The 66,484-nt window shown below is 42.5% G+C and overlaps 2 protein-coding genes and 1 long non-coding RNA gene across 3 annotated transcripts; 1 reads left to right on the forward strand and 2 right to left on the reverse strand.

Moving 5' to 3' along the window:
- Positions 1–707: 707 nt before the first annotated feature.
- Positions 708–5,003, reverse strand: LOC138781074 (cytochrome P450 26C1-like; the record flags this gene model as incomplete). The annotated part of the gene is made up of 4 exons (XM_069956761.1): positions 3,621–5,003; positions 2,656–3,085; positions 1,337–1,565; positions 708–982 (listed from the first exon to the last, which is right to left on the reverse strand). Coding segments are annotated over exons 2-4 (711 nt in total), but the record flags the coding sequence as incomplete, so codon positions are not given.
- Positions 5,004–5,346: 343 nt separating this feature from the next.
- LOC138781073 (uncharacterized) lies at positions 5,347–33,812 on the forward strand. Its single transcript, XR_011361387.1, has 4 exons — positions 5,347–5,557; positions 12,876–13,114; positions 28,287–28,510; positions 33,351–33,812. It is a non-coding gene; the product is annotated as an uncharacterized lncRNA (long non-coding RNA).
- LOC138781072 (exocyst complex component 6-like) lies at positions 10,925–59,207 on the reverse strand. Its single transcript, XM_069956760.1, has 4 exons — positions 59,071–59,207; positions 44,078–44,151; positions 12,964–13,076; positions 10,925–11,545 (listed from the first exon to the last, which is right to left on the reverse strand). The coding sequence occupies exons 1-4, from the start codon at positions 59,186–59,188 to the stop codon at positions 11,413–11,415; spliced, it is 438 nt and encodes a 145-aa protein (XP_069812861.1). The 5' UTR covers positions 59,189–59,207; the 3' UTR covers positions 10,925–11,412.
- Positions 59,208–66,484: the final 7,277 nt, after the last annotated feature.

A 66,484-nucleotide genomic window follows, 5' to 3' on the forward strand; every position in this document is an offset into this window, starting at 1 on the left:
ATCTAATGAGGTGACTACGACTTGTTTATTGGATTCAGGAAATATTGCTACTTCTGCGAGTCCTGTAAACATCCCAGAATGGGTCAGAGTTAGGAGGGAGTCATTAGTCTGCTCGGAGGAGTCCCCGGAGCTGCGCATTGTCTTACACTCAGCTGGACAGATCGCTGCAAGACAATGTTTTCCCTCTTCTGTGTTCTCTCCCTCACCGCTGATCCTACTGAACAATTACACAGCATGCCTGTTCACTAAATGAGCAGCTGTACAACAGCACTAGAACAGCCTATTCCGGACACTCGAATTACTATGGGGCACACGGCCTGTCCCATTCAGCATATGATTTATAGACCTTGATCCGGGCTGTTTATGTCCATAAATTATTTCTGTACAATATAGTGTGCCGGTCATTATGTATGGTCCATTCATGGGGCATCACTGGCTTGTGGCGAGGTGACATTTATTGCAGCACATGTTGAGAGGCAGCAGTCCTCAGTAGCTGGAAGTCATATACACCTCACCTTCATTGCATATCTATTCCCTCTTACTTTCTATGTCGCCTATGAAGGGGGATACCCTTTGCAGAAGAGGATGGCTGTAAGTGAGTAGTAGAATAGATGCAGTGTATAGAAACAAGACACAAATTAGGACCTTGCAAAGAGGTGAGGAATAACAAGCATGGTTTAGATGGGGATGTGATAAGTGGTTCATACCTTGCGGAGACCACTGAAAGGGATATCCAGTGGGAGAGAGAAAAGATTCTCCACCAGTTGCTCAAAGACTCGGGCCAGCTCCTTAAACTGCTTCTCCCCCACGCTAAGTCCCAGCAAGATGCGAGCAGCAATCCGGAAGGTTAGAGCTTTGGCAGAAGGAAACATGGAGATGGAGCCGGGCTCCCTGCACCAGCCATGTAGCTCCCAGCTCACAGCCTCCTGGATACGAGGGATGTAGCTCTCCAGGGCCGGGTGGCTGAACACCTTGCCATGATCTAAAAGCAAAGATGGTAACCATGAAAGAACATCCATATCAATATAGAAAAGTGCAAATTTTTTATAAAATGATCAATGCATTAAAATTATTTTACAAAAACCAAGATCTGTCCTACACTTTACAAAGTCCATTCAAATTTTTCTTAAGTTTGGCATATGGTTGCCATAATATATATATATATATATATATATATATATATATATATATATATACTGATCAATTATCTATTGTAATGAATTCAATAGATGAAGGTGAAGAAACCAGTGCATGACTATAGAACATTACACATTACATTAGATCAGACAGGAATTATATACAAACTGGTGTAACAATGATGGAACTCGGTTGGCACTCACTTTTCTCTTGTGTCTATGGAGTTCTCCAATGGTGTTGACCAAGGTATTGGAGCCCAGGATGATCTGGGTGCTCTGTGGCCACTGCGTACTAACCAGGTGGTGTTCTCCTAACAAGATCTTGCGAACATTCTCTGCTCCGGTCACACGGATCAATGGCTTCCCCAGCAGATGAGTTTTAAATATGTTCCCATACTTTTCCCTTCTGGAACTGTGAAAGTTTGAGCCCTGAAGTGGCCACAATAAGTGATGATCAGCAAAGAGAATACCAAGTTCTAGCTAGAAACTCTTACAAATCAGATCTTAAAACCTTAGGATACCTTAATAATATCTATATGGATGTAAAAAAAAAAAAAAAAGATATATTTACATTTGTTATAGAAAAACATAAATGGATTTTAGGAACTACAACTCCTATCATTCGCCTAAGAAAAAGCCTTATTTTTATCATGTTACCATTGAATTATAACAAAGCAAAGGTCATTATGTTACTTGTGGTTATAGAAAAGAACAGTAATGTATAATATGGATATCTTAGCAATTATAGTCAAAGAAATCTCAGTGCCAGTCTGCAGCTATCCAGCAGCTGGGAACAACTTGTGCTTCTGCAATTGCTAAAAAGTTACACAGTGTTCCGTAGCCTGCGCCTTTCCAACCATAGCAAAACTACAACTCCCATTATACCAAAACTGGTGCAGAACTACAAACCCCATTATACATGACGGGAATTGTAATTTTGCAATAGTTGGAGCGATACAGATTACAGAACATTGACTAGATAGAAATGACAAGTTATGGAAGTGTAAAGCCATGTGTTCACTAGCTGTAAAAAAAGGCATACATTTAATGAAAGTGCAAACTAGAAAAGCTCTCCTGGTACTTGTGGTTCTACAAGGCTGAAATGAACATATAGGCATGACTGGTTGTAGTAGTATAAACCTATTCACTGGAAGTGGAGAAGCAAGTTGTAGCTCTCCTACAGGAAGAACTTGTGTCAATGCAATTGCTAAAAAAGAAGAGAGTTTGTTAATATAAGATGATCAGTATTCCCTAACAAAACTACAACTCCCATCAGGATTGGACGTCCAGGCATAATGGGAGTTGTAGTTTTGCCCCAGCTTCTGAGCCGCTAGACTGTAAATGATGGCAGAGAGAATCTACTACTAAATTCAACTGTAAAAGAGTCCATTGTTGTAATTCTGGTACTTGTGGTTCTACACTTCTTAGAGCAACATTGTATCCATTCTATCAATACAACTCTCAATATATTTCCTTAATCATGGGATCAGTAGTAGAAAATGCAAAGTTGTAGTCTTACCTGTACAAGCCAGTGAAGAGTTTCTCCAAAAAATGGCCATCCCATAGAGCCCTTGGGTAGGGGTAAAGTGCTGCTCCTGTCTCTAGTACTGTGCCATCTCAGGGACCATAGCTGATGAGATACAGCCAGGAGTAAGACCAGAGACAGGACTGATGTAGCAGCTGCCTCCAGGAATGACATGTAATTGAGGTCTGTGGTGAGGAACATCTCTGCTGTCTCCAGGAGGTAGTAGGAGGCTTCAGCTTGGTTCTTGCTTCTAATAGAATTAGTGTCACCTCCTTGTGTACAGTGACTACCAAGCCCTGGAGAGCCCCAGCCTCAGCTCCCTCACTCACAATGCTGGAATTGACACTGGGGGAGGCGTGTTACTTTTTTTTTTCCTCTGAGATGTTTAACACTTTGATTTAATCCATGAAGATCTCCTCAGCTCCTGAATGCAAGAGAAGAAACAACTCAGTAAACACCAAGAAAAACCTCATCTGTTCATTCTAAAAAAAAAAAAAAAACACCCTAAAACAACAAACAAAACATAAAAAAAGATGTTCTCTAGGTGATTTAAGATCCCCCCCCTTCTTTTAAGGAGTTATTCTTAGTCTTGAAAGGAATAAATAGTGAGCACTGGAGACCCAGCTATGCTGATTATAAGGCTAAAATTGCAGCTTTCACCTTTTTTATTATATATTTGGCATGCTATGGAAGGTGATATATTTAGGCCCCCCCCCCCCCTCCTTCCTTCTTCCCCATCCCAAAAAAAGCTTAAACCAAGAAGATTTATTTCTGAAAGATAAGAAGGGGCATAGCTGCAGGCTACACATCTATAGTGCAATTTCCACCTTAATATCCACCCTGCTGCTTCCTTATTATCCAAGAAGAAGAAAAATGGAGAAGACACTTCATAAAACTTTGCTAACAGGTGTTAGAGAAAAGCTAGAAAGCTTCTTGTCCAGGAGATGGGAACTACTCACCAGCAGGTCTGTGCAGCAGCAGTAACAGCAGCAGAAGCAGCAGCAGGAGTAGTGGAGGAAGTAATTGATGTCTTGAAGGGGGTCTAGTCTATTACTCCTTAGGACAGAGCTGAGCCTGCCTCCTAGCTAGATTTATATACATATTGGCTTATAATATGTTCCACCTTCAGGGGCTGAAGTGCCTCCCTGCATATGTAAGTAGCTGGGAACCTTGCTAGGATTGGGCACTTGAGGATATGGAGTGAAGCAATGTGTAGGACTTGGCCATAGACAACTGTGTGGACACTGAGGAGCCACCAGGGTACCAGCTCCTGTTCTACACTATCATAATGAGATACAAATGGAGGATATTTCTGGTAAACCAAGCCATTCATCTCCTGGGGACAGGGACACAGGGCAGGTTATCAGCCACTGTTTATTCTAGATAACAGCACCTACCTAGCATTTCACTTTTAGGCTGTTGGAGTAGAAAGATGACTGATAGCTTCCTAGTCTTTCTATTGAACTCGATTAGTGCTCACACCTCATCCCAGATAAAGGAGGACTGTATATAATAAACCTAGCTGCTATACTGTGCCCAGGTGTCATATAAACTGGGGCTTGTTCTACTGGGCTGGGAGCTCCATGGTGCTGGCTGTACTGGAAACACCTGTTGTAGAGGGAGCTGGTGATCAATGAGTTATAAAATGGGGCTATTAAGGAGGAATAAAGCCATTTACTTAGCACCATAAAGGACAAGCCCAGCACCTAGGGATAGACTGGCCAGCCTGGGGTCTGTCTGCACAATGAGCTGGTGGAGGCTGAGATTATAGAGAGCTGGATACATGCTATATACCCCACTGGGGCAGCTCGTTGTTTGTCAGCTGTGTGTTGGATACGTCTGTAACAATGGGAATGCTTACTTACCTGGACGAATACTGTCAAATCCTACATTGTTATGGTCTGCCATCTATCTATCTATCTATCTATCTATCTATCTATCTATCTATCTATCTATCTATCTATCTATCGTGATCACTCTCTTATCTATCTATCTATCTATCTATCTATCTATCTATCTATCTAATATCTATCTATCTCCTATCTATCTATCTATCTATCTATCTATCTATCTCCTATCTATCTATCTATCTATCTATCTATCTCCTATCTATCTCCTATCTATCTATATATCTATCTATCTATCTATCTAATATCTATCTCCTATCTATCTCCTATCTATCTCCTATCTATCTATCTATCTATCTATCTATCTATCTATCTATCTCCTATCTATCTCCTATCTATCTATCTATCTATCTATCTCCTATCTATCTATCTCATATCTATCTCCTATCTATCTATCTATCTATCTATCTATCTATCTATCTATCTCCTATCTATCTATCTATCTATCTATCTATCTATCTATCTATCTATCTATCTATCTATCTATCTATCTATCTATCTATCTATCTATCTATCTATCTATCTATCTATCTATCTATCTATCTATCTATCTATCTATCTATCTATCTATCTATCTATCTATCTATCTATCCTTCCTTATGATGGAGTTGGGGCACGGCTATGTGGCTGCCCGGGTAGTAGCCCACATACACTGACAGGCTTCCGCAGCCGTTATTCGGATCCGCAGATAAATTTCATATTTATTAGTAAAAACCGTCCGTGTAACGGCAACAGAATTGGATGCGGCCGCGCGGGGCAGTGGTCGGGAGTAGGGTTAACAGTCCCCGGGAAGCAGGAGGCAGTGGTCGGGAGAAGGGTTAACAGTCCCCGGTGAGCAGGAGGCAGTGGTCGGGAGAAGGGTTAACAGTCCCCGGTAAGCAGGAGGCAGTGGTCGGGCTGCAGGAGCCGGAGATCGGGGCTTGTGAGCTGGATCGATCGCCCTGTCCTCCCAGCATTCTCGGTGGCCGTGCACACATGAAATACACCCGGTAATAATTCCCAGCGCCATCAGTATAAATCTCGGCGGTAATTTATGTCCTCGGGTGGAGATCTCCCATGAAGGCCAATTCCCCAGATCCCAAACTGTAATAAAAGCCGAGCAGTAGTGAGGCCGCCCATGGCCCAGGAGCTGCACTCCCACATCTGCCAGGAGCGAGCTGGAAACCCACCAAAGCCAATATGTGTGATTGGAGGGGATTTCCTGGAGAACAAAGGGGATGGGGGCATCATATCCCAATAACTGAGCAGGGGCAGCACACTTACCCCAGGGATGGGGGCATCATATCCCAATAACTGAGCAGGGGCAGCACACTTACCCCAGGGATGGGGGCATCATATCCCAATAACTGAGCAGGGGCAGCACACTTACCCCAGGGATGGGGGCATCATATCCCAATAACTGAGCAGGGGCAGCACACTTACACAGGGGATGGGGGCATCATATCCCAATAACTGAGCAGGATCAGCACACTTACCCCAGGGATGGGGGCATCATATCCCAATAACTGAGCAGGGGCAGCACACTTACACAGGGGATGGGGGCATCATATCCCAATAACTGAGCAGGATCAGCACACTTACCCCAGGGATGGGGGCATCATATCCCAATAACTGAGCAGGGGCAGCACACTTACCCCAGGGATGGGGGCATCATATCCCAATAACTGAGCAGGGGCAGCACACTTACCCCAGGGATGGGGGCATCATATCCCAATAACTGAGCAGGGGCAGCACACTTACACAGGGGATGGGGGCATCATATCCCAATAACTGAGCAGGGGCATGACACTTACCCCAGGGATGGGGGCATCATATCCCAATAACTGAGCAGGGGCATGACACTTACCCCAGGGATGGGGGCATCATATCCCAATAACTGAGCAGGGGCAGCACACTTACCCCAGGGATGGGGGCATCATATCCCAATAACTGAGCAGGGGAGCACACTTACCCCAGGGATGGGGGCATCATATCCCAATAACTGAGCAGGGGCAGCACACTTACCGCAGCTGTGTGGAACTGCAAGTCCCAGCAACACCAATGATGGTCCTGTGAGCTTGTAGGGCAAAATGATGAAGTAATATTTAGCAGATTTGTAGCACATTTTGCACCAGGAGATGGAGCCCAAACTACTGGTTACACTTCTGAATGTTTTGTTATGCCTTTTTAGGCTTTATGCATCAGTACTAATAAATTTACCAAATGATTTGCTTAAAGGTGATGTCATGACCCGACTCCCAGAGCTGTGCGGGCTGTGGCTGCTGGAGAGGATGATGGCAGAGGGATGCTCAGTGTCCCTCCAGTACCTGCCATCATCCTCTACAGCGGCAACAGCCCGCACAGCTCTGGGAGTCGGGTCGTGACATCACCATGTTATCCAGGAAGTGACATCACCATTTTATCCAGGAAGTGACATCACCATGTTATCCAGGAAGTGACATCACCATGTTATCCAGGAAGTGAAGCCATGATGCATTAGTAAGTGCAGGGAAAAAAGCACTTTATAAGCATTTCCCATAATAAGTGTATATTGGTGATTTGTATGACTTTAGGGGGGCCATACAATACTTTAATAAAAATGTTCACCGGACTTCTCCTTTAACGAAGCCATAGACTTAAAGAGAACCTGTCATCTCCCTAACATGAATAGTAAATACTTCTATTCCCAATAAAATAATTCTGGGATAGCTTTATTCCTAGCTTTGACTAAATAACCAACTGGGTGTTAGGGTAGGTTCACACTGCACTTTTTCCAGTCTGTTTATCTGATCCGTTTTTTAAATGGTTATTTTTTAATGTACACAAAAACGTTGTCGACCACTAAAAACTAAAAGAAAAAAAAAACGAATCCACTTTGATCCTTTTTTATTGTTGTTGTTATAATGGAAGTCAATGGAAAAACTGATCCAAACAAATGCGTTCGTTTTTTCCCCCCATTAAACGGATATGTTAGACTGCAAAAATGCATTGTGGTTCTACCCCTACTAGTGGGGGGCGTGCCTCTACACTGGCTGGCACAATCCAATCAGAGCTGACAGTGTCAGACAATGTAGGGCCACGCCCCCAACTAGTAACACCCAGTTGGCCATTTAGTCATATATGTCTAGTAAGAATAACAGAGGAAGGGCACATCACAAAGCTATAAGAAAATGTTCCAGAACCGCTGTGGGTGGGGAGCCGCCTAGATGACCTCTTCCCTGCCGCTGCCTGTCACGCGCGCGGGGGATTAAACTGCTTCTTTTCGGTTATACAGCGACTGCTGCAGCGGCGGCACGCAGGAGCTGTATACAGTGGTTCATGGAACCATATCAGCTCAATTGTTCCCTTTAACCAAGAATACAAGCATTTCATAAAACAGGCCAGCAAAGGCTACAGGTCCTGTTTAAATCTAAATATGTTACCCCATGTAAGGACGGCCAATCATCTAAATTGTCATCACTAGAGATGAACACAACTTGAGCACGCTCCCTCGGGATGCATCCAACTTCTTCAGCCACCGCTAATCAAATTCCGCATGCTCAGGTTTGGACAGACCCGAACATGCTTGAGTCGCGCTTATCTCTAGCCGTCACATTAAAATTAGAGATGAGCGAACCTTGAGCATGCTCGAGTCCATCCAAACCCGAACTTTCAGCATTTGATTAGCGGTGGCTGCTGAAGTTGGATGAAGCCCTAATGGTACTTTTACACAGTGCGATAATTCGCCCGATCGCACGATTAATGATTTTGAATGAACGATGGTTTTCTTATAACGATCAGCATTTAGACGGAACGATACATCGTACGGAAAATTCGCTATGCGATCGTTTTGCGATTGTTTAAGCCTATCTCACACATAGGGGAAATCGTTGAAAGAATGTTTACACTAAACAATCTGCGAATTTTTTGCGAACGATCAACGATGATTTGAAATGAACGTATTTTTGCTTGTCGTTTGATCGTTCGCTGCGTTTACACGTACGATTATCGTTCGCATTTGACCGTTATCGCGCAAAAACGAACGATCAATCGTCCCGTGTAAAAGTACCATAAGGCTATGTGGAAATCATGGCTATAGTCATTGGCTGTATCCATGTTTTCCAGACAACCTTAGAGCTTTATCCAAGTTCAGCAGCCCCAGCTAATCAAATACCGAACGTTCGGGTTCGGATGGACTCGAACCCAAACCCGGTTCGCTCATCTCTAATTAAAATAAATTTTCCCTCCAGCTTAACGGCCACATTCTGGATGGGTGTAGTACAGCTGCAGTTTAGTGTCCATATTACACTAGGGTCCTACGTGATTTCGGTTTGGCTTAGTAGAAGGTAAAGACTTTACATGTACACTCTTGTTGTATGGCAAACTATAGACTATGGCCTGGATTAATCAAACTGTGTTTACACCAGTTTTATAGATGCCTTTGTGTCTACCATTATTGTGATGTTACTGGTTGTAAAAGAACGTATGTCGAAAGACATCAGCTATAGCAAGAAGGCTTTTTATGTGTAATATTGTTCCCTTTATTAATAGACATTGCTCATATTGTATCCCATATATATATATATATATATATATATATATACACACACACATATATATATATATATATATATATATATATATATATATATATATATATATATATAATTCCCTAATAGGACAAGTGATTAAACTGATTAAATAGTTCTGTTTGTAAGTTGCATATATTACATTACCATATGGAAAATATATATATATATGTGTGTGTGTGCAATCAGTAGTGATCAGAGATGAGTGAATCTTAAGCATGCGCTGGCTCATCCAAACTTGAGCGTGCAGTATCTGATTACTGGTGGCTGAGGAAGTTGGATGCAGCCCAATGGAAGAACGATTATCGTCCGTTATGGCCAATAATTGTCCAGTGGAATAGAAGGCAACGATAAGCCGACATCGTTCATGTCATTTGTCTTTCAAGCATGATGAAAAACAAACGACTGGGATAGCAGCAATCTGCAGCCGTTGCTCCGTGGAATAGGAGCTTGGGCAGCAGACCGCCACTGTCCTCTATGGGCTGCCCAAACGATCTAGCGATCAGCTGGGCAGCCCCCCCGCAGCTCAACACAGCCCCTCCCGCACTCACCTGCTCGCTGCCACCGCGTGGAGTAGCGGCGACAGGGAACAGGGAACGAGGACCAAATGAGCGTTAACAGCTCTCGCTTGCTCCTCATAGTCGCCCCGTGGAATAGGGACTTTAGGGCTGCATCCAACTCTTGCTGCCACTGGAAATGATGCACGATCAAGTTTGGATGAGCCAGCGCATGCTCAAGATTCGCTCATCTCTAGCAATGATGAGAAGAATGCAACACAATGGAAGAGATCTATCATTTGTGTTGTAAGATGTCTGAAGTTTGGGGTATCTGAGGGTGCAACTGTTAAGGAATACTGGACACTACTGCTATTTTTTGGCTCCCTTTAGCCATTCCCCCCCCCCCATCCCCATTCCCTTTAGCCATTTTCCAGTTACAATTACGATTGTCTGGGATTAAGGTTTCATCAAAAAATGTCCTGCTTTTATTCGTTATTATAGGGAACACTGACCTTTTTTCTTAGGGCCTGGTCACACTACGGAATCCGTGCAAATAAACTCCGGCTAATTCTGTGCGCTCGCCCCCCTGCTTACATATCTGCCCGTCCTATAGGCTCCAATTCTATTCAGGCAGATTCTGTCGTCTGCCCAAAAAAGAATTGATGTGTCAGTTCTTTGGGCGGACCACAAGAATCTGCATGACCATAGAATGGAGCCTATGGGACAGCCAGATGTTCAAACAGGAGCGTGCACGGAATCTGCTGGAGGTTATCCGTGCGGATTCTGTAGTGTGACTGGGCCCTCACAATAAGGACAAACCAAAAAGAACAAAAAAAACATGGAAGGTGTTTTGCATACTTAAGCCGGCAAGACCTGCAGATTTTGGCAGGATTGGCCAATTCTCGAATGTGTATGGAGGACTTTTCCCCAATAGCAAATGTTTGGGAAGGTTTGCCCCAAGGGCCACTGCCAGAGACAGTTGTATGAAATGTATGGCAGAAGTAAAGTAGCCATAGGGCCTCAATGTAAATCATCACATGGGTGCCACTTCACCATGACCACCTCTAGTAGCCAAGTAGAATATGGTTACTTTGGTCACTTGTGTTCCCCCCCCCCCCAGTATTTTCCCATTGTCACCTGTTACCCCCCCCCCCCCCCCCCCCCTTGCATCACCCCCAGTGACTACCCATTGGCACTTTATAACTGTTTCCCAAAATATTATCTCATTCGGATATAAAACCGCCACTATTGTTGGTAATAAAACCACAGTACTCCGGATTTTTCTTAACATTCCTTTTATTCCCGAAGGAGATTAAAAGCAAATATTTACAAAGTATAGTTCAAAATCACAACCCCTGAGAACCAAATCTATAGTAAAAGTGGCTGCTCATACACTCACATAGGAAGACATGTCCATTCAGCAGGCAATGATCGGGGTCCGCAGGGTCATGTGATCGCATGCAGACCCTTCATCTCAATAACTGACTCACTTATCTCAATGACTTCACACAACATACAAAACCCAGCTTAAAATGCCCTAAAATCAGAAAAAGTGGCAGGCTTTAGCAGCAATAAGTAAAATACAATATTTATAGTCCATTCATCTGCTGTACACTCCAATAACTGGTTCTGCTCCTGACGCCAATTGTGTGCGATATATAAAAACCCTATAGTTACAAAAAGCAACCATAAAACATTTTTTTAGTCCTGTCCCATGGGCCGTGTGAGGCGCGCGCTTTATTCTGCAGGAAGGCAATGTCCTGATTATAGGCTTCTGTACACTTTGTAGTATGGCCACCACTAGGAGTGCTGGGACATCCCATTCACCAGACTTCTAAGCTGCTTCACTACCGTGTCTATTAACTTCTGTCTGTCCCGGTCGTTTTTCCTGAACTGAGCGAAGATATTATTCTTCTTGTTCATGTCTTTCATCCTGGGGAGAGGAAGAGGAAAGTGACAGCCTGTAATCTACAACAATGACACAACATGACCGCCTGCACCACAGAAGCTTAGGAGGTATAGGCAAGTCTATATTTATTATCGGGAAGCAAGATTTGGACATAGTTCTAATACACAGCTGTCAAACTCACGGTCCTCTGGTTGTTGCAAAACTACAATTTTCACTATGCCCGAATAGCCAAAGCTAAGGCTTTAGTTGTCCAGGTATGATGGAAATTGTAGTTTTGCAACAGCTGGAGGGATGCGAGTTTGACAATCCTCTTCTAATAGATCACTCACTTCTATTAGACTAATCAATAAACAGATCGAATGATCGATCAACTTCTAGATCAGGGATAGGGAATCTTCAGCCCTCCAGCTTGTTGCAAAACCACAATTCCCATCATGCCTGGACAGCCAAAGCTTTGCTTTGGCTGTCCAATCATAATGCGAATTGTAGTTTTGCAACAAACTGGAGGGCCAAAGGTTCCCCATCCCTGATTTAGATGGATTGAATGATCTATCACTAAATAGATCAAATGACCTACTGATTGTTAGATCACATGATGGTTGATCACTAGAGATGAGCAAACCTCAAGCACACCTGGTTCCGTCTGAACTAGAGCATGCAGCATTTGATCCATGTTTTCCAGGACTCCTTAGAGCTGCATCCAACATTTTCCGGTAATCAAATGCCCCATGATCAGTTTCAGATGGACCCAAGCGTGCCTGAGATTCGCTCATCTCTACTGATCACCAAATAGATGAAATCATGATCACTTGTTAGATAGATCAAATGACTATATGACAGATAAAATTACTACAACCCAAGGTCTAACATAATCAGCTGGTGACTACAACCCAAGGGGTCTAACATAATCAGCTGGTGACTACAACCCAAGGGGTCTAACATAATCAGCTGGTGACTACAACCCAAGGGGTCTAACATAATCAGCTGGTGACTACAACCCAAGGGGTCTAACATAATCAGCTGGTGACTACAACCCAAGGGGTCTAACATAATCAGCTGGTGACTACAACCCAAGGGGTCTAACATAATCAGCTGGTGACTACAACCCAAGGGGTCTAACATAATCAGCTGGTGACTACAACCCAAGGGGTCTAACATAATCAGCTGGTGACAACAACCCAAGGGGTCTAACATAAACAGCTGGTGACTACAACCCAAGGGGTCTAACATAATCAGTTAATGACTTCCCATTAGTCATTATGGTAGATTTCCATCGTCCTACAACATACAGTCCAGTCACCAGATACAGGGGTAGCATAGACATGCCTATAGCTTTTTCCATTTTGTCACCTAGGGCAAGGACTGGGAAAGGATCTTCCCCATAAAATGAAAATATTCAGGACCTCTGTAGAAGAGCGTTTGGAATAAGTCATGATACTTACTTCTCGAGAAGAATGAGAGCGGTGTTCGGGTTCACTCTTAGGTACTTGGAGTTGGATTGACCATAATCAGCGAGATACGTAGACCAATCCCAAATCATGAACAGGTCTAGGAGCTAAAAGACAAAGATCATCATCATCATCATCCACCAAGGTAGGATCACTTTAATGACTAAACACAAGGTAAGAGGTCCAGCAGAGATAGTGGTGTGTAAGACTTCCGCTTCCTCTGGTATTGTTAGTGACAGGGTGGGGTATGTGGAATTCCAGGCTAATTTAAAGCAGATTCTTTCCCTAGCTATAATTAAGTGCATTATACTTCCCCTACTAGATTATCCTCAGCGGGGAATCCCCGGCTCAGAAGAAGACTCCCAACTCCAGGGAATACCTCCTTCCCAAACACAACTAAAACGATACCCCCAGAGCACAGATCATTATTTTAAGATCTGCTTCAGAGGTTGTTGGTCAATACTCGAGTAATCTTTTAAAAGCTAATGTGTCTAAACTGAAACAGCGAACCATTTATTCAGCTTTAAACCCATAATCCCTTTAAGCCATTTCAAACCCACTTCCTATCCAGTTTATAATTGTTTGCAGCACGCAAGTTCTACGCTTGTAAACTTTACTGACCCCGCTATAGCTTCCTGGGATCTCCTATACTCATTCTTATACAATCATCCAATATGTTATTCACTAATACATGTGATCGTATTGGTTGTCCACTTTGCACAATCCATTTAGGGTCCCCTGATAACAAGATGATCATCTGATTATTTCTAAGATCCAGAGAGATCAGTTGTAATCTGTGGTGAATCTAAAAACTAATTTTCAATTTCCCTGTAGCGCCCCCACTGGGGAAATAAAGAATTACACAGGCAGCCAATTGATTTTAATTAAAACAGTGTAATGCACTGATGTCCCAGGTCCTCCAGAAGGAGAGACGCTCTAGTTGTGTCCTACAGAGGGGACTCGCCTCTATAAAGAGGGAGAAGGCTGTTGGATTAGTAAACTTTTAGGCAATAGCTAATGAATGTGTACAAGCACCTTGATTCTACCATCTTTTAACGCCTTCTTCTTCACTGTTGGCTAGTTTTGAAAGGCGTGTTCCTGCCTAAATTCACCATGCCATAGGGGATAGGGGTGAATTTATTGGGGGTCCTACTACTGACCCCCCATGATCTCCACAATGGAACCCAATTCCTTTGTTTTGAAAGGGTTGACATGCTCCAAACCCCTCCATGAATTCTCTATGGAGCTGCCGCTTGGCCCTCTTTGGCGAGCTGTATGGACTATGGTAGATGTGAAATATAGGTAACATCATCTCTGGTTGACCAGGATCTTTCAAGGAGCCAAGCTGTATGTTAGTCCTACTGTGGCGTTAAAGGAATTGACATCTTCTAATATATCGGTTGTATCCGTGAAATAAAAGAAAAAAATCAGGAAGGAGTCACAAGGTCAAGAAAGCCATAAAACGGAGATTTATAGACTTTCGGCCACTGGATGAAATGGTGGCCGCCTGGTTTTTGGTTATATAGTGACCTTAATGTAAACTCTAATACCCATCTAATTTAAGAGACTGTTAGCAGAATGGCTCGCATGCCTTTCCCTGTGTATATCAGACAGTGCAGGAAGTAATATTTAACTCTGGGGGCGCGCTGGAGACGGGTCTCATTGAAGTACATTGAGGCATTCAGTAAGCGGTCTATGGCTGAAGGGTGAGGGGTGCATCTGCTCTCTTCACCTCTACAGGGTCCGCTATAGAAAGAGAGCTTGGCCTGAATGCACAGGCTCCCGCTGTGACTATGTGATCAATCCTTCCATTTACACAATGGACCCCCCTCTGGCATATGTTAGCTTTCTCCATAAAACAGTTAGCTGTCTTTCACTGTCAATCAAACCGAACAATTTTATTATTTCCTGAAATCTTTACTCATACTGACGGCTCTAAAGTTGCTGCACAAACAGAACAAAAACCACAGCCGTGCCTTATAGGAAAGGGTGATCAGGGGCAGGGAGAGCCGTCTGTATCCCTAAAGCACATGTAATCATTGACATTCCTGTTATACATACGACCCGGCTCACTGTATGGTTATTTTTTCTGCATAAGTGATCAAGAAACACAGAATAAAAATGACCCACTAACTTAAATGGTACAAAAAATTAATTTGGTAAAAAAAACTGATCATTGGGGATTATGAAGGGTCTCTTCACACTGGTGTCAGGGCCTCTGCCCTATAAGATCCAGAAGGGTGGCTGCTATGATAGCTATCCTCGCCATCTACACATATATAATGGGGTCCTGTCGGGTCCTGACGGCACATATAGAGCAGCATGCTGTGCTATTCTTGCAGTCAATAGCTATAGCACCCCCAACAGAGGACCCTAAGGCCATTTGGAAAATGATTAGTTTCTATTATCAACTCCTCTATTTTTTTTTTCTTTGTACTAAATCTCGACGCTGTGTGCTGAGTCAGCAGCGTTTAGTCACCCGAGGGGCTGCTTCAGAGGCTGTTTTCTAGTATCCAAGGGAAACCTCCATCGGATATGTCTTTTTTAATCCTTCCTCCAGCATGTGACGATATTTCGACCGTGTACATTCATCTCTCAACACAAGACTGTGGTGTAACCGTGCAGAGCTGTCAATCACACTGCAGTCCCGCCCACATCCAGCTGCTCAGCAGCGTAAACTATGTGAGTATACCAACAATGTCTATTCCCTTCAATTCTATTAATAGGCAAATCTATATAGTACAAAGTTTTGGCGAAGACTACTGTCATCCAATCTGTATTGGGGCCGCATTACTTTACACTGACAGATGATGCTGGGGGTAGTAAGATCAAGCAGTTGGACTTCAACATGTCGGATCCTTCTCTTCTTAGGGGAGATTCTGGTGGTGTCCTGTCCCCCTATCCCATGAGAATACATGCATGCTTAATAGAGATAAACGCAACTCGAGAATGCTCAAGCGTGCGGCATTTGATTAGTGGTGGCTGAAGAAGCTGGATGAAGACCTAGGGCTGCCTGGTAACATAGATACAGCCACATTCCATAGGCTATATCCATGCTATCTAGGACTCCCTAGGGCTGCATCCAAATTCTGCACCAACCGCTAATTGAATGCTGCATGCTCAGGTTTGGACAGACCCGTGCATGCTTGAGTTGTGCTCATCTATATCACACAGCTGTATAGACCATTTGTGTATATGGGGAAGTAGGGAAAAAAATCTAAAGGCCCTGACAGACATTAGAAAAAGGTTGTCTAATGTGTATGGGGGCCTACCGACTCTCTAGGAAGAGATGATGTTGGGGAACAGAAGGGTCAGCCATGTTTGGTTTAAAATTACCCATCCGTTTGGTCTAGTATAGATAAGCCAACAGCCTAGGAATCTGGCAGCGGCTTACCCCTTCTCTTTCCATTCAGAAAACATGAACGCTTGGGGAGCTGATTGTCTATGTGTATGGGGAGGATCGGGGAAGATAGCTGTTGGCCGTCATCTATTGCATGTGTGTGGGTACTAAGATTTCTCTTGTGGTACCCATTTACATCATAAGTCCTACAAGAAGCAGTGCAGCTATACAACCAATGTGGCTTATCAGGGTGTTGGGAAGACATTTTTTCTACACGGTCAATCTCCATAATGATTTTAACAGCAATTCTAAGGATACAATGTCCAGTCACTAAACTGTGAGTCCAGGTATACAAGTTAATGTAAAAAGTTACAACTGGCTGTAGTGCTGCTGATATACATTCAGCACCTCCATGAATCCTTATGGATTATAACATCATAGCAATACCATGAGATACCCAGCCATGTCCACGCCACTGGCTTTATGTGCACACCTATATAATGAAAGGGTTAAAATCTACACCCAAAGCTTCAGCGACAATACACAGCAGACCCCCCTGGAAGTGAAATTGCCAATGGATGTCTTTCTACAGGGGGATAATCTGTTCTCTTCATTCTCAAAACTGAAAGTGATCTGTCTGTACCTGGCCGGGCCCATCTATCTTACTTGAGCGGATATCTTTAGGCACTTGGTGCTCACGAGCTGAGGGCGATCCATTAATGGCAGGACGATTGTGTTATGTCACCACGGTGCCTAAAATTCATTACAAGTTTCTCTCCTAAATGCTTTGTTTGTTTTGCTGTAGGAATGAAGAAGGGCTAATGCTTCACTAGGAGACAGATTTTATCTTGGTTATCCTAGATTGCAGCTAAAGCCGTCTGTACATTTTAAACCCCATTTAATTTCTGTATCTGAGATTCCATTTATAATAAGTACTGGGTTTTCTATCACTTCCAAGGAGGCGGGAGAAGGTCTTGCTGTGAAGGTATCGCAGTTCTACCTAATGTAAAAAACAAAAACAAATCCCCCGTAAATAAAGTTCCTTCAGCTTCCAGTTGTTAAAAATTCTACACGGCTGCTTCTTAGTCTTGTTTCTTTTCTGTTTTCCGGGAATGATAACAGGAGGTGTCCGCCGTCACAGCTGCCGATATGGTAGTCACCAAGTTATACAAAAATGCACCCCGCACCCGACACTGCTGTAGAACTGTAGTTAGATATGTCACGGCAGACATGGTGGATATCACCTAGTTTTACTAGAAATAAATTTATAAATCTTGAAAGCTAGGGGTTGTTCAGAAGACTTTTACAAGTTATGTATCGTAACAGTAGGAGGTTCTGTAGGTGAAGTCTCCAGAACTGGACACAGTATTCCAGCTGTGATGTCACTAGAGCTCTATACAGCGGGATCACAATCTCCCTCTTCCTACTGGTTATACCTCTAGCTATACAGCCCAGCATACAATTAGCTTTCTCCATCTCCTGCTTGTTCTGGTGACTCCTATCAGAAATCATTACCCCTAAAGCCTTCTCTTCTGAAGTCTTTGCTAACACAGAACTGCCGATAAAATACTCGGATAGAGGATTCCTTCTCTCCAATTGCATTATTTTACTTGGGAAACATTGAACTGCAGTTTTCATTGTTTTGACCACATATCCAATAAAGCTAAATCATTTCCATACTACAGACACCTCCATTCTCTCTGCTCAGAATACTCAACATTAGCAACAACCCTCTGATATCTATCCTTCAGCCAACCACAAAGTCCACCTGGGCAGTCAGGTTGCTGAGGCAAGTTCCATGGACAAAGTCCATTTCTAATTAATAGGACACTTACTTTTTCTAGATGCTATATGATAGCCTCTGCAACTGGACCCCCAAATGTAAGTCTACATTGTTCTGTGTCCAAAGAACAGGCAGGAGTTTAATGATCTCAAACTTATGGTTCTACAGGTGTAAAAGTAAAACTCTCAGACTCTTTGCATGATATATAAATGTGTACATGGAATCTTTCCATTCCCCACTGCGTTTTGACTTCTTGGATGAGCATTCAGTTCCTATAGGTTCATGATGCCATCAGACGCAGGAAGAAACAAAATGGGACCAGGAACCATGCATTGTCAGAACATACGTTGTATGGGATTGGAGTCTATGAGTATGGGCTATTTTTTTTTTTTTTTTTTGCAGAATGTAGGGGTATCTATAGAAATGCGAGTAAGTCTCCAGACAACCCCTTCAAATCCTCATCCCCAGTGACCTCTCCTTTGGACTGTATAAGTAAGTATCTTCTGTACAATGCAGGGTACTTGCTAGGCATGTCAGAACACTTGCTGCTGATCTGTAGCTGTGGATAAATACCATGGTTCTCCAGCCTGGGGACATCATTACTACTGAAAAGCCGCTATAAAAACACATAGAAAGCTGAATAGGGGTGCAAGAAAAAAAAAAAAACATAAAATCCCTTTCTGACCTCTGAATAACCCAAGCAAGAGATTAGTCCATTTCCAAGCAAGTATGTTGTCATACTGTTAGGCCAATTGCTAGTATTGACACTTTGCATAAGCATCTTAACCAGGCGCTTACACAGAACTGGCCTGCCATTAACTCACTATTATTTTTATGCCACTGGATTTAAATGAATAAAAGGGAGCCGGGGAGCCGCCGCAAGTTGAAAAGGTCAATACATTTGTGGAACAAGTCATGCACGGTGCTTGACAGATATCACAGATCTATCGAGGCACGAGGATACATGCATCTACAGTCTACATGGGAAAAGACACCAGGGGAATTCTGCCTTTACTTACTCCTAAAGACTTAGAAAAGTATCGCCTGATAAAACAAGCTGCGAGTATCATTCAGCCATGTGTATAAATTAGGGATGCCCCGAACAGAGTTCGGTTCGGGTTCGTACGAACCCTCGGTAATGACTCCCGCTGTCTGCCCGCTCCGTGGAGCGGGCGGATCCAGCGGGAGGACCTCCTGGAAAACTGGGATACAGCCCTAGGCTCGGTTCACACGTTGTAAGAGTGCGGCTGTATGTGCGGCTGTAATTGTGCGGCGGTATTTTTGATGGTTCGTGTGTATGCTGGGAAGTATAGGATATGCGGCTGCACAGTGCACACTATGTATGAATCTACGGCCCTATCGTAAACGGACCCGTAAAAAATGAACAAGACCATTATTTGCGGCTGGACATGCGGCCGAGGATTGACAGGCGGTCCGTACGGAGTACTTCAAAAATAGCCGGCAATGATGCCGAATGCCGATGCCTCTAATAGTTAATATATTAAATTAATAAAACACATTTTATTTGTAATCAAGACACTTTCGTTGATCAATAATTTATTTCTAACGAATCCATCATTTTGCAATTAAATATACTGTTAAAAAAAATAGATATATAAATAAATGTATATTTATCTATATATTTATTTTTTGACAGTATATTTAATTGCACAATGATGGATTCGTTAGAATTAAATTATTGACCAACGAAACTGAATTTATTTCCAAGAAAATGTGTTTTATTCATTAAATATTAATTAGTACAGGAAGCTCTATAAGCCGGTAATTCATATGCCGGCAATAGAGCTTTCTGTACTAATCATCACTTTACTTTAATGACAACATCAAATGTTTCTTCTAATTATGTTGTGACAATAGCATTATTAGAAGAAACATTTAGAATTATATGTGCGCTCAGCTGATTGGCTGTTCGGCTGAGCGCACATATAATAAGCCGGTCCGCAGTACAGTGACTTCATTGTGCTGCGGACCAGCGAAGAGGACACATCGGGGTGAGTATAGAGCTCTCCCCACCCCCTCCCCGGCACTGCACCCCTCCCAGCAAGGAAGGGGGGGTCAGTTAACCCCTTCCTTGCTGGGATGGGTGCAGTCTGACATCAGTCTGGCCCCCCGGGGGTTAAGGGGGATGGAATACATCCTCCCTTAACCCCTTGGGGGTCAGACTGTAAGCAGCGATCTGTAAAGATGCTGCATACTGTAAGGAGCACAACACCGCTCACAATGATGGGTGTTGTGCTCCTGTTTGTGTTTTTTTTGTGTGTTTCTCCCTTTTTGTTTTTCAGATATCGGTATCCTGGGGATTACGTCGGATTCCATGGACTACGTCGATGACCAGCGGTTGTTCTTTGAATTTTTTAAATAAAATGGTCAATGAGGGGTGTGGGGGTGTTTTTATTTGAATAAAATATTTTTTAAACTTGTGTCTTGTCTTTATTTCTTTACTTTTTAGACTTAGTAGTGGAAGCCGTCTAATAGACGGAATCCATTACTAAGTTGGGGCCTAGTGTTAGCCGGTATAAAATGGCTAACACTAACCCCCTATTATTACCCCAGTACCCAATGCCACCAGGGGTACTGGGAAGAGCCGGGTGCCAGTGGTCCCGGAGCGTCAAAATTGGCGCTCCTGGACCGGGCGGCAGCAGGCTGGTAAGATTTAGGCTGGGGAGGGCCTAAACCAATGGCTCTTCCCACCCTGGTGTTACCAGGCTGCTGTCGTTTGGTTTTTAACCCGGCTGGTTATAAAAATAGGGGGGACCCTATGCGGTTTTTTTTTTAAATAAATAAATAATTAAAAAAAAAACGCATAGGGTCCCCCCTATTTTTATAACCAGCCGGGTTAAAAACCAAACGACAGCAGCCTGGTAACACCAGGGTGGGAAGAGCCATTGGTTTAGGCCCTCCCCAGCCTAAATCTTACCAGCCTGCTGCCGCCCGGTCCAGGAGCGCCAATTTTGACGCTCCGGGACCACTGGCACCCGGCTCTTCCCAGTACCCCTGGTGGCATTGGGTACTGGGGTAATAATAGGGGGTTAGTGTTAGCCATTTTATACCGGCTAACACTAGGCCCCAACTTAGTAATGGATTCCGTCTATTAGACGGCTTCCACTACTAAGTCTAAAAAGTAAAGAAATAAAGACAAGACACAAGTTTAAAAAATATTTTATTCAAATAAAAACACCCCCACACCCCTCATTGACCATTTTATTTAAAAAATTCAAAGAACAACCGCTGGTCATCGACGTAGTCCATGGAATCCGACGTAATCCCCAGGATACCGATATCTGAAAAACAAAAAGGGAGAAACACACAAAAAAAACACAAACAGGAGCACAACACCCATCATTGTGAGCGGTGTTGTGCTCCTTACAGTATGCAGCATCTTTACAGATCGCTGCTTACAGTCTGACCCCCAAGGGGTTAAGGGAGGATGTATTCCATCCCCCTTAACCCCCGGGGGGCCAGACTGATGTCAGACTGCACCCATCCCAGCAAGGAAGGGGTTAACTGACCCCCCCTTCCTTGCTGGGAGGGGTGCAGTGCCGGGGAGGGGGTGGGGAGAGCTCTATACTCACCCCGATGTGTCCTCTTCGCTGGTCCGCAGCACAATGAAGTGACTGTACTGCGGACCGGCTCATTATATGTGCGCTCAGCCGAACAGCCAATCAGCTGAGCGCACATATAATTCTAAATGTTTCTTCTAATAATGCTATTGTCACAACATAATTAGAAGAAACATTTGATGTTTTGAGTAAAGTTAAGTGATGATTAGTACAGAATGCTCTATTGCCGGCATATGAATTACCGGCTTATAGAGCTTCCTGTACTAATTAATATTTAATTAAGAAAACACATTTTCGTTTAAATAAATACAGTTTCTTTGTTCAATAATTTAATTCTAACGAATCCATCATTGTGCAATTCAATATACTGTCAAAAAATAAATATATATATAAATATACATTTATTTATATATATATTTATTTTAACGGTATATTTAATTGCAAAATGATGGAATCGTTTACATTTAATTATTGAACAATAAAAGGGACTTTATTAGACAGAAAATGTGTTTTATTAATTCAATATATTAACCATGAGAGACATCGGCTATAGTGCAGAGGATCGCAAACCCCGGTAATAGCGATTCATGTAAACTGTTTCCCTGCTTTCCCAGATGCATCCAGAGGTGTTTGCATCACTTTCTTAAGATTTTATTTGTTATTTTTAGTTGAACCAGATTTCCAAGTAAATGACCGTATGTTTTGAGCCGCATGTCTATTTTTTCCCACGGCCGGAGTTTCACCCGCACATTTACAGCCGCATAAAAAATACAGCCGCACAGTTACAGCGTGTGAATCTAGGTCTAGGCTGTATCCCAGTTTTCCAGGCGTTCCTCCCGCTGTATCCGCCCGCTCCACGGAGCAGGCAGACAGCGGGAATCTGCTGCCGAGCGTTCAGGTTCATACGAACCCGAACCTCGGCAGGTTCGGACTATCCCTAGTATAAATGTTTCTAAAGACACCTTTGTATATTAGATTAAAAGAATCTTCAAGTAAAAACAGCCCAATTTTTAGGTCCTGTTAGGGGATATGGACATTATAGGAGGCAGCTTGGAACCTCCACTATCAGTCTAAGTGGACTTCTGCAGCCCTAGCGGGTCCTGGAAAACATGGATATAACCTATGGCTGTATCCATGTTTTCCAGGCGGCCTTAGGCCTGTATCCAACTTCTGTAGCCACTGGTAATCAAATGCTGCACTATTGGGGTTGGATAAACCATAGCGTGCTCGAGGTTTGCTCATCTCTAGCCAGAACACGTAGAGTGAAGCCCTCAGCTGAGTGCTAGTTCTCCCTGCCATCTCCTTGCTTTTGGCAAGGGTCTCTGCACCCAGACCCCAATTGTTTAAAACTTTTGACATGTCAATTTGTTCTAAAACACTAACACTTTAAAGGTATGAGTGCTGAGGGTCCAACTACAGGAAGCCCACTAATTCCAAAAACGGGGACCTGAGTCCCCCTATTTAATGAAGCAGTGGTTAAACATGCAGCTGGTGCCCTATGGCTCTATCCAAAGTCTATAGGTTTACAGAAGAAAAACTAGAAACAAAGCTTAGCCATCTCTGCCAGTCCCTTAGAACTGAGTGGCAGAGTGCCCTGTCGACCACTGTGTTACAAAAATGATGGGCTCTGACATATTTTCTTATGATTGGTGGGTGTCCGAATGATCACCCTCCCCATCAATTATACATTTATCTCCAACCCCTTTAATGCCCATTAATCTGTATGGCCACTATATAATTTTTCATTTGCCCTTAGTGCCCACTGCAAGAAAAGGGTAAGGCTGAGGGGTCAGAAGCTGTAGAAGCTGGACCAGGTAACAAAACAAGCAGTTGTCTGTGTCAAGACAACCTGAGCACCTAAGTCAATCCAGAAACTAAGTTTTGGTTCCTGAGATATAAAGGTTGAACTATTTGACACTTTGTAGTTTTCAGTATAGTGTAGTAGTCAGATGGGTGGGACCTAGATTGCAAGATGGGATCAGGGGTGTGATTACGGAGCTGAGGGGACATAACCACGTTTAGAGGGGGTATGATTATGAAGCTCCTAAACCCACCCCCTTAACCTAGTATTCACACCCTATCTTTCAATGAAGTTCCCACCCATCTGACTATTCAGTATAAAGGGCATATAGTGAACCATATAGTAACCCCCCCCTATATGCCATGAACTGGGAAGCATAAAACACCATTAGAATTGGAGCACCTGAGGCTACATAAAAAAAGTTAAAAAATTTGGACTCCACTTTAATGTCAGCTTAACCTGATCCTATTAGGATCCTGCATGTTCTTTCACAGCAGATTATACAGGGATCAGATGTAATTGTATACAAATATTCATGTATACATACAAATATACCTAATATAAACGTTCTAGACAAATTACAAAAAAGATTTCTATGGACGTCTATGGGACGAGCGGTTGGCTCTTGGAGACTCAGCCTTTTCTTCTCAGTCTGTCCTGGTTATAACTTCATAATCCTTAAGATCTTGATCCAACCATTGCAACACATCAGTGATGTCCCAGAATGACTTCCTCCCAGGCTAGTAGGTGATTTCTGGAGTTCCCGCTGACAGCCACTGACTTCTCTGCTTAGATACTTTGATCATTGATGCAAACCCCTTCTTTTTCCCTGGTATTTAGGATTTGGAGCCCCTGCCGTGAACTGTGTATAAGGGATAATGGACAATCCCGGTTTCACTCTAAAATGTTTGCGGCTCACAAAATGAAGTCTTCAAGGATCATGACCTGAATACGTGGCGACAATACAACCGCATGAGCCCTGTTTTATTAAACTGGAACATGTTCTATGGGCAACAAATCTCTGATGCTCAGGTTTCATGCATTCGGATTAAAAACTAAGTCAATAAGATTCTCAGAGCTAAGATCGCACCGTAGGAATCCAGACTACAACTTCACCATGGACGGAGCTAATCGCCCTGATAGACACATCTACATTCTTGTTTGATGGCTATCAGGCATGGCTAACCTCAGATTACTACACGGGCGCTTATTAGAGAAGGGCATTATTTTCAACAATGATCTCGGCTGTGAAGGCGAATAAAGTCGTCCCCATGACAACTCTAACAAGTTGAAAGTCTCTTTTAGTTTACTGCACACAGATTCTTTTACACTATAATAGGGTCTTATAAACTATAACGGCCCATTCACACAGAGAAATATCATGCTGCGGAACCTGAACACTGAAATTTGCCCCCATGATTTTCAATGGGTATAAGCTATGGCACTGATTTTGCTAGTGGGAATTAGGAAATCCACACGCAGGTACGGTAGATAGGATGTGCTGCATTGTATATGGCTAATCCATGTCCAATACCATGGTGAAATCCGTGGCATCCAAAATAAAAGTGTCACTGACCAAGACAGGACAGCGCCGGTCAGTGATTGGCTGTGAGGGCTGTCACTGCGGACATGGGAGTGGTGGCAGCAGTCAGCAGGGGATCCAGAAACATGGCAGGAGGACATCAGGGTTGCATGGAGAGGTAAACATAAAACATTTTCTACATACTGTCTCTGAAGTACCCCTTAAATCCTCTGTTGCCAGTGCATCACCTATTACACAAAGCAATGTGCTGCCGGTGGTCAATGATTTTTAAATTTGTTGGAAGACAACAGTTATCCAACAGGCGAACGATTGAATTTTTCTCCCAGTGACGTGGCGATTGGCCAGAAGGGTTTTTGTCTTCCTTTGGATAAACACAGTAGGGTTAGAGATTGAACTTGACAGACTTATAATCATTTAGCAAGGGCTGCACAAACATTGTTAGCGATGTCTGTGCAGCCCTCGCCCTAAACACCTTAAAGGAGAAGTCCAGTGGAAATATTTATTAAAGTATTGTATTGCCCCCCAAAAAGTTATACAAATCACCAATATTCATTAATTACGGAAATGCTTATTAATTATTAATTAATTAATTATTAATTACGGAAATATACACTTATTACGGGAAATGCTTATAAAGTGCTTTTTTCCCTGCACTTACTACTGCATCAAGGCTTCACTTCCTGGATAACATGGTGATGTCACTTCCTGGATAACATGGTGATGTCACTTCCTGGATAAAATGGTGATGTCACGACCCGACTCCCAGAGCTGTGCGGGCTGTGGCTGCTGGAGAGGATGATGGCAGAGGGATGCTCAGTGTCCCTCCAGTGCCCTGTGTCCCCCTGCCATCATCCTCTCCAGCAGCCACAGCCCGCACAGCTCTGTGAGCCGGGTCGTGACATCACCATTTTATCCAGGAAGTGACATCACCATGTTATCCAGGAAGTGAAGCCTTGATGCAGTAGTAAGTGCAGGGAAAAAAAGCACTTTATAAGCATTCCCTGTAATAAGTGTATGTTGGGGATTTGTATAAGTTTTGGGGGGCAATACAATACTTTAATACAAATTTTCACAAGACTTCTCCTTTAACTATGTAACATGGCAGATAGTCGCCCCATGAAATAGAGCCCTTACGCTGCCCCAGTACATATTAGATGGTCCACCACTCTGGAAATAATCTGAAGGTTTAGTCACCTTTAACCTAATGGGTAAAATCAAGCATAAAAAAATACTTCAATTTTTTTCTTGCGTAATTATACTTTCAGACTAGATGGAGGAGCTTTACGAGAAAATGAAATGCAAAAAATGATCGGTCCAGAGCCTCTGTTCTTGTACAAAGCAAATTTATCATCAATCATTAGTAATACGATTCGTCCCTGCAGTCCGAACTGATCACAGGGCTTTTCCAAGTTGACATTTACATTGATTGGTTTGTACACGGCTTCCTTCATCTCGCAGACCTATTTCTGCATATTTCTTTAGCCACAGCCTAATATCATCCAGCTAGAGCTGTTTGTGTCTGAATATAACATGACTTAAAGGCTCAGCAATGTATATGGCAGTGCCATGGTACAGTGTAATGAGGGTGACCTGAAATTAGATCAACTTTCCCGATATTCCTAATAAAATCCATCAGAAAATGTTAGGACTGGTTGAAATTACCATGCCCCATCCTTCTTTTCTCTGATGTGTGCTATTCAGAGACTGTTTGGCTGTTGCCAAATACATAAATCTTATCAGCCGATCGTGCTACAGCCATTAGGTTCTGCCGTCTTTAATCTAATGTGTATGGCCATCTTTGTTCACACATCTAGCAGAAACATAGGTCCTTTTGGAACTTTCATAGGATTTACTGCTTATTCAATGTTTGGACTTGCCCACTTGAATGTACTGTGAGAGAATAGTGGACGTCCATTATAAGAGAGCCATAAGGTGGAGCAGACAAAATAAAAAAAATTATTTTGGAGTCAATATTTTGCCATTAAGGTCTTAATGAGATGGTTCACAAATAACCATTTAGACCGTATTAATAGTAAGTAGAATATCCTAAGTGGATGTGCACCTACATGTTGATACAGATGAAGAGAAGAGTAAGGGTTCTATTAGATGGGCCGATGACGGCCCGAACAATAATATAAATGAGTGCCGATCTACTAGTGCCTATTACACAGCTCTACATTCATTTAGCAAGGGCTGTACAAACATTGTTAGCAATGTCTGTGCAGCCTTGCCCTAAACACCTTAAGGCTGGGTTCACACTATGTATATTTGAGGCTGTATTTGTGAGGCTGTATAGCAACCAAAACCAGGAGTGGATTGAAAACACAGAAAGGCTCTGTTCACATAATGTTGTAATTGAGTGGATGGCCGTCATTTAATGGCAAATATTTGCTGTTATTTTAAAACAACGGCTGTGGTATTGAAATAATGGTCGTTATTTACTTTTATATGGCGGCCATCCACTCAATTTCAACATTGTGTGAACAGATCCTTTCTGTGTTTTCAATCCACTCCTGGTTTTGGTTGCTATGAGGACCTGACATGAGGACCAAATACAGCCTCAAATATACATAGTGTGAACCCAGCCTTAAGGAGAAGTCCGGCGAAAATTTTTATTAAAGTATTGTATTGCCCCCCAAAAGTTATACAAATCACCAATATAGACTTATTACGGAAATGCTTTTAAAGTGCTTTTTCCCTGCACTTTTACTACTGCATCAAGGCTTCACTTCCTCTATAAAATGGTGATGTCACGACCCGACTCCCAGAGCTGTGCAGTGGTAAGTGCGGGGAAAAAAAGCACATTATGTGCATTTCCTGTAGTAAGTGTATATTGGTGATTTGTATAACTTTTGGGGGCAATACAATACTTTAATAAAAAATGTTGCCGGACTCTACTTTAATGCCATCTTTTCCCAAAAGTATCACCAAGATTGATAATAATTCAGTGAATTAGACATGTGAATACTAACCTGACTCACTATTCTCATCTGTATGTACACTGTGCGTGGCCAATGTTGGTGAGCAGCAGTGTGATGATATTAAGGTAAGTCTCAGTTGACCATCAAGTTGTCGACTTCTCCCATTAATCATAACTCAGGAGGAACAGAGACTTTTTTGACACTTTGTTGATGGATATGAACCCAGAAGTCAAATATTGGTATAACAGATAGAGAAGAAAATTTAAAGCAAGATAAAAATGAGAAATGGACGAAGGACATAGCCAGTACCTTTACTTACAAAAAACCTTTCTGTATCTGCCCCCATAGTTACACTGTGTTTACAAGGAAGTCTCGAAAATACTTTGTTCTGTTGGAGAGATGTGTGAGGAAAATACCCTACCTGCTGAGATGGGAATTCACACCCAGCACCGATCACTGACGGCTCTGCGGACCAAGAAGTTAACTGGTTCCAGGCTTCCGTTACCTAGGTCCTGACCTCTACTGAAAAACACTGAATTGTGTCTGTCAGGAAATACTAGAGCTACAAGCAGGTCTGCATAATAATTACTACTGCAATTCTGAAACCGAGAACCCAATAGAGATCTTGTATGGTGGATTTAGAGCATTTTCTGGCAACATAACGCACCTTTTTTGGGAAAAGAACAAGCGTTATCTGCTGTGTTGGGCTGAACCTGAACGTAGAGCATTTGATTACCTGTGGCTGAAGAAGTTGGATACAGCCCCAAGGCTGCCTGGAAAACAAGAGTACAGCCATAGCCACCCTAGGGGAGTATCTGAATTCTTCAGCCACCGTTAATCAAATGCTCAATGCTACATAATCAAATGGCGCCCGCTTGGGTTCAGGAACCAGAGAGTGCTCGGCCTTTGCTTATCTCAACTAATGCTAAATCTGCATGCCATGAATGAAAGCTCTGACCAGGTGACAAACAATGGAACAGATCCATCAGAGTCTTGTGATAACTTTGTCCCCCAAAATTTCAACCCTTACCAACCAACCACGGTCAAGCCTTTCGGAATAAGGCCGCCGAAAATTCCTAATGTTAAGCCAGCTTAGGTTATTTCCAACTTATGCTAGGATATGCCATCACTTTATGACCATGATAAAGGGGGGCACCATTAGGGTCTTTTCACATGGTTCAAATTTGACACCAGTTCCAAGGAAAAATTAAAGTTATATCTAAAGATGATCGTTCGACATTTGAATACCCCTTGCTAAAGAAATTGGATGCAGCCCTAGGGAGTCCAGGAAAACAGGATACAGCTCATGGCCTATGGCTGTATAGATGTTTTCCAGGACTCCCTAGTGCTGCATCCAACTTTTTTATTAACCGGTATTCAAATGCCGAACAATCGGGCTTGAGTATGCTTGAGTTGCGCTCATCCCTAGTCAAAGTCAATGACTGGGGAGAATAGCAAGTGTGCTATTAACATACCAATCTGAATATAATGTAAAAAGGTTGAGGCTTATACCCGGAAAGCTGTGAGGTTTGAGGTACAGCACGCCTCAATCACAAGAACCTGCAAAGAGTGAATCTGTACAGCACTGTTAAGGTGGGGATAATCCGATAATTTAGGATACTAGCCTCTATATATTTCCCCCACCAAGCTCCTTCTAGCTCTGTCATTAATTCTATCAGTTTACAAGGAACACGTGTTTCATAGTGATTTAATACCACTCCTCAGCGTGATTATTTATTACTGAGAACACAGTTTTACTGCTCTCCATTGGTGTAACATACGGTGAATATTTAATCAGCTCTACAATATCCATCCCCAGCTAGTTACAAGCGCATTCATAGCGGTGACATGTAATTTACTCTTATAATGTAGGGTTCTCTGCTCTCACTACTGACCCGCATGCATCTGTCAGACTGACCCAATTGCTCCGCAGTTCTATTGTGACTCTAAATATGTGTAATCTGCTGATAGCCAGCACACTGGGTTAGGGTTTGGGATGTTAATAGCTTTTTTTGTACAAAGGAAAACTTTGAAAAATAAAGAAACTTTCCATAGGTTTCCTTTAAAATCACCAACAGACAACAAACAGTATGTAGTCAGATAATGCAGCCATACTTCCACCCATCTTCCCATTAGTCTAGTAGCCTATTGATGTCATTTAGCAAGAAATAGGAACTGACGGAAAAAGAGTATGTAATCTGTTCCATAAATACACATTAGTCTGCACAGGAGCTGGAGACACTACATGGTTGATGATTTATTTACAAATTATCTATTTACAAATTAAAAGTCCCATTCTATCTATCGTCAGATTAAACAGCAGTAATTGAGATTAAGATTATGAATAATTCCTCCTGTGGAAAAACTTTGTGATGTGCCTTCTGTGTCATTATACTCCACAAGCGGAGAACTCAAGGACCTGTATTTGTGTTTAGACAAACCAGTCCATAGAAATTATATGGACATGTATTAACTGATTTAATGGGGTATTCCCATCTCAACTAACATACTTAAACTTATATTTTTGCAGATACATTGCCTACCATTGTTGATGGCTCATTGTCTAGGTCTACTGACCACCACTCTGCTCTAAAAGCAGTGGCCTGGCTAGTGTATACAGTATATAGCTATAATGTAGATGTATAGAGATATAGGGGGAGATTTATCAAACATTGTGTAAAGTGAAACTGGCTCAGTTGCCCCTAGTAACCAATCAGATTCCACCTTTCATTTTCCAAAGAGTCTGTGAGGAATAAAAGGTGGAATCTGATTGGTTGCTAGGGGCAACTGAGCCAGTTTTACTTTACACCATGTTTGATAAATTTCCCCCATAGTGCATATATACTGTATAATTTATATAAATAAGTATACTATAGCTAAATATAGACCAGCCAGACTGCTTTTAGAGCAGAGTGATGGTCAGTAACCTAGACAACGAGTTGTCAACAATGGAGAGAACAGAGCAGAAAATCTAGAGGAGACACTTTTGCTGAATGACTGTACTTGTAAAAGTATTTCATTTCATGAGCCCTACAAGGTTAACTATAGTATACTAGCTGAGATGGGAATATGCTGTTGTGACCTGACAAGTAAATGTCAGTCGGGTATGCTGTTATGACCTGACAAGTAGATTTCAGTCGGGTATGTTGTTGTGACCTCACAAGTAGATGTCAGTCGGGTATGCTGCTGTAACCTCACAAGTAGATGTCAGTCGGGTATGCTGTTGTAACCTCACAGGTAGATGTCAGTCGGGAACGCTGCTGTAACCTCACAGGTAGATGTCAGTCGGGTATGCTGCTGTGACCTCACAAGTAGATGTCAGTCGGGTATGCTGCTGTAACCTCACAAGTAGATGTCAGTCGGGTATGCTGCTGTGACCTCACAAGTAGATGTCAGTCGGGTATGCTGTTGTGACCTCACAAGTACATGTCAGTCAGGTATGCTGCTGTGACCTCACAAGTAGATGTCAGTCGGGTATGCTGCTGTGACCTCACAAGTAGATGTCAGTCGGGAACGCTGCTGTGACCTCACAAGTAGATGCTAGTCGGGTATGCTGTTGTGACCACACAAGTAGATGTCAGTCGGGTATGCTGCTGTGACCTCACAAGTAGATGTCAGTCGGGTATGCTGTTAAGACCTGACAAGTAGATGTCAGTCGGGTATGCTGCTGTGACCTCACAAGTAGATGTCAGTCGGGTATGCTGCTGTGACCTCACAAATAGATGTCAGTCGGGTATGCTGTTGTGACCTCACAAGTAGATGTCAGTCGGGTATGCTGTTAAGACCTGACAAGTAGATGTCAGTCGGGTATGCTGCTGTGACCTCACAAGTAGATGTCAGTCGGGTATGCTGCTGTGACCTCACAAGTAGATGTCAGTCGGGTATGCTGCTGTAACCTCACAGGTAGATGTCAGTTGGGTATGCTGCTGTGACCTCACAAGTACATGTCAGTCAGGTATGCTGCTGTGACCTCACAAGTAGATGTCAGTCGGGAACGCTGCTGTGACCTCACAAGTAGATGCTAGTCGGGTATGCTGTTGTGACCTCACAAGTAGATGTCAGTCGGGTATGCTGTTAAGACCTGACAAGTAGATGTCAGTCGGGTATACTGCTGTGACCTCACAAGTAGATGTCAGTCGGGTATGCTGCTGTAACCTCACAGGTAGATGTCAGTCTGGTATGCTGCTGTAACCTCACAGGTAGATGTCAGTCTGGTATGCTGCTGTAACCTCACAAGTAGATGTCAGTCAGGTATGCTGCTGTGACCTCACAAGTAGATGTCAGTCGGGTATGCTGTTGTGACCTCACAAGTAGATGTCAGTCGGGTATGCTGTTGTGACCTGACAAGTAGATGTCAGTCGGGTATGCTGTTGTGACCTGACAAGTAGATGTCAGTCGGGTATGCTGCTGTGACCTCACAAGTAGATGTCAGTCGGGTATGCTGCTGTAACCTCACAGGTAGATGTCAGTCGGGTATGCTGCTGTAACCTCACAAGTAGATGTCAGTTGGGTATGCTGCTGTGACCTCACAAGTACATGCCAGTCAGGTATGCTGCTGTGACCTCACAAGTAGATGCCAGTCGGGAACGCTGCTGTGACCTCACAAGTAGATGCTAGTCGGGTATGCTGTTGTGACCTCACAAGTAGATGTCAGTCGGGTATGCTGTTAAGACCTGACAAGTAGATGTCAGTCGGGTATGCTGCTGTGACCTCACAAGTAGATGTCAGTCGGGTATGCTGCTGTAACCTCACAAGTAGATGTCAGTCGGGTATGCTGTTGTGACCTCACAAGTAGATGTCAGTCGGGTATGCTGTTGTGACCTGACAAGTAGATGTCAGTCGGGTATGCTGTTGTGACCTGACAAGTAGATGTCAGTCGGGTATGCTGTTGTGACCTCACAAGTAGATGTCAGTCGGGTATGCTGTTGTGACCTCACAAGTAGATGTCAGTCGGGTATGCTGTTGTGACCTCACAAGTAGATGTCAGTCGGGTATGCTGTTGTGACCTCACAAGTAGATGTCAGTCGGGTATACTGAGGTTTCGGTGAGAAAAGTGAGTTTCAGTCTGAGGTGGTCCTGTGACCTCACAAGTGGGTTTTGGTCAGGTATGGTGCTGTGTTGTCACAAAGAAGTTACAGTCAGGTATGGCGCTGTGAAATCACTAGTAAGTGTCAGTCAGGTAAGCTGACTGGGGTTTAGATACGCTGCAGTGACATCAGTGACATCATGGCTATATGGTGCTGGGTGCTACTGTGGTGCCTACCACCTGAATGTATGCAAAAAGGAGACTGGCATAGGTCAGGCTCATTATATAGGATATGGACACATTCGCCATATACATCAGGAGCCTTTCCAGGCATATACGGCAAACATCAGATATGAACATATTAACAAGCTCTTTTTATTTTATAGAATCCCATCCTAAAAAACAAATCCAGTCGCATCATTGCCAAATGTTGCCTTATCTTTCAAATGAATGACGCATGGAGAAACCTTCCAAGGTACCTGCAATAAGACCCTTATGGGATGTCATGTGACAATATTTCTTAAAAAGAAAAAAGGAAAACAAGATCGTCTTCCAGAAAAGGTATCTGAATCATTGAAAAATGTCCAGATGTTACAAACCTGCCCCGAAGAGATGATGGTGCCAAGCCACGACCAGACAGGACGCCTTGAAGTTGAGTGCTCCCTACTTGTGAAGTGACAACTGCTGGACAAGTCTCGAACATTATACTCTTCATATCAAAGAAACTGTTACATGTTCCAATCCCTTCAAACTCCACATGTCAAGAAACTGTCCAGCAGGAAATCATTAAGCTGTCTGCTCCACGGGGAAATCTGATCTCCGCTGTCAACTTTTCATGTAGAATAAACAAAGGAAGAGATTTTACTTTAAGGATTTACACCTATACCTTACCCTTCAACACAGTAGCTGCGCAATGTGGTGGTTTTCCATATGGCTAACGCTGCCTATATGTAAGTTACCCCATTGCTTATACGGAAATCTAATTTTCCAGTCTAGCCTTATACATTAGAGGGGTTCTGTGCTGTTAGGGTACTGTACGTATACAAGATAGACTGTTCCATCAGAAACAGCCATAGTGGACTCCATCAGAAACAGCCATAGTGGACTCCATCAGAAACAGCCATAGTGGACTCCATCAGAAACAGCCATAGTGGACTCTCCCTAGAGTTCTACTGTGGATCTGGCTGTGGAGTAATCTCTGTTGAGGCTACCCAATGTGGGTTCTGCATCAAAAAGGAAAAGTCACCTCTTTTCTTCCATGGAACAGATCTGAGTGAGAAGCGAGCCACGCTGTAGTCCATACCAATGCGCCTGTAAGGCAGACTCAAATGCGGAATCCCCTGAGAGTTTCAGTCAATTTAGCTGCTGTGACATCTCAAGTTGGTTGCAGCCCAGTCAGATGAGTTGCTGCGCTGTGACCTTGCAAGTGGTTTACAGTCAGGTAGCCTGTTGTGACATCACAGGTAGTGTTGAGCGGATCTGTCAAACTTTTCGGGTTCAGCAACGTTATCCAAACTTAACGCTCAGCATTCGATTCCCTGTGACTGCAAAAGTTGGATGCCACCATAGAAAGTACTGGAAAATATGGATATAGCCATAGGCTGGTATCCAGATTTTCCCCGGCAACCCTAGGGTGGCATCCAACTTCTACAGGCACGGGGAATCAAACTCTGAGCTTTCGGGTTCAGTTAACGTCGCCAAACCCGAACAATTTAACAGGTCCGCTCAACCCTAAGCACAGGTGAGTTTCAGTCAAATGATCTACAGCTACATCACAAGTGGGTTTCAGTCTGCGACAAAGTCAGCTAAGCTGTTGTGATATCACTAGTGGCTGTGTCCTCACAAGTTAGATACCCTGCCATTACAGCATGGGGGTTTTATTCAGGTGTATTTTAGTCACGTAACAAATTTCACTTAGGGCAGTATTACACATGATTTTTCTACGTTTAAACGATAAACGATCTCAAACGACTGTTATGATGAACGATCTTAATCATTCACCCTATTACACAGGGCGATGATCATTACTTACGGTTGTTTTTGTGCTTGCCCTTTCCTGGTTGATAGACCAGGGAGCAACCGAATGACGGGTTATTACTCCGAACAATGTTTGAACGTATTGTAAATGATGAAAATAGGTCCAGATTCTATCAAACGATGAGCGATTTCTCGTTGGTCGTTTAATCGTTTCCTGCTATTACACAAAACTATTATTGTTCAAATCTGAACAATCTAACAATTATTTTTTTCATGTGTGGCAATAAGTCTTTGAGGACTGCAATTCTATAAAAAGATAGTTTTTGGCTCGATTTACCTTCATTCCAGCTCCACTGCCAAAGCCGGCACACTTGGGGTGTATGAGTAACTGCGGAGCGGCACATACTACGAGGACAGTAAACATGTGGGGCAGAATCACACCTATTAAGTCAGTCAGGAACAGGGAAGAAAAAAAATTCCAAAGGCTACTACAATTTCTTGGTCTCTCCAAGAAGGTGAGAAGAGCGAGCACTAATTGGGAAGGGAATCCAAGTGGAGCGGTGAGCGGCACACATTCTTCGGAGCTCAATCCATCTCCTGAGATCAATTACAACTTCTCAAATGTGTTAAGGTTGGTCCATTGACCTTAACACCAGAAGATGTGAAAGGCTCCCCAGAACAAATACTCATTTTCCGAGTGCAGCAGCTGGAAGCTCGGAATGGTGGGGATTACTTCCAAATGTAGAGATTAGAGCAAAAGAAAACTCTCGGATAGTCTGGGCTCTGATAAATAAAAAAAAAAAAAAAAAAAAGGATTTCCTCGCTCAGCTCCTCAGATACGCTGAAAAGTCACTTTCAAAAGGGAATATATTCAGATGATTTATTTAGGGAAACAAAGTGGTCGGGTGGAATTTCAGAATTCGATGCAGCAATATACAATTTCTGGAGGTGACGAGACATTATACAGAGAGATCGTATGGCTTTCCTGGCAATTCCATCCTGCCGCTGATAACCTGCTGGAATGGCACAAAGGATTATGTTCTAGTAGCCCGGTCATTTCCTTACCAAACATTCTTCTTTGTCTATTTTATATATCTCTGAACTAAAGAGGCGTTTATCTAGGATCCATCTATCTTTCCATCTACTTTATACACTTCAGAAGTAACCAGGCGTTTATCTATGATCTCACATCTATCCATTTATCTGATAGCCCTATTTCACGTAACGATTATCGTTCATAGACTCGCTCCAACGGCCGCTCGTTAACGAGCACTTAACGATTTTTTTAAGCGAACAATAACACATAATACGTGTGGGAACGTGAACGATATCTGTAGTGTAACGATTTTTTTTTGCGGTCGTTAAATTGTTACATGGTCGTTTAAAACTTGGGGAAATGTAGGTAGACATTTCAAGAACGACTGAAAGATTTTTTTATTCAACGAAAAGATTAGCGAATTATTGTTGAAAGACCAACGATTTTTTTTCGACATGTTGAAAAAAAATAGTGAACGACAACGACAATTTCGCTGTTGTCGTTCGCTCGTTTACAGCTATTCCACAGAACGAATATTGTTAACGAGCGGTCGTTTAAACGATTTTATGAACGATAATCGTTCGAAAAAGTTCCGTGGAATAGGACCTTGAGTTGGACGAAATAACTAGAACCCCCTTATTTTTATATAGTCAAGTTGAACATTTCCTGACCCATTTGCAATCACCTGTAAGAACTCCTTTTTTTCAGTCTGTGCTGTTATAGAAATCTGTTTGTTTTAGGGGTATGATAGGTCAGACCTAGGAGCCATATTAGACGGCCCAACATATGGGGTAAGCGAGCCCCGATCTGCTAAATCTATTACATGGCTGCATAGACATAGTTAGCGATGTCTGTGCAGCCCTTGCTTTGAAGAGGTACTCTGGTGTTGGTATATAGAAAATAATTAAGGTGTTATACTTACCTCTCCTGGTGTCTTCTTACCGTGTCTCGGAGCCATTACTGACCCCTCCACAGATGAACCCGTTTCTGCAGTGACAGCCTACCCAGACAAACACTAGGTGCGACGCTGTCTCATCTCCATCAGTGCTTGGCTAAGCAGGCTGTCACTGGAGAGACAGCAGGTTTGTCTGTGGCAGTGACGGCGGTCAGGAGGGCTCCAGAAAAACCCAAAGAGGTAAGCATAACCGTTTTATTTTCTATATATTGACCTTGGAGTACCCCTTTAATTAGCCATCAGCCATGCATCAGCTAGTACATGGAGTAATGCACAACTGATGATTTTAAACAACAATGAGCCGACAACAATGACCCGATAAGTGAACGATTTACTCTTTGGCTGATCTTTATTAAAGGGAATGATGTCTGCCCGATTCAACCTGCTCCATGTAATAGGGCCCTAACAGGGTTCTAAAGGAGAATGATCGTTGGGGCACACCTAACAGGGGGATTCTGTGACCTGAGTTGCTAAGTTGATGGATATATTAAGCTCTACTGTTCTCTCATCTCAATATGGACAGACAAGCACAACATTTGCAGACAGAAGCTTGATGTGAGGTATGGACCAGGACTTTGTCTGATTGTAGCCAAGAAACACACAGAAACTGCTACTCTATTACCGATACTGGTGTCCTTAAAAGCTTGCATTAATCTCTGCAGTGATTTAAGGGGCCGTCGTTGTGTTTTATGGTGATATGTTGACAAAGTTCTCTTCTGTGCTGTTAAATCGGGCTTTGACTTCTGACCACAGCTACTTCTGTCTGCAGGTGTTTTGGCAGTCCTCACCACATCCATCAATGATATAAGCTATGTGACTGAGAAAAAGGGGGTTAATAGCGGTGATGGTGGGTGTGTCAGGAACAGTTTAGCTTGATTATATAAAGACATGGGTGTTCTAGTTATTTTGTCCAGAAGAAGTTCGAAGAAGTAGAGAGGAGGATGTCAAGAGAGTCCCAACCCAGGGTAAAAGTGTGCTCTGCCGAAACTTTAGAAGGAGAATAAGTAGAATACTTGAGAGTAGAGAGAATACTTGTGCCCGTGTTTTTACTCTTTTGTCTTTACACCACCTATTGCCCACCAGTGTCGGGTGACCCGTCCTAGAGGCTGACAAAAGCCCCAGACCTTGTTACCTGGGATGAGCAGAGTGGTAAGAGTTCTCAGATGACACCCACGCTGCGAGAGAGTACATAGGCTTCTAGCAACTTTGCTCTATCCGGATCAGTTCCTCTTTCTTCAGGATACTGTCCTGCACTTTTAGACTGGTTCTCGGCATGGGTTGGGATGATCCCTGACTTGCCCTCTCTAAGTGTGAGTACAGTACTGAATAGTGTGTGGAAGTGCTGCAGTCAAGAAAAGAGTGCTTATATATCTCATGTGCGTCCATTCACTACAGAGCCTGACCCAAAAACTCCATAGGAGACCACACAGAGGTATGATAAGACATGATAACAGAGTTGGTGAAGTAACCCTGCAAGGCAAAGTATTGCCAATACTATTCCTCATATTACATTATGACTGGCTGGTAGATTTTGGAATAACGTTAGACATGGCATAAGGCATTGCTTTCACAGCCTATAAAAAAATGGAATTCCAAAACTAAAAAACACTTTATGGAGACCACGTTACCAGTATGGACATGAGGGTGTTGTTGAGATAACTGGCTTCCATTAAGTAGCTGGTGATTGGCAGGGAGATCAAACTGTTTCATTTACAGGTCAAGTATTCTTTAGAAAATGAAGGGCAATCCTATCCTGCTGATGTGAGGTTGAGCTGTGCTGTCTGCTCCAGTCCCACACCTCCTGCTCTGCAGCCGGGATGTTCAGACGCTCATTGGCATTAGACTCTACCTGTCATCAGCTCCTCTGAGCCAGGACACATCAGGGGCCTGACCTGGGGCCACTGTCCGGGTGGGCAGGTAAACCCTCAGCTACTGGACCAACTTCCTTATCTTTCATATGCTAGAACCATGCAAGAGTATCATATTTTAGCCAAAAAAACAGAAGCCTGACCTTTCCAAGGAATTCCACAAAAGGAAAAGGCTCAGTTACTTTCCAACAAACACTCGAAGAAAAAGCTGTCATTCAGCGTATTACTCGGAGAGCGTCACGCGAAAACAAACAGAGAGCGGCTGTGCAGTGGAATAGCAGAATGATATGGAGATCTTATCAATGTAATGTCCACAGCGATGATCCTAACAACAACATGACATTCCACATTTCTACGGCCGACAGACATTTCTATACAGGGAGACTTTGGGAACATTCCACAGCGGAAATTCAGAATTCTACTTGTCTCCTGGTAGCGGGAGCAGTGCATTGTGGGAGTTTAGAGAGCCATTATTAGGATACATTATATGATTTTCCAACATCATTTCTGTATGAGGTGCTTATGGTTTTTAAGCTCTCGCAGGGTGGGACAGCAACTGGCTGAGCAGGCTGTCAGTGAGCGGGGGAAATCTGCTGCGATAAGGTACATGTGAATGGACCCTTAGGCGGCATTCACATGTTCCATGGGTTTAGCTGTCGGTATAAGGTGTATGGGTCTCTCCTGACCGTCCAGCAACAGATGATGGAAAATCACTGTCCAGCCTCTTTGTTCTGGGAGAGATAAGCCGCAGCCAGAGCTCTCTGGTAGGGGCCAGATGGGAGAGAGAACTGATCGTTCTGCCATTAGTTATTGAAGGTGTATGGCAACCTTAAGAAGTTCAATGCACAGCAGCTAGAAGAAATAGCTTCTGGGGAAGTAAGAATGGACTACAGTATACTGTCAGCTGCCAGAGGGGTAAGGGCACCAATTCTTTTCACAGCAGATTAGCACCAATGGGAGAAAATAAAATTATGAAAACTTTTTTTTCTTGAAGAAACACTGCAAATGACTTTCAAATGTGAGATTTGACAACCCTTTAAAACCTCAGTGGTATACATTAATGTCCTAGTACTGGTATAGCGATAACATACTGTATATGGCAATGATGTATGCACTTAGATTAGATGTAAGACAACTATATGTTTCTGGACTGTGCAAGCCAATTGGAGTATCCACCGAAACTGCACACGAACATAGGAACTTACAAATTCCAAAACTAACATATATATTAGGGTAGGTCTAATGGTAAAAGAACAATACAAAAAAAGAGAAAAAAAAATCTTGAATAGAAAGAGTAAGACCATAACAGAAACTGGGCTAAAATATAAATTATGAGTGGCCTTCCTACCAGACAACCCATGGAATTAGAGATTGAGGAACATTCAGGTATGTACATACAGGACAGATGTCATGTCAGATCTTAAGCTCTAGTGTTACTTGTCCATTATTCCTCATTCACGATCCACTTTGGGAACTGTAACCTTTCTGCAAGGTTTTCCGCTACACAGAGGTTCTTGTTTTGGGCTACGAGCTCAGGGGAGAAGAATAATTCCACTAACCCTGACACAAGACCCGCTGAAGCCCAGGGGGCTCCTAATGATGTAACTTAAGTGTTTGCAAAACCATGTTTTCTTCTGAGATGTGGTATCAATTTCACCCACCAGAAGAAGGATTGGCGATAACCGCTATTCACTGAAGAATATTACCAATATCATGCATACCTACATATCGATGTACTTCTTACAGAGTCTTTTTTCTGGCTTTAACATCATACATTATTTCATTACACTTACAGGCTGGGTTCACACTACGTATATTTCAGTTAGTATTGTGGTCCTCATATTGCAACCAAAACCAGGAGTGGATTAAAAACACAGAAAGGATCTGTTCATACAATGTTGTAATTGAGTGGATGGCCGCCATTTAATGGCAAATATTTGCTGTTATTTTAAAACAACGGCTGTTATATTGAAATAATGGCCTTTATTTACTGTTATATGGCGGCCATCCACTCAATTTCAACATTGTGTGAACAGATCCTTTCTGTGTTTTTAATCCACTCCTGGTTTTGGTTGCTATATGAGGACCACAATACTGACTGAAATATATGTAGTGTGAAGCCAGCCACAAACTGTATGCTTTACAAACATAATAATAATGGACAATCAGCTCTCTATATTCATTGTTGTAAGTTATGGAAAAAAAAATAAATAAAACAAAAATATATTTTAAAAATTACACACACACACACACACATATATATATATATATATATATATATATATATATATATATATATATATAAATTTATTTATATACTGTACATTGTAAAGCAAAAACTCCAGTAAATGATTTCACGACCATATATTATCTTTCTATACCAAGCTGCTCTCTTAACGGAACATTTGGAGGGATTTAGCATGCAAAAAATACAAGATCCGTGGTATCAGGAACTGTCCAGAGCAGCAGCAAATCCCCACAGAAAACCCCTCCTGCTCTAACAGTTCCTGACATGGATAGAGGTGGCAGCAGAGAGTAATATGTCAGACTGGAAAGAATACACCATTTCCTGAAGAGCACACAGCAGATGATAAGTACTGAAAGACCTGAGATTTATTCAAAAGAAATAAATTTACAAATCTGAACTTTCTGAAACCAGTTAATAAAAAATAATCTGCAGAATTTCCCTTTAAGTGAAAGAAACCCATCTAAATAACCTAACACGCAATTATAGTCACTAAACCCATATGTGTAACATTTCTGTTTGATCAGTATATGACACTAGTATTTCCCTCAGTAAGTGGTGTACAATGCAGCAGCTCCACCAGCCTCGCCCACACAGGAACTCCCAGCAATATAGAAGGCACCAATGAGAAGCCGAGTTACTTGCAGCCAGTCAGTTGTCTGAACACAGCCCGATCTGTCTAGGAGTATGCAGCTGTGGAAACTTCCTCAGGGTGGTTATCATCCACCACAACAATAAGCGGCCAGCAATTACCTTATTACTCCGAAGGTTACATTGAAGTATGACTGACAGGAATAAGCACTTGCCATTTCTGATCAGAAAAGGTATTTATAGGTTATCAGAGTCGAACACTTTCATCTTGCTGAACGGCTAAAAGCAGCTTTTACAAGCCCTTTAACAGATAGACCTAATTCACTCACTTATACCTAGATAACACTGCTGCAATTCACTGTTACTGTCATTTGCTATAATAATGAGGGGCACACGAGCCAAGTGGGTCCATTCTAGACAAGACTATGCAATCCATGTAAGTAATGTCTGATACAAGTATAGGTGGAGACATATGTGGTGGCTGGGATATCTGACCAAAAAACTCGCCATCATGTGGTTTCTCAAATTAATTGTCAACGTCCATGTGGTTTTGCAGATTAAACAGAAATGTAGATACTGACAATCGGTAGGACACCTACGCCAATTCTGTGTCATAAGTGCATGTCGGTGCGGGTTTCGGCTGCACCCTGGCCGTGTTGTGACTACTACATGTGCCTCCACCTTGTGAATGATTTTTAAATTAAGTCAGATAGGATATGTTCTCTTTGTATGCATAAGATTGTTGCCAAACTGGAAACATGTTCATTACACACTGTTGATAGTCACCGGGACTGTAATCCTTAAAGGAGTTTGTGTGAAGATATAAAAAAACAAAAACAAAAAAAAAAAGATACTCACCTGCCCTAAATCCCCTGCTGCTTGTGTCACAATGGTCCCCAGTCTGGATGAGAAGTTCCTATTGACACACAGGAGACACTCACTTACAGGCTGTAGTGATGTTTTTCCCTTGGATAACGATTGGCTGAGCAGGTGCTTCCGGTGTTTCGATAGGAAAGTGGAAAACATTATTAAACCAGGAACCACTGGAAAGAGGCAAGGGATCAGGGCAGGCAAGTATAGTTTTTTTTCCTCTCACAATTTTATAGTGTGGGACAACCCTTTTGACAATAAAATAAAGTGTGTTTGAATGCATGGCTTCTGGAAACCTCATTGGAATGTGGAATGTTAGAATGGGGGGATGGGGGGGGGGGCAGTTCCATAGTTTGCTGTTCTATAGTATGAACAGTGAATGGAGGCTGAATGCTTGATCACCACTCCCCTGGAAGCAGGGGCGGATTAACTTTACCATAGGGCCTGAGCTGTTGACCAACCTTGGCACCCCCCACCCCACTGTAACTTTGGCAGCACTAGGGTGGTGTCCATAGTACAGGGTAGATAATGTTATGATGCCCTGATTTGTGCAAAATTGCGGGGGGAAAAAGTAGCATTTTTTTGCAAATCATGGTAGAACTGTAGCCAGGAGATAATACACCACTGAAAGTATAAGTCTTTTTGGGTGGCCATGGGCCCCCCAGGAGCTCAGGGCCCCGGGCTACCGCCCAAAAAGGACCTATTATAATCCGCTACTGCCTGGAAGAAAGCTTGGGTCCCTCCTTCTACTGACCTATGTAGTTCTTGGTGTTCATACATTTCTCACCTATCATGTAGATAGGTGACAAATTTGTTTCAGAGGGTAACCTCCTAGGAGAGGCTTAAAGCGACTCTGTACCCACAATCTGACCCCCCCAAACCACTTGTACCTTCGGATAGCTGCTTTTAATCCAAGATCTGTCCTGCGGTCCGTTCGGCAGGTGATGCAGTTATTGTCATAAAAAATGTATTTTAAAATTGCAGCCCCGTGTCCTACGGGCGTATCTGTGCCCTAACTTTGCACCACCCCTCCGTCCCTCCTCCCCAACCTCTTCATCATTAGGAATGCCACTGGAACATTTACTTCTGTTTGAACATTGCACAGGTGTCTTAATGATCCAGCCCATGTTCCGGGCTGCCACAGGTGGGGAATAGGAAGCAATCTGCCTGGAGCATTCCTAATAATGAGGAGGGCGGGGAGGAGGAGGGACGGAGGGGTGGTGCAAAGTTAGGGCACAGATACGCCCGTAAGGCACTAAGCTGCAATTTTAAAAGTAATGTTTTATGACAATAACTGCATCACCTACCGAACGGACCACAGGACAGATCTTGGATTAAAAGCAGCTATCCGAAGGTACAAGTGGTTTGGGGGGTCAGATTGTGGGTACAGAGTCACTTTAACTGAAGTGAAAGGTCTCTTTGAAGTAACACTGAGTTCCACAAAGTAGATGTAGTTACTTGAGATTGATCTTCTTGTCACTCTGGATTAGTTCTAATGTAAAATTTTAAGTTACAGATGCATGGTTATGAGCAATATACTGTAAGAAATATAGATAAATAAGACGTCTTACTTGTCGGAGGTCAATGAATGCTAACTGCAGTGTATCTTCCTGGAATCCAGGGACAGGGTCAGAACTGGCAAACACTGAAAAAAGCAAATGGTATACTGATTACACTGGTATCTGGTAATATGAAAACATTGGTACAATATTAGATGCCACTTGTACACCCATGACTCAGCTGCACACCAGTTCCAAAGATCTGGCTGAAGGAAACCCCATATAAACCTTCTAGTACAACTGATTCACATAGAACCTGTTAGACTGTATTAATATTACATGACCTTACATTTCTCCCTACAGAAAAATAGTCACAGTGTTGGTGAAAAAGGTTTAGCTGAAAAGGTTTAACTATGTAGCTGGTCACCCAATATACATAAATGAAGATGTGGGCTGAGTTACAACCAACATGATCCAGCTGCAGTAATAAAATGAATGGGGGCAGCTGATCTGGGATGAAACAGATGACACTGTAGGAATACTGGTGGTGACTGTGCATTATATGGACAAAAAGTCACCATGATCATAAGGTAATGTCCAATTACAAGTTGACTGAGCACCAGAAAGTTTTTTTTTGTTTGTTTTTGTTTTTTTAAATGAGAAATGGCTATTAACACAGGACAACCAACACTGTGAAGCAGCTCTACCAAGTCTATTACTGAAAACAGTTCCAAAATATATTATTACACAGCACCTAATTAAGTCAATGACCAACCAATCGTAGCGTGGTTAAGCAAAATCTACTTTGCACTAGCTCTGTGCTCTTGCCAACAGAGGGTTCTGAGTGGAGAGTCCCTTTTAGGCCATATGCCCAATGGGGTATATGGGCAGGGCTTTTCCTGATTGCACGGTTCCCTTTATTACATCCATATGCCCTAACAGTGTATAAAGACAGGAGTCATCCTGGCATGTTGTCTCAGTATTTCAGTCCAACTCTTTCTATGATCATTGTACAAACAGGACATGTATTAGTGCACATAGGGGGATATTTACTGACAAATCTAAAAACACGATTTTGTCAAAGATGTTTTGGCATAACTTCCATGTAATGTGTTTAGTCAAATTTATGTAAATTGTCTAATAGCATAGTAAATGTGTCTTAAAGGGAACCTGTCACCCCCCGTACCGGGGTGACAGGCTCCCGACCCCCCGTTAGAGACCCCTATACTTACCTCATCCCGCCGGGTCCCGCTTCTGGATTCGGTCGGGTCCCGGAGATCTCAGCCGCTGCAGCCCGGCGCGCGCGCTGAGAGATGAGTCCAACACCCATAGAGAATGACAGGAGAGTCCAGAGCTCCGTCATTCTCTATGAGCGTTGGACTCATCTGTCAGCGCGCGCGCCGGGCTGCAGCGGCTGGGATCTCCGGGACCCGACCGAATCCAGAAGCGGGACCCGGCGGGATTAGGTAAGTATAGGGGGCTCTAACGGGGGGTCGGGAGCCTGTCACCCCGGCACGGTGGGTGACAGGTTCCCTTTAAAAATAATGGTCTTATAATTAGTCTAATAAATTCACCTGGTTCGGAGCAGATGTAGCGTTGCGCCAATATATGCGACTTTTTAAAAAATTGTGCAGAATTCTGGCGCACTTTCGATTTAATTAACAACAAAAAATCTAATTCAAAAAGTTGCATCTAATTTGGATAGTCTTGTTTAAAAAAGCTACATAAATTCATATTAGATTTATTTTTGAGCGCAAACTAGATATATTAGACTAAAAACAGGCGCAATTAGTTTGATAAATGTCCACCATAGTGTCTAAGACAAGAATCTGAATTTTTGGTGGCCCAGTTGACTATACTGGTACTGAACAGGTGCGTCAACCTTTAACTTTACTTTTGTTTCTTTAGGAACTCTATCTTTTAGGCTACAAAATCGACAGATTTATGTATCATACAGACAAAACACAAAACAAAATGTAAAAATTAGATTGGTTGAAGGGGTAATGGAAGCACTACAGCCTATTCATCAATAACCGGTGCTCAGCAAAATGGGGGTAGACATAGAAGACACTGCGGTGCTTGCTCAACCACCTCACACAGCTGAGTTAGACCCTCATCAATCTAATATCGATGACCTAAGGGAGAAGCCAACAATGTGTACAGCCTGGATAACGCCTATATAAATATACATATTAAATGTATTGTTATTATCATTTTTAGCCATGGGAGCTTTTGGGTGACAGATGACATCCATTAGGGGCAGCCATCCAAGGTAATATTTTGTAATGGGGTAGCCTATGTCTTCTTCTGGAACTCATCTTATATAGAATGAAGAATATGCTGGCATACCACATAAAATCCAGAGCCTTTTTACTACGGGAAGCAAATACATTTTTGTGAATGAGGCCAAGAGCATGCAACCAGCTATGTCTGTAACAGCAAGTCAAGTCAAGTCTATAGAGCAAAGGTGAGATGACTTAAGGTGGTATTGCTGTAAATCCTTAAAGGTATAAAATCATTGACAATCATTGTAATTGGTATTTGCAATATTTCATAAAAAGCACTTTACATGCAAGTCTTTATTACTTCATTTGTTATGAGCCGCTTGTAAAATTCCCATCATTTACTGCAAGAGCCTTAAATCTGTATTCTTAACGTGTCAGTCCCGCACCTTTCTTCTCTCAATTACTTTACATTTTCAAGAGCTTCTCTGCCTTAAGTTCAAAACATGCAACATGCTATGATCATGGAGAGGGCTTACTGACGCCCCGAGGGGAACGATTATAGGACGCTTCTCAATGATACTAATTCTCAAGCTGTCAACATATTTTAAACATCGGCTTTTGTTCTAGCGTCTGCTTCGTGGAGAAATCTACTCCTGGTGAGACAGCCATTAAAAAAAGAAACTTTTAGAGGTGGGAGTGAGCTTAACGTGCACACATCAAGTGTAAGCCCCTAAGCACCGGCCTGGAATGCTATTCTCTACCTCTAAAGTGGTTGTCACCATAGAGATGTCTGGAGAGAGTGACTTTTCATTGGAAGTCTTTAGGGAAAAGAACCTTAAAGGGAAGTTAAACGCTAAGATTACCCAAATTGTAGCATCTGTCAAATATGGAATTGTCCATAACATTCGGGCTGGGTGGTTTAAATTGCACCACATTGTTTCCATATCATTGAGTGTCATAACCATACAATACAGTCATTCGGTAAAAGCCTTGATAATATCTTGACTTCCACCTAGTCCACCTCACGCCTGTCTCTACTGTGGATAAGTCTTTCTCAATGATGCTGTGTTCCATTCATTTGGTGTTTTTGCGGGAAGAACAGCCCGGTGTGGCCATCTCCATTACAAAACAAGGAGATCCATAACAAAATTGATCAGTCATCCAAAGCGTTCAATGTTAATAGCATCGGACCACCATCTAATGTTATTGTGGATTCCTAACTCTACCCCAATGACAGATGTCAGGGGAGAGACAGGTCAGGTAAGCTGGATTTTAAGCCAAGAAAGAGAAGGGTCAGACATAATGGTCTTCAACATTCCCAACATGTTTGTTCTGGTGGAAATAAGCTACTGCCAGAGGTGTCAGGCAGCAATTTTCTCCTCTCTCTGCATTCACAATACGTATTGAGTTGAGAATGTACGTGTGTATGGGGATCAGGATAGCTGTTAGCTATCTGAAATGTATGGCTGACTTCATCATATGGCTAGATTAAAGTGTCACTATTATTTTTCGCTGGCGGCAGGATATGCTGTCAAAATTCTGCCACCACGCTCCATGTGCAGGCTTGAGCTGGTGACGGAATTCTTACAGCAGCGCCATTGTATACAATGCAACCAACGGCGCTGCTGGATGAATTCAAGATTTTGACAGCATATCCTGCCGCCAGCGATAGATGACAGTTACACTTTAAAGCAGTCTATTAGGCCTTATTCACACAGACAATTGTATAGCCCATTGCTTTCTATTGAGCTATTCACACGTTTCATTTTGTTCCCCAATCTGCTCCATGAGAAAATAGGACATGTCATATTTTGGACAAGATCACGACACAAATTCCCCATACAGGTTTATGAGATCGGTGTTTTTCAAGGATTTCACAGATCTCACATTTGTTTAAATCCATGCAACCTGTGAAAAACACGGAAGTGATATAATAAGTGTAATTTAATAAGCGTTAAACAGTATGCAAAGTGGATGCAACCACGGATGGTTTTTCATGGATCACGGAGGTAGATAGCGGACTTCATCCATGGACCTTGAAAATAGCTGAATGTGTAAATAAGGCCTTAGTCTTGGGACTCAGCTGGCTATAGACTGGTAAATTTCACCTACCACACAGCTAAAACAGCCACTTCTAGAGGGTGGGATGGTCGGGTTTTAGTTTTGTACTGTGAAAAACCTTCCAGATTTACATAAGATGTGCGCCATAGTAATTAATTTGTGGGGAAAAAGACAGACACAACCGTCAGCATAACAGCTTAAAACGCACGCATTATAAGTAGATGAGGCCCTATCTGTCCAAGTTTTATCTATACATTACAAATGTTCAAAGTGATTTCCAACGGTGACATGGTAGACGTCCATGTGGTTGAGTAAGGCCAGGATATGCTGTCTGCACATGTGCCATATCTTCAGCTGCAGACTCTATTGTTAGGGTCCTATTACATGACGGATTTTTAACGATTAACAAGATTGTTTATCGTTAACCTGAAATCGTTCACCATATTACACAGAACGTTAATCTTTAGATACCATTGTGACTACGATCGTTATTGCGATCGTTACTATGATGTGCAGCTGATAGCGATATGTTTTGCTGCAGTACAAAAGATGTGATTGGCTGAGGACTGGACGTTTTCCTGCTCGTCGGCTGATCACTGTTACTTTTACATGAGCCAAATATTGGCTGAAGGAGGGTGTCTAGCAACGCTCCTGGCCGATAATAAAAAGGGCCTTTACAATAAAGTGTTATTCCAAGTTACTTAGATCCTGTGGCCAAAAGAACAGAAACATTGCGGCCTTTAAAGAGACCCCAGAAAAAAGTCAAATGTTGATAGATATGAAGATTGTGAAGGCCAGGGGACAATGGCGAATTCCTTCTTACATGGCCAATCTGGTGTTCTTTGATATATTCAGGTATCTTTAGGCATCCAAATGGAAGTGTGGAGGTTTGTCATCCTGCTGGTAGACTATGTTTGTCAGATCCTCCATACTAGTTGGCTTGGTCAACTTTCTAGGATTATGCATGTGCACGTCTGGACATGTGCACGTCTCGTTCACGGTCTCTTCTAATGGAGGACTCAAAGTCAGTCTCCCCAATATGACGAGGCAAGTGCTATAAAGTTGAGGGTCCGCGAGACAGATTTTGCACTGGGGCCCACCAGCTTCAAGTTATGTCTCTGTTTGCAGAATACGAACAACCATCGGCCAACAGGAACAGGTGCTGCCTACAGGACACTACTGTGTATTGATAGTGCCTTATAACAATCAATGCCCCTTGACTGCTTCCAAGTTTATGAATGAAAAACAAATGAGACCTGCGGCAGCCGCTACCTCTGTACTGCGGAGCTGTCAGATCAGTCCTGGCCGGCAATAATAAACCACTGCAGAGGAGCACAGCAGTAGTAAACAAAGGAACCAAGTTTTACGGGACACCAGAAAGACGAAAGTGCATCCTATCTGCCTTATATCCTTCCCTGGGGAGGGACTAATCAAGTGATCGCTCCTATACAGATGGCCGGGCCTAATTTATTCTTCACATTACAGACCTGCCCTTATGAATGCCATCACAACACATCATTTATCACGGCCTCCGGTTTGGAATGTCATATTTCCTCGCCGTGCTGTGACTTATAATGTATACGGCTCTAAAGCATTGCACTTTGCCTCTTTAAAATCATTAGAAATATAGAGATGGGGAGAGAAGGCCATGGCTTCTATATTACAGGCAAGTAAGAAAAAGGACTGAAGGGGCTTTCCTCTTCTAAAGAAGCAATAATCTGAATCTAGATGAGTTCACAATAATAAATACTACTATGGACCCTCAATCCCCCCCACTAGTAGCTAGCCCACGGACCCTTGTCGGTTCACAACAGCTTGGACCTGAGTCGGTCCCTGTGGTCAAGCAATAAAGAAAATAAGAATATAATGGAAGGTATGATTATTGTCATGTCATCAAACTATAGTTCTCACACAATATTGTGCTGTTTAGCTTATAGCAGCCAATAAAAAGTACAGCCAGAGTATGCTGAATTTAAATGTTTTTTGGGGGGCTCTGTACAGTTTGTGGTGGCCATGCTGGTTTAAAGCTCAATTATTGGGCAAATGAGCCTTTGTGAGACTACTCAATTCCAAATATGCCGCCTGTGTATAAGGGCCAGCAATCGACTGACAAACCTCTTTCCACTCTGACACAGTCCTCTCTGCTGCCACCACTGTCCATGTCAGGAACTGTCCAGAGCTGTAGCAAATCCCTACACTAATATGCTCAGGAGGTGCTACACCTAATGTAATTCTACCATGCTGAATGTATGTTACCACAATTTTATATCTATATAATATACCGAATGTTATTACTGTTGTTTCTATATTCTTTGTTAACTTGTTGTACAAACATGTTAACTTTACTGTTGGCACTAACGTTAGTGCTTATAGATTTTCTCTTTTGTAATATGTTCTTAAAAAACCTAATAAAAACATTGAACTAGAAAACCTCTCCTTCTCTGGACAATTCCTGACATGGACAGAGGTGGCAGCAGGGAGCACGGTGTCAGACTGAAAAGAATACAGCAGGACATACAGTAGCTGATAAGTACTGGAAAACTGTTGGCAGAAAAATCCCCCCTGGTCCATCTAGTCTGCCCTTTTAGTATTTCCCTTCTTATTATCTTAGGGTAGATATATGTTTATCCCACGATTTTACTATCTGTTTAATGTATTGGTTCTATTAAAAAAAAAAAAACTGATGCAAAAACCGATGGTAAAAACAGATGCTGTTGTATGCCATCCGATTTGATGCCTTTTCCATTGACTTACATTAGAAGAAAAAACAGAAACGGTGAAAACCAGTGTCGGACTGAGATATCTAGGGCCCACCAGAGGAAATGATCCTGGGGCCCACCAATAAAGAACCGGTGAGAAACAACTTGTCAGTCAGTGTTCTGAAGCTGGGGGCCCACCGGAGGATTCTCCGGTCCTCTGGTTGGCCAGTTCGACACTGGTGAAAACGGATGCTGTCGTATGACATCCTTTTTGATCCATTTTCCAATGATTAAAACGTATCCGTTTTTGTTTTTTGTAGCATGCACAAAACGTGGTTGACAACATTTTTCTGTAGGGTTAAATGAAATATTCCAAACTGGACAAAGTGAGATGGATAGCAACATTGTGACATGAACCTAGCCTAAGATAATACATGACATTGTGTAACATCTTACTGAAGGCTTCTATAATACCTTGGCTGATTACAGGTATGTGACCACATAGTACACAGGTATGTGACCACACCGCACACTAATATCTACTGCTATAAGGCGTATAATCCCATATTACCTTCTCCTATAACAGTTACCCAAACCAGTTGAGCCTTCATTAGAGCCTGCACATTAGAACGCATGTTGTAGAACGCACCTCCCCTCCCGCGTCTGTAAAACCTAAAAAGCCATTTATCAATACAGTAGGAAGCTACCTGCCATTTGTGAGTTATTTGCACACTCTGAGTGCTAATGGAACTGTCACCATTGTAGCCATTAATCCCAAAATGTCAAAGGAGAAAAGCTGGAGGAGGCCGATGAGAAAGGTTATAAATCACCAGGAACACAGGGATGCACAGAATGTGCCTGACAGACCTTATGAATGAAGTCCAACAATAAAAGCAGCTTTTAGATCCAGCTTTGCTGCTATGTGACAGTCTCGGTGCTGTACAATGAACTGTCATTAGAACAATAGGCCGCTCTTCGTTGCGTTTTGTTAATGCATTGTTGTTGCATTTGTGGACTAATACTGCAGGATAAGGTGCCATATTCACTCTGGTGAAGTCCCCTCGTGGTGCGTACATCAGCAGGGGCCTCGCTATTCTCAACTAACAGCAATTATTGAAACATATTGCCGACTTTGAGAGATGTTATTTGTCTCGGTGCTTCGGAACGGTCCATATGGCCATCTAGAATCAGTCATGTGTCAATTAGCGCTTGGGAAGATAGATTTCCTATGTTTTAATGAAGCAGCAGTATAAAGCCGTCACATGTTGACTAGGAATACACCGCACAAATGTTGACTGCCTGCTAGCTCACATTTATTGGCTGCATCCTATTAAAAGTCTTCATTTTGGCTCACTGTAGAAGTACTTTGTTAGTAGTAAGCACTAAGCTTCTTTTTTCCCTCATTAAAATAGTATGCGAATCTTAAAGTGTCACTGTCGTTTAATTATTCCTTATTTTTTTTTTGCAGAAATCAATAGTACATGTGATTTTAAGAAACGTTGTAATTGAGTTTATTAGCCCAAAAATGCATTTGTATCATGAAAAAGCAGTTTGAAGCTCTCCCCCCTATGTTCATAATTTTCTATGGAGAGGGGAGGGTGGAGGGAGATGAGGCACCAAAACAGGGCAACAACGAGTTAATTTACAGCTACATCACCGGGCTATCTCCTCTGAAGTCAGCACTGACCTCTTTGACCTCTAAATACTGGCTTTTACACAGGTCCCGCTGTGTAATCCTTTATTCTATGCTGGCGACTAATCTCCCTCCTCCCCCCTCCCCTCTCCATAGAACAGACAGGGCTCGACTGATGTAAACTAGTCGAGATTTCCTGATAATGAGCAGTGGATGAGAGAGGGGAGGGGGGGACCTGGGGAAAGGCTTTTTGAATGCAGATAATGGCATATTTGCCTAATAAACCCAAGTACAACGTTTCTTAAAATCGCCTGTACTGTTGATTTCTGCAAAAAAACAAACAAACAAAAAAACATGACACTTTAAAAGTGGTTGTCTGGTTTTTTTAAAAATGTAAAAAAAATAAATAATAAATAAAAAAATCTATCTATCTATCTATCTATCTATCCATCCACTAAAATATATAAATAAATATATACATGACTAGGGCATTCACTAATAGAGAGTTGCCCTTTTGTTCAGGATCCTCTACTATCAGACAGGATCACGACAGCTGGAGAGTATCCTTTGGAGGACCAGGCGTTATATATACAGTCCATTGTTTTCCATGGCCATCATGTAATGTTTTATTTGCTCTGAGGAGGCACTGCAGGGAGAATAAACACTTGCTGATCAGCTTCTTTAAACTGTCCAGTGCTGATCACTGAGGTTTGCTCCTCGCAGTGGGACACTCAGCTTATTCGGGGATAGGTTTGAGGAAAGTTAACAAAAATCACTTTGTCCCCTTTTAAAGTGACTCTGTACCCACAATCTGCCTCCCCCAACCTCGTGTACCTTCAGATAGCTGCTTTTAATCCAAGATTTGTCCTGGGGTCCATTCGGCAGGTTATGCAGTTATTGTTTTAAAAAACAACTTTTAAACTTGCAGCCCTGTGCCCAATGGCCAGGGCTTGTAGTATCTTTGCCCTAACTTTGCACCACCCCTCCATCCCTCCTCCCCTACCGTCTTCATCATTAGGAATGCCCCTAAAACATTTTCTCCATGCTGAACATTTGCACAGGTGTTGTAACGATCCAGCCCATGTTCAGTATTTACACAGCTGAGGAATAGGAGACAATCTGCCTGGAGCATTCCTAATGCTGAGGAGGGAGGGGAGGAGGCACAGAGAGGGTGTGCCAGCCTAATGCATACACAATCTAATCCCCGGCCATTTGGCACAGGGCTGCAGGTTTAAAAGTTGTTCTTTAGGACAATAACTGCATCACCTGCCGAACGGACCCCAGGAGAGATCTTGGATTAAAAGCAGCTATTCGAAGGTACAAGCAGCTTGGGGGGGGGGTCATATTGTGGGTACAGAGTCACTTTAAACTTTTGTGAAGAAATGATAACAATAATTTCTTTATTTATATAATGCTAACATATTGTCAGCATTATGTAGGTTTATGCTGCCCTAAGGTTGGCATAAGCTTGTGACAGGGAGGCTGATCAGAATGATGTATCACTTTACATTGTTCTGTGCAGCTAATTCGGATATATAACATGGACAATAACTAGTCCTCTCCATTATGTGCGTGAGCTCAGTAGTTCTGGGTATTTATGAGCACCAGCTCCCTCTGCCCACAGGCATATCTATGTTGTCTATAGGCTGTCAATCAGCATCTGGAGGGTGGAGGGAGTGGTAGAGTACAAAGCCTATTCTCCTGCATATTAGGAGAACGGCTGAACAGAATGATAGAAGTAATATACATTTCTGTTACTAGTTTCAGCTGCCCTCATTTAAGGCAGCATAAACCTAGTAACAGACTTTCTTTAACCTATCAATATTTTTGGAGGTAGGATAAAAACTGCAGTATGAAGAGGAAACTCAAGCAAGAATGAGGAGAACATGGAGACGTTACCCTTGGTCAGATGTAAGCACAGAATTCAACGCTACAAGGCAACCGCGCTAACCACTGTGCTACTATGCTGCCAAATAAATGTTGCCTTACTGGATCTCTCGGCCAACCCATTCCTTGTTTCTTGATGCTGCAGAACCTTGGAAGAGAAGGGTCTAGTCTGACATGGACATCATTCTCCAAAGGTCCCATAGCTAAACTAAAATGTAAACCACATGAGATTTTTTGCAACTAAAAAGCAGTAAGGAAGGAAGGATACCTCTTGTATCTATCTATCTGTATATACACATTTGGTGAATTCTTAAAAAAAAAATTCTATACATTTTTCAAATAGTTTTAAATATATTTAATTATGGTCATTAGTCAAGGAGCAAATGTGCTGACGTTAATAGGAAACCATAAAGGAAAAAAAAATCCTAAATATTTGTTGAATGTTGAGTAAATACCTAGTCCACCCACTCCCGGTGGCCTCTAACCCCAATCGTTGACCACAAGAGTCGCCAGTTTGTCTGGAAGCACGTCTGGTGAGGGCACACAACATATTGTATCATGACAGGCCAATGGCACTGTCGGGAAAACTTTGGAGCATATAGAGGACGATACTCCCTAGGCTGTCCCATATACTATATCTACATTTCCTTAGTAGCACAATTCATTAGTGTGATGCCTGCAGAAAACCTGACCCGTCTACTGTGGATTAGAATGACCGGGGAACGTTCCCTTGGAGAATAGACACAATGACACAGTGTTTCATGTATTGTTAGTACACAACAGATCTGTAGCATGGGCGGCAGCATAAATAATATATCTATGTCACATTCACTGGATCTGAGGTGAGCTCCGGAAATGTTCCCACTAGCTGCAACATCTACCTCAACGCACTAGGGCCAGTTTTATTAGAAAGCTGAGTGAGTACCTAGGAATCTGCATCACTAAAAGAAAAGCCATTTACATACAGGGACAACATGCTAAAGCAAAGCAGATACCCAGTATAACAAAAAAGACTGGGTGAGTGAGCAAAAAAATAGTATGTACCATGCCATTAAGCCAAAATATTAAATATTAAAACCACCTGCTTAGTATTGTGTAGGTTTCCCCTATACAACCAAAATAGCTCAGACTCATCTAGACATGGACTCTCCATGGATCGGACTTGTTTTGCCAGCACATTCTACAAATCATGATACAGGGCACTTGAAGGCCATGTTCCTGAAACCATTGCAGAGTCATTTTTACAGTGGGGCCAGGGTGAATTACCACTGACAATTGGAAAACTCCACTGCCATGAAGGGATGGACTTCATCCTTACAATGTGTAGGTAAGTGGTGTGTCTCAACATAACACGAATGCCAGGACCTAAGGTTTGCCAGTAGAATATTGCTCCCAGTATCCCATTGCCTCCACCAGTTTGCCTTCTTCCCCTAGTTAAAGGGGTTTTCCCATCTCAACTATCATAGCTAAACCAACAGGACTTGTCAAGTTTTATATTTTTGCATTCGCATTTATTTAGCAAACTTGCCGTCTCCTCCTCCTTAAATAAGTCTCTTTTCCTCCCATTATTGACAGCTTACCGACCACCACTCTGCTTTAAAAGCAGTGGTCTGGCTGGTGTATATAAAGCTATAATGTAGATTTATAGTAATATATTGTATATTTAAACTATAAGGTTTAAACTATGTCCCTAGAGGGGAGGGGTATAAGAGTCATGTGACCTCACTCCGAATGGTTTTGAACAAATTCTGATGTTATATGTTCATCCACCACTAAGGGTCTGTGAGCCTGACGTGTAGTGTGTCCTTTTTATTCAATAAAGACGTTATCGATTGGAATCCCACCAAGTTGCTGGACACTTAATAAATAAATAAATATATATATATCTATCACACACATATATATACACATATACACACATACTATGGCTATATGTCTTTTGTCACCCTAACACTAATTACAGTTATAAGTTGCGGTTTCATACAAATTGTAAGACGGATCATGTCATTTATGTCCTACAGTGTCCGTGTCCATATATTTATGTAGGAGAAACAACTAATGAGTGCCGTATACGTTTGAATAATCATAAGTCTTCTATTCGCAAAGGTAGACTTGATCTCCCTGTTTCCAGACATTTTGTAGAAGCAGGCCATAGCCTTCAACAGTTGCGGTTTACTATAATTGATCATATTCCGTTACCACGCCGGGGTGGAAACAGACAAAAAATGTTAAAACAAAGAGAGGCCCAATGGGTTACACGTCTCAATGCCCTTCAACCGCATGGGTTAAATGTGGACTTTTCATTGAAAGCATTTCTATGATTTGGAGCTTGACCACTGTGCAATTATTTACATGCTCTTGCTGAAGGAAAGAGTACATAGATATTTATTATTTATTATTTTTTATTTGTATTTTTCACGTGTACTAACACTATGTAATATATACACTGACACTTGTGTTTAATTATGTTTTCTCTTCTGTTTATCTGTACAGATGGAGCAAGGACCTTATACTCACCTTTCCGACTGAATCTCCTTCAATCCTTGTCCAAACCATTATCCGGTCTTTATCTAAACCACTATCCGGTCTGTGTGAAACTAATGTGGGACAAAATTTGTAGGAATCGAGGGGAGGTCGCCCTAAGAAGAGTAGTCATATAAGGTAATTTGGCAGTCCTTGAATCTGGCAGAGCCCGTGCGCTCAGGAGAGTGATGAATTCACCGTGAAGAGTAGGGCACTGCTGTGACTGCTTTAGACACCTCGTTTATGACAAACTCCATGTTGTGAGCAATTTTTCTTCCCCCCTTTTCCTACTAGTCCTGCAATACACCTCTTTGACATTTGTAAGAGGTATGGGCGATGGAAGGTGTTTTTACCTTTCCCAAGATGGCGCCCGATGTATCACACGGACATTCTGCACATGCGCGCGATGAGAGGTGATGTTACCTTTCCCAAGATGGCGCCCGTTGTATCACACGGACTGTTTGCGCATGCGCACAATCAATCATGTGATCGTTACCAGACTTTGAGCAGATGACAAGCCACATGACATGCCTACATCCGGATATGGGCAGATCTTTTGTTTACAAGCGGTGTGCGGCATGCCTTCTATGCAGTGGGATTGGCTGAACGGACGGAGGGTGAGTCAGGTCCGACCTCCATCTTAACCCTTGATTAGAAGGAAGAATATGTTCTAGTGATTATATATGGACTTTGGGAGGAATTTTATATGCACTTGTCATGCACTAAAATGTATATACACTATGTAATATGCATGTTACATGAATATTGGATATTTTGGCACTGATGAGTAGATAAACACATCTATACCTATGTTTACATTATGATGTCACTAATTGAGATACACACCTTGGGGGTGTACCCCCTCGTATAAATATCACCATGATACCACTTTGTACTTGCTTGAGAAAGACTCATGTTAGAGTCGAAACGTCGCTGTTTGTGATTGGGTGAATAAATCTTCACTATACACTACTGGAGTGCCGTCCTCGTATTCTATTTTGCTATCCAGAGGAGTCGGGGGTCGACTTTTATGGAACGTGCACCCACCAGCTTTAAGCTAATTTTTGACTTCAAGCCAGCACAGTGCCATCCATCTACTACTTATTATTCATATTATATATATATATATATATATATATATATATATATATATATACACAAACCAGCCAGACCACTGCTTTTAGAACAGACTATCTTTTAGAGCAGAGTGGTGATTAGTAACCTAGACAACGATCTGTCAACAATAGGAGGCAAAAAGCAGCATATCAGAAGACAAATTTGCTGAATGATTGTATTTGCCCAAATTTTCATCTTGACGAGACCTACAAGTATAACTATATTAGCTGTGATGGGCACAACACAGGCCGTCATGTAAAAGGAAATGTGATACATCAGCCAAGGGGACCTTCTCCTATTCCTCCGTGGTTATGTCCACTGTAGGCACTTTCCGCAGGGCACAGGGGTCATCATGCACGCTGTGACTGGTTTGTGGCTAGGTGGCCACTCACACAGCAAGCTGCAACCCCCATGTTTTTTTCTACATTTGTGTTGAAGCCAGCAATAACTTACGGTTTGTGCTACAGTAGTTTGCTATCAGTCCAAATGGACTAGCACTTATTATGGAGCCATTTGTTGTTTTCACTTAAACCACTTTTGGTTTGGACTTACGGTTTTGGAGAAATTCGGAAAAGTTAGATGCAGCCCCAAAGCCCCAAAAGATACAGCCATAGGCCATAAGCTGATTCCATATTTCCCAGGACTCCCTAGGCCTGCATACAACTTCTTCAATTACCGGTAATCAAATCCCGATTGCTCAGGTTTGGACAAATCCGAGCATCTCGAGGTACGCTCATCTCTAATGAATAGACATTTATATAGAAAAGTCACTGGGCCGCCCAGTCATCCACACAATACATTACTAGAGTTCTTCTATGTCCTATTGCATGGAGCTGTTCTGGAGCTGAACTTTTATTATTTATCACTTTGAAAAAGTGTAAATGCAAAGATCAGAGCACTGACACTTGTGGTTATACTCACATTCACACTGAATAACATCGAGGTTGAATTGCTGGATGGCTCCCATACTGATCTGCTTCAGCTCGCTGTCTAGTAGCATTTGTGTCAGCGACGTGGACAGATGCTTACAGGCCGACATACACGCAGTTTGTGCAACTTTCCCCTGGATCAAAACAAACAAAAACAATAAATCTCAAAATATCTTTATGTTATTTCAATCCTTTACTGATTTCTATTTATATAGTAACAGATCACATAATATATATATATATATATATATAGTGGCATAATACACAGAAAAGGACAAATATGAGTTAATACATCCAATGCCCAAAAGAATAGCCAGGCACTCTAAATGATACTTAAAATAATATGAGATGAGCAAATTTACAGTACAGACGAAGCAAATCGCTTCACTTACTCAGCAATCGACTTATCAGCCGGCTGCCTTTGAAGTCTGTGCTGCTCCACTCCGGGTGCCTGGAAAAGATGGATCAAGTCCTGGGAAACTTCTCCCAGGATTGGATGCAGATTTTCTAGGCACCCGGGGCGGAATAGCGCGGACTTCAAAGTCATCCTGATAAGTAATTTGATAAGTAATTTGCTGAGTTAGTGAAGTCATTTGCTTCGTTTGTAGTGTAAATTCGCTCATCTCTAGTCCCCATGATAAGCTACACCCCCTATTACAGAGAAAACTGCTATACTATAAAATATGGAAACACTTATAAGATTGAATAGTTGTAAACATGAAGTCAGTGGCCACTATATATGACATGGCGGGGTAGGGGAATATAAACAAGTACCCCATGCAGCAAGGAGTGGCGGTACCAGCACCTAGTCCTACCCAATGTGTTCTGTTAGCGTCCTGCTAACTTCATCAGGGGTGCCAGGGTAACTCCATGGTAACTTATCTTGAAACTGAAATATTATAACCCTCCCACCCACCACCACCACCAAAAATGGAACATATCAATAATGTTTCTTTCTTCTACATTTTTCTTTCTAATATTTGAGAAAAAAACAGAGGTTCACACAACATATAACTAAAGTAGTGGGACCTAATCAAGTACAAGTAAATCTGAGTACCCTTAAAGAAGACTTCTGCCATGTTAAAGGTTTCTTATCAATCCGTCTTAAACTAGCCGGCCATCCACACACCATTATGACAGGACGAATGATGTTACATACATAGTGGCCTCCTAAAGGCGGATATTAGAAGCCAATATGTTCTGATCCTTTGTTTCCAGGGGAGATAAGTGACCTATTCTCCTCTTTTCACAGAAATAAACAGGCACACACGTCTGGGCCAATCATGCCCCATTGGTGGGATTTTCATGAGCATGGTAAATCAGGGGCAGATTGCTGTAGTAGGCAAGTGAATACATTTTATCAATCCAATCGACAAATTGTAGGAATTTTCTGTATGGATGTTGACTGGTGGTGTTGACTATTAAAAGCCATCCGTCAGCTCCCGGGCCCTACCACTGGTGCTGACAGTGTGCTGTAGCTGGCAGTACCATAGTGAGCATGGTAGCTTTTGGTAATGTGTCGGTGCAGTGGATTATTCACACGTCAGCTACTGTACTGAAGCGTCAAAGAGGAGTTGAAGCTCAGCCACACTCTGGCACACCTCACCACTCTTTCTCTCCTTTATGAATAATCAATGCTGCCGACCTCCTGCTCTCTCAGCGGTCAGTCAGTATTTGCCAACAGAGAACTGATCTACAATCAGATATAGCTGTGTTGGAGCTGTGGTCTAGGGGTAAATCACCTGTCTAGAGACCACCAAATCTCCATATGGAAATAAGTCTTTACTTTTTTTTTTTATTACTGTTTCATTTTAAACAGTGCAAAGAATTCCCAATCAGGTCCAAATTAGTTTAATTAAAAAAAAAAAAATGATGAAAAAATAAATAAATAAATCACATTATTTTTTTTTTCGCATTATTGTATAAAAAAACAACAAAAAAAAAAATTTAAGAATTTTAAAACTAATTTGGACCTGATTGGGAATTCTTTGCACTTTTAGGCTATGTTCACACAACGTATTAGACTGGCTGTTCCGTCTCTCACGGAACGGCCGATCTCTGTGCGGATCATCGCGGCCGGTACTTAAGTACTGGCTGGATGATCTGTCCGGCCGCAGAACTCTGATGCGGGTGCATCAGCGTGCGCCCGCATCAGAGCTTCCCCCTGCACACTGTAAAGCGAGCGGCCGGAGCCGCTCGCTTCATAGTGTGAACTGACAGGGTTTCCTACTGCCGCAATTCATGTCAGTTATTTGCGGGGCCGCACGGGATCCCGGCCGGAGTGTATACGCTCCGGCCGTGATCCCATTAAAACTAAGGCATTGTTCCACCCTGCAAAAACTACGGCTGTTGTTAACAACGGCCGTAGTTTTACTTAGTGTGAACATAGCCTTAAAAATTAAGCAATGATGAGAAAAAATTATGGACAAATTACCAAAAGGTGCCATGCTCACTAGGGGATTGTGTCAGGAAGAACATGGATTTTTTGGTGATTTTTCCTATTGAATTTAAAGAGGAAGAATAAATGAGCAATGACTATTTAGGATACTCCCCTTACTAATCCTCTGGTGCTTCTGTGGTGACATTTCTCTGATCTGCACCGATAACATGTCACATCGAAACATGATTGCTGAACTGGTCACATAGGCTGACACATTATCACCGGAGGGGCGCATGTGCGAGAGCAGCGGGGATCGAAGAAGCGTTTTCATAGGATTACCTGGTGAAACTGATACAAGTATATTGCCTTTTTTTGACAATCAAGTACAACATGGTGTGAATGTAATACTGAGAATTTTCCTGAGGCTTATAGATTATTTGCTACAGACATGTTCTCTTAATTATTCGATTTCTCCATAGGAAATGTGGAATTAAAGCAGTGCTCCTATTAGATCCTACAGAAAAGAATGACATGATAGATGCAAGGCCTGCATATATCTCGAGAAAAGGGGTCCCCCGAATTCTGCACCATCTGGTGGGGTGGCCCTTAGCCAATGCATGCAGGAAGGAGAACTCTCTATTTAATCTCTGCCTTATAGGCCAGCTCCCAATATAAGGCCGTGCACCGCTGTTGTCAACAAAGCTGTGGGTCCATATATCCCTTCCTGGCCTGGCATTCAAGCAGGGTGTTTGCTTGGTCGCCAGGTGATCACTGACCCAATGGGCCCATTATCAGCTGAATGAGCCATCCTGGGAAAGCGCATTAGCAATTATTGGCCCATGTAAAAGGGCCTTTAAACAATCCTAAGCAACCCATAACAATGAGTTGGATCCATCAGAATTAGAGATGATCGAACCACGAGCATGCTCGAGTCCATCCGAACCCGATCGTTCGCTATTTGATTAGCGTGGCTGCTAAAGTTGGATAAAGCTCTAAGGTTGTCTGGCAAAACATGGATACAGCGAATAACTATATCCATGTTTTCCACATAGCCTTAGAGCTTTATCCAACTTCAGCAGCCACCGCTAATCAAATGGCGAACAATCGGGTCTGGATGGACTCTAGCATGCTCGAGGTTCTCTCATCTCTAATCAGAATATATTGTACGATGAATCTGTCATATATACATCATGGCTCCTGTAAAAAGTCATGAAGCCAACACAGCCTGTAATACAAAAGAATATATGATATGATAACAATAGCTACATTGCTTGCATGCTACATTTGTCTTAGAGAAACACTGGTGGCAATGCAATTTTTCTACAGGTCCTTGTTACTCTTTGGAAATTTACTAGCTGTCACAGCTCCCATGGTTAAACAAGCCTAGCTAATCTACCATGAGAATGAAGATTTCCTGCTAGAATCACACATCTCCAGCTCATTGGATCCCCAGCATAAGGCATGTAGGGACAGCAACAAGGCAAAGGCAAAGTGGTTAGTACAGAGAGACGACGTGCCACCAATCCCCCCAGCAGTACAGTATTGTTGCATGCGGAGAACAAAAACCTCCAAAAAGAGGAAAATCAATGGTCCACAGTTGATTTAATTACAATGTAATTTCTCTGAGATACCTAATGGCGATGTCATCTTGATTTAATGGAACAACTAGTGCATTTTAGTTTAATGTACTGCTCCATTAAATAAGCTCTGGCTCCTATTTGCTCGGCAATGATAATGAAATAAATGTATAGCCTGACAAATAGCTTGTCAAGAGAAATTCTAACAAACACTTTGTTTTTCTTGTTTCCCAGACAGAGGAAAATTTGAAGTTGTGAAAGGAGGAAAAAAAAATAACTTTTTGGGAAAGTAACTATGATACAGAATCTCATTTTTAACAATAATACACAACTAAGAGTGTTCACAAGAGTCGAGCGAACTTCGAGCGCGCTTGGGTTTGGACTAACTAGTGGGGTGTTTTATTATTGGTGGTTGCTGAAGTAGGATTCAGTCCTAGGAAGTCCTGTAAAACAGCATAGGGCGTATGGCGAAACTAAGTGTGCTGAAAGTTCGCTTAACTTTAGTGTAAGGGTCCTATTACGGGGCCAATGGCAGCCCAATCAATATTGTAAACGATCACCGATCTGCTAGATTGACGCTCGTTTACTGGACCTATTACACGGCGTGATTATCATTTACCAAGGTCTGCACTCACGTCGTTAGCATCTGTGCAGCCCTTGCCCAAAAAGTTAATAATTTACCTGTGCATGCTCCCGGTCTTCTCCTGTGCTCTGTACGCATCCCGGCACTGCGGGCTGCAGCTTCAGAGCGGCCTTTCTGAGCTGACAGGCTGCTCAGCCAATCACTGGCTGGGACCACAGTGGAGCGCACAGCACAGGAGAAAACCGGGGACATGGACAGGTAAAGTATTAATAGTTTAGACAATCATCAGCAGTCAGCCGTACATTGCTATTAGGTCTAGGCCAAAAGAAACGATCAGCCGCTGATCGTTTCATCGGCTGTTCATTGTCTCTATGACACAGAGCTACAACCGGCCAATTCAGCCAATTATTGCTCCGCGAAATAGGGCCCTAAGATGTAGGGCTGAGTTTACATATGCCTGGCAACCTGGAGCCCCCCCCTCCCCCATATGGAAACAATGGCTGGAAACACCACATCCAACAAGCTGGATCAATTGGAATTGGTGTTCTGAAGGGTGAAGGGGTACAGTGCCAAAACTATGATTGATCCAGTATGATAGCAAAATGCTCCATACAACATTTGAATTGCTGTAACCACACTGGGTGACAACTACACCAGATCTCTGGCCATATGAACACCTGGCCTAAGAAGATCTATGTGGTCTAGGTGCTGCTCAAAGGTTAAGAAGCTTCATGCGACTAAAAAGGCATAAAAAAGTCCATTAGGTCAATACAGGTGATGTAAAAAAAAGTTTCCCTGTGCCCTCACTCAGGCTAAATGCGTGCTGAAAAGTTTCTTTTTCATATAAGGGAAAGTGGTCAGTCAACATACAATGGCCTCAGGTTACAATATTTTCAACATACAATGGTCTTTTCTGAACCATTGTAACTTGAGATCAGGCTCAACATACAATGCTACAGACAGTCCGTATGTGCGGCACATGTGAATAACTACATGATCAACCAATAAAGTTTTGAAGGTAATATCCCAGTATTAGTGAAGTTCATGCACTGGTTGGCTGTCTAGTAGCGCTGCTATACTGTACAGTTTGATACTATATGTTCTGTGCTGCTCTTCACCTGTGCTAGGATAAGTTGCTCCTTTGGGCACCAGGTGAGGGCGGCTTAATTTTATTTTTTCTAGGACCTTTGTGATCTGTACAGGACCCTAAAAACGCTCCGGTCCTCTATATAGAAAGTAGTTTTGTTTCCAGTACCTCTATCTGACTGTTGCATGAAAGAACTTGCTTTATCCCTATTATTTATTTTATTTTTCTTTAAATCTTTATTTTTCTCATTTAGGGATGACATTTTGGGGGCTTCTTAAAGTGACTCTGTACCCACAATCTGCCCTCTCTAAACTGCTTGTATCTTCAGATAGCTGCATTTAATCCAAGATCTGTCCTGGGGTCCGTTCAGCAGGTGATGCAGTAATTGTCCTAAAAAACAACTTTTAAACTTGCAGTCCTGTGCCAAACTGCCGCGGCGTAGAGTGTGTGTGCATTAAACTGGCACAACCTTCCCTGTCCCTCCTCCCCGCCCTCCTCATCACTAGGAATGCCCCAGGCAGGTATTCTCCTATTCAACAGCTGTTTGAACATTGCACATCCTGTCAGTGGCATTCCTAATGATGAAGAGGGTGGGGAGGAGGGACGGAGGGGTGGTGCAATGTTAGGGCATGAGTACTCTAGCCCACGCCAGTTTGGCACGGGCTGCAAGTTTAAAAGTATTTTTTTAGAACAATAACTGCATCACCTGCCGAACGGACCCCAGGACAGATCTTGGATTAAAAGCAGCTATCCGAAGGTACAAGCGGTTTGGGGGGGACAGATTGTGGGTACAGAGTCGCTTTAACCAATTAGGCTGGGTTCACACTACATTCTTGCAATCCGATTTTTTTCATCCGTTTTTCCGTTGACTTCCATTGTAAAAAAAAAAAAAGGGTCAAAACACATCCTTTCTTTGTAATGTACACAAAAACGTAGCTGACCTTATTTTTGTGTACCTTAAAAAGAAGGATTTTCTTATAATGGAAGTCAATGGGAAAATGGATCAAGATGGATGCACAGAAATGCATCCGTTTTTCCGTCCATTTTTTTTTACAAAAATGTATGGAAAAAAAAGAACAGATTTTAAAAACGTAGTGTGAACCCAGCCTTACCAGTTTTCCAGTTCTGGTCTTGAGGTGCAATATTTTCAACACACAATGGTTGTCCTGGAACCAGTGATTATTGTAACTTTAGGGACTCCTATACTGCTAAATTAAGATTTGATTAATTTAATCTGTCTTTTACATGGGTTACATCTGATATTGCAGAACAACCTTATTCAAGTGAATGGAGCTGAATTTCAACCCCAGATATAGCCCATGGTCAATGATGGTTCCTACAATCCCTTAAACATTCACAACTGCAGTGATCATTTCTAAGCAAAGTGAAATGAACTTATAATGGTTTCTCCAATATACTGCAGTCTGGGAGGTATACATTGTAATTCACAATGTCATCAGTCTCATTACAAACTCATATGAAGTCTTTGTGCTCCTTGTCCCCCTCGTATAGTGTATTTTCTTTTTTAATGCATGAACAATAGTATTGTTCTATGACTCCAACTCCTATGTCGGTGATTGATGGTGGTATTTCAGCACCGCTCCCTTCCGTCCTCTGCACTATTAATCACATCTAGGCCCTGAGCTTCTACTCTAACTCAAAGGAGTTGTGAACAATTATTATTACGATGACACACCACGTGTTCAGGAACCCTTCCCATAAGAGCAGCCATAACCTCTACCCAAACACAAGTTCATTACAGCTTGGTGAGAGGAGGAG

Source organism: Dendropsophus ebraccatus, unplaced genomic scaffold (assembly GCF_027789765.1).
Source record: "Dendropsophus ebraccatus isolate aDenEbr1 unplaced genomic scaffold, aDenEbr1.pat pat_scaffold_921_ctg1, whole genome shotgun sequence".
NCBI classification, from domain to species: domain Eukaryota; kingdom Metazoa; phylum Chordata; class Amphibia; order Anura; family Hylidae; genus Dendropsophus; species Dendropsophus ebraccatus.

What these genes read in the sequence shown, in the direction of transcription:
- LOC138781072 (XM_069956760.1), bottom strand. Translation starts at nt 59,188, where the DNA reads ATGTCGGCCTGTAAGCATCTGTCCACGTCGCTGACACAAATGCTACTA. An exon ending in CGATGTTATTCAGTGTGAAT is followed by an intron (nt 44,152 to 59,070) that starts GTGAGTATAACC and finishes TGCTTTTTTCAG; the next exon opens with TGTTTGCCAGTTCTGACCCT. An exon ending in GCTCTCATTCTTCTCGAGAA is followed by an intron (nt 11,546 to 12,963) that starts GTAAGTATCATG and finishes TCCTCTCCCCAG; the next exon opens with GATGAAAGACATGAACAAGA.